At 46.4% G+C, this 72,089-nt stretch overlaps 1 protein-coding gene across 1 annotated transcript; it reads right to left on the reverse strand.

Annotated features, from left to right (window-relative positions):
- Window positions 1–12,610: 12,610 nt before the first annotated feature.
- Window positions 12,611–14,579, reverse strand: LOC147676769 (uncharacterized). The gene is made up of 2 exons (XM_086945565.1): window positions 14,549–14,579; window positions 12,611–13,602 (listed from the first exon to the last, which is right to left on the reverse strand). Exons 1-2 carry the CDS (start codon window positions 14,577–14,579, stop codon window positions 12,611–12,613), a joined length of 1,023 nt encoding a protein of 340 aa, XP_086801691.1.
- Window positions 14,580–72,089: the final 57,510 nt, after the last annotated feature.

The following is a 72,089-nucleotide window of genomic DNA, read 5'->3' on the forward strand; positions in this document are numbered from 1 at the left end:
GATTACTTAAATTTCACCCCATTGTCTGAAAGGATAATAGCTGGAAACCCCTCCTTTAAAAATGTTTAATCCAAAAACAAGATTACTGTCCAATTACGCAATTACCTCCCACTGCAGCTTTGGACAACCCAAAGAGCCTAATGGTGGATTACAAGTTTTAAGAGTTTTATCAGACATCTCACACTTGTCACACAATCTCACAAATCTTTCAATGTCCATGTCCACCTTGGGTCACCAATGTCACTCCTTGAGCCAGTGTTTAGTGCTTGTGATGCCTGAATGACCTTCATAACACAAATAAATAATCTTTTCTCATACATTCTTAAGCAGGAATCACCTTGTCTCCACATAGAAATAGCAAATTACACACACTTAATTCCTTCTGAACTTCCCAAAATCTCTGTATTCATCCCTCAACAACTTTTTGCCATGCCTCTCCATCCATTCACAATCGATTCGTTCACGTCAAGTAAAACTTCATCAGTACTTTCAGCTTCAACCCATTCTTCCTTGCTAAAACTGTCTTGGTATCTAATCGGTATCACATTTGCAACAGAGAATTCTTTCCAAGGACTATTGTCTACTTTTTTCAAGGGTAAAGTCATTCTACTGAGAAAATCATCAGTAAATGTTTTACTCTAGGAACATACTCAATGTCATACATAAAATGTTGTAGCCTCATGAAAAGTCTTGCAATCCTTGCCGTAGCATTAACCAAACCCTCAGTAGCTAAAAGTTTGATAAATGGTTTATGATCACAGCCTAGTGTAAATTTCATGCCCCACAAGAATTTTCTGAAACGGTCTAGCACCCACACACACACCAAAGATTCTCATTCAATTACTGAGTATCTTTCCTCAGTGAGAGTGAGCGAACGAGATGCAAAAGTAATCGCAACTTATTTATTATTATCACCCAGTTGTGTGAGGACACTGCCTAATCCTTTACTGTTAGCATCAGTGATAACAATGGTACCAGCAAGAGGATCAAAAGTTTGGAGATTTGGTGCTCTGCCAATAGCGTTCTTAATTTCCTCAAATGGTTCCTGATAGGAATCCCTCCAAACAAATTGTACCTTGTTCTTAAGGTCTCATAGCATAGATATTTTCTGAGAACTTCTCAACAAATTTTGCATAACATTCCACTATACCTAAAAAAGGATCTAAGATCCTCCTTAGATTTAGGCGCAGGAGCATCAATCATAATTTTTACTAAACTGGCTTTAGGTCTAATACCAGAAGCACTGATCTCATGACAAATAGGTAACTCTCCTTTCTGCGAATTTACATTTTGACATTTCGGCAGTCACATCTTTACTTTGGAAGATGCTCATTACTTCTCTCAAATGGTCATCATGATTTTTTGTGCTGGAATCCATAATCAATATGTCATCTTGAAAGAAAATGGCACCCTGCAAATCACCAAATAATTCCGACATCAATCTTTGAAAAACTACTGCTGCAGACCCTAAATCAAAAGCCATGCAGTGAAACTGAACGCAACCAAATGGTGTGTAAAAGGCTGTAAATTCCCTGCTAGACGGATACAGAGAAACCTGGTGATTTGCATAAGAAAGGTTAATAGTAGAAATCTTTCATGTATTTTTAGTTAAAGAAAGCATTTTGCTGGTTAAAGGAAATTGGTCCACTATGGTACTGTTGTTTAAATACATTTAGTCAATGCACAGCCTAATCTTACCATTGGCTCGTCTTGTGAAAACTACGGGTGAGACCCTTTCTGAAGCTTCAATAGGTTTTATAATATGTGCTTTCTGCTATTTTTAAGCTCCTTCTCTCAGCCCTAACTATCAAAGGAACATGACATGCTTTGAGGATCTTTGGGACAGCATGAGGTTTCACACAAATCTTGTGCGTGAAACCTTCAAGTTTTTAAATCTCCCCACTGAAAACACTGGGGAATTATTTCAAAACCCATTTTTTAGTTTCTTCTGCATCACATTCAACTAACAATGGCTCTGGACTATTTTGGTCCAGGACAATGTTCAACGCATGTTGATCTTTCCATCCTCATACGGGCGGACCATCAGCTGCCACATACAATTTACATGATGCTCTCCTGTCTTTCAATTAAAAACTGAGCATTCTAAATCCTAAAATATTGGTCTTTCCTCCTGTAAAACTCTATGGATTGACATCAGTAGGTTTCAATAAGGACCTATAATACTAACAAACTTTTCTTCCCAAATAGAGCGAGTGACAATAGTGAACCGAGAGCCCAAAAGAAATCATACACAAAGGTGTGTTGCAATTATCCCCACTTAAATTCAATACCACACTCTTTGGTTTATCAGCAAGAATGGTACAAGAATTTTCAGTAGAACCATCAGAATAATTTCCTAATAGGTCTGAACCACTTTCTGTAAGACATGTCACTCGATTTATTTTTGTGTATTTCGTCCTACACACCCTTAGGAAATGTCCTACAATTGCACCTTACAAACACTTAGACGCTTTAGCAGGACACCTGTCACATCTGGAAGTATGTGAGGTACTGTCAGGTTACGAACTCCTCCCAGCGGAGCCAAATTCTTGGGAGCGAAGATGGATCTCCACTCTCCCTCAGGATACCACCAGATCTGCGTATAACCAGAATACTAGTTGACCACCCATAGGGAAGAGAAGAGACAGCTCAAGACCACCAGGGTGAAGGAGGGACAAGAATGTTCGGGAATATCAGAGAGGCAGGTCAAGTGCAAGGATGCCCTAATAATGGAGAGAGAAGGAGAAATCAGATGAGTAATGTCTGTCACTATCTTGCCAATACTATCTACTATTCTCGGCCCTCTAGAATGATACCCCTCCCCGGTTGTGTACTCTCCCAGACTCACTGTCAACACTGAAGGGCAGTGCAGTAAGGCAGACTCACGAAGATACAGGATGAATTCCACAGTCCAACCACCACAGGAAATGTGTGGGAAAAATAAGGTCCAAATAAGTAATAGAAAATTCTACATCCAAGGTTGAGTAAGGCACTGGAGAGTGTGAGCTGCTCACTGGGGGGAAGCAAGGGAACAAGGAAAAGGTTTGAGGCATCTTCAGGAAGGCAAAAGAAAGAACCGCTGCAACTAATGCGGCCACGCCCAAACCGGCGTTATTACAAAAACAAAGAGAAAACACGGGGCAAGAGAAAGCGAATTCTTGAATTCCTCGCTTTCTCAAAAATAAAGGCAAAACGGGACACTCACAATGCACATAAAGCGTAGTACATGAATCCAATAACCAAAGGTCAGCAAGGAAATAGGGTCGGCGACTGACCCTCGACGGTAGAAACCAGCGAGGAGAATCCTTACGCTAGATGGGGATTCCAGGCAGCGCCAGAAATGAACTACAGCTGCAAGGAGGCGTGGTCCACCACGAATGAAGGTTGCCAAGCACCTGTGCTTGGGAGACAGCCTCTATATGTCTCTCACGGTCATGTGATGAGTCTGCGAGTGCACACAACCAACTCCCCCATATGCTGCATTCTGGGTAATGTAGAGCATTCAGAAGATTTGTCAGATCAATGGCCTAAATCCCAACAGGTACTACCACATCTTAAACAAACAAAACCAGAGTTATTCTCTGGAATGTACCCATTTTTCTTAGAATTAGGTCTTTATGAACTTTATGACTTTTAGATGTATTAGATTTTTCTCTTTTCCCATCACACATTTTGTTGACCGAAGTATAGTCAGTTGAGGGAGTCACAGCTTTGGCACATCTCTCAGAAAGTTCAACCTTCTTGACTAAAGGTATAATGTCTTTGAGTCTTGCTTCACCTTCTATCCACAGCCTATCCTGAATGCTTTTGTTTCTTGTGCACATAAAAATCTGATCTCTGACCAATTCATCATGTAGGGATCCAAATCTGCATTAAATGGCTAAATACTTAAGCACTGAAACATTGGGGCCTATTATGATAATGGACGGACCACCACCACCGGGCCAGAGGTGCCCACCACCAGCCCGGCGGTGGCAATCCACCCACCAAATGTCCCTGTGACACCCCCACCATATTAGTATGGCGAGGGGCACCGTGGCGGACAGAAAGACCGTCCACCGGTTTTCCGCCGGTCGGATGGCCGGCTGGGCGGAAAATGCAGTTAATATGGTGGTGGTGCCTTGCAGGCACCACCATCCATATTAGGATGCATGCGGAAAAAAGCCTTTCTATGGAGGACACTCGGCCATGGAAAGGCAGGTGGTCTTTGACATTGGGGGCCAGTTGCGGGCCCCCGGTTGTTGGGGGGTGCACTTGGGGGGGTATCTATGGTACCCCCCTACATTGGCATACACAAGGTGGCAGGCACAACGCAGTGCCTGTCACGTTGTGCATGCCAATGCACAACATGCATATTGTGCATTGCGGGGGTGCTGCTGACAGCACTGCCTGCCGCAATGCATAATATGCAGGATGGGACCGCCAGGGTGGCGGGTACATCCTAATTGGCTTTGCGGGACCGCCGCACCTCTGGCGGTCGGCCCCGTTTACCGTTACGGTGGCGGGTGGACAAAGTCCGCCCGCCATCGTAATGGGCCCCATAGTCTTTGATGGATTTATTAGCACACCAGGACACAGCAACAGAAAAAACAGGTGAGTAGTGATCGTCAAGATCAGAAATCACACTTTAAAAACATGAAAGTCACCTCCCCTTTCTGGCTTTTGTAGTATAACGTACACTCTAAGGCATTCAGGGCCTAAACAATGTAATAATATAGATTTTTTTTTCTATCTGGTGACATAATACAGCCGCTATCTTTTAGGATGGCAATATAATTAATGAAATATTCTTTCCATTCTTGTAATTTGACAGTAGGTTCACCTGGATTAGTGAGTAACTCTTTGTGGATGTTCAAATGTATTCCCATGTTAATTCCACCAATAGAACTACTATTGCCTGACATTGTGCGTGCAGAATTACCCTCCATTTTATATGAGAAAAATTAAGAAACCAACACACTCGATAAAAGAAAGAAATATATATGAAGAAAGAAAAAAAAACACCTCATAATATCTTACTATGTGTTCGAACCAGCAGACGTCAATAATATGTGCTCTGTGTGTTGAGCTATGAATGATTGGAATATGGGAGGAAAACGAGTGTGTGTTTGAAGCCTGATCCAAAATGTCTGCACGCAGGGTCATGCAACATAACCTTTGCTAGCACGTGATGATCCAAGACCTGCGCAGCGCACACGCAAAATAGAGCAAGAACAAATATGCCTCCAGAAACTCGAAGAAGGATGATTTTCACCTAGTGAGCTGAGCTCCTCCTAAAATTGCTGTCTCACATTGACAGCTTCTACAGCAAGGCGTACAAGTTTTCAAGGTAATAAATCCTTGTGAAGTGCACAGGAATGCAAACAAAGTAGCCACACAGGGTTGGAAGGGTTTAAAATAACCATCAGTCATTCCCAATCATGTAGCATCCAACGGTAAATAAAGTTGAGTACACATGATCAAATGATCAGGTTAATTTATTCCAATCCCTGCCAGGCATCTTTCCGAATCGGTATCCCAGCATATAATGTCAGACATTCTAAATCATATTGCATACATACAATTCAAAATTTGCGAACATACGTGACAGGAATTTTCAATTCTATTAAGGACAAGGAGGCGAGGATTATGCTTTCTCATTTCTTTTAATAGAAATGTTCAGCAGCCAATCAAAAAACAGTATGGAAAAAACAAACTACAGTACCCATGAGTGACTGGGTATCACATGACAGACCATAGAGTCCTTAGTATAAAACGTCCCAAGGAGAATACCAACTCCTCTTTCTTTGGTGACTAAAACAGTTCAAAATGCAAAAAGGTCAGTCCAACATGAAGTGTAGAAAAAGTAAACCAACTGAACTGAAATCCCTTGAAAGAGCCGGATACTTGAAGCCGTAGACAAGTGAAGACTGAAGAGAACCGGCAGACAGGAAGAACCAGGTTGAAAAGAAATCTTCATTTAGGATCAGAACCTGAAAAGATCCATAATATACAGCATTGTGTACAAAATTCCAAGAAAATAGGGAGGGAAAAAACAAGGAACAGTACCAAATCAACGTCATATGCAATTAGCAATAATCAATGACAAGGTTACATAACTACAATGCAGAAACATGGGTGGGATAATCCTCGCCTCCTTGTCCTTAATAGAATTGAAAATTCTTGTCACGTATGTTCGCAAATTTTGAATTCTATGTCAGGACAGGAGGCTCCGATTATGCTTGTTCAAAGCTGATCCACCACAACAGAAGCAATATGAGCAATCAGTTTATAATAAAAAGTCTTAAACACAGAATCAGACGACCAATCAGCGGCCTTCATGATATCAATTAAAGTCACTCCTAGTGAATAAGCTTTAGAAGCCATAGCCCCACGTGCAGAATGTGCACCAAAGACAGAGACATCTATACAAGCCTCAGACATGAGCCACCTGACCCAACGGGCTAACGTAGCTGGGGCAACAGGACAAAAAGGTTTCTGTAAAGCAATCAACAATTGACCTTGCATATCAGGATGAAAAGGAGCAGTACTCACCTCATAATCTTTGACACATTGAATTATGAGGAAAGGATGGATAATAATAATAATAATAATAAAAACATTTATAGAGCGCCTGGCTGCACAAAACTGTGTGTCCCCGCGCTAACTGCTTACAATTCATAAACTGAGGAGGATGAAACCTGAGGGAGTTAGCTTCAACAGGAAGCACTAATAGATAAAATTAAGCAGGTGCTCGAGCACCTGCTTTATTTTATCTATTAGTGCTTCCTGATGAAGCTAATTTAGTAACTATTTTAGGATGGCGCTGGCAGCTTGCCGGCGCCATCCTAAAATAGTTACAGGATGATGGACAGCTCACTCAAGGGACCCCTGCGCACATCGGTGCGATTGCATAGTAACACACACATGGTCGCTGGAACTAGTTGAAGCTCAAATTCAGTGACTCATTCATCAGCCCAAAAACAATCGTGAGCGTCGTCGAGGCTGGGCAGGTGTGCCTTCTTCCCAAATCTACCGTCGAAAATCAGCTGTGATGCTGGATAGAGGCCTTTGCATCCTTGACTTTCACGAGCGCAATCCACGTGCTGTTCCTGTGACCAGGAGCTTCTTTCTCTTGATCTGCTGCTCTGATCGGTCTCTGACCTTTTATACACACAAGAGGCATGTGAACTCGCATGGAAGCCCCGCCCGTTTGGCCCCGCTCACACACTCACGGTGTGCACCGTCTTCCCGCCATTTACCCACTATGATAGACAGCTCACTCAAGGGACCCCTGCGCCCTTCGGGACGATTGCATAGTAACACACACATGGTCGCTGGAACTAGTTGAAGCTCAAATTCAGTGACTCATTCATCAGCCCAAAAACAACCGTGAGCGTCGTCGAGGCTGGGCAGGTGTGCCTTCTTCCCAAATCTACCGTCGAAAATCAGCTGTGATGCTGGATAGAGGCCTTTGTATCCTTGACTTTCACGAGCGCAATCCTCGTGCTGTTCCTGTGACCAGGAGCTTCTTTCTCTTCATCTGCTGCTCTGATCGGTCTCTGACCATTTATACACACAAGAGGCACTTGAACTCACACAAAACACCCCCTCATTTAAAAAATCCGCAAAACCCGCGTATTTGCAAATTAGCAGATTTTGCGAACGCGCGAATACGCAAATCCGCAAATTCGTGGATCCGCAAAATCCGCCCATGCTTAGGCCAGGCCTCCAAAAATCGCAAAACAATGGAAACATCCCATAAAGCTACATATTTCGGGCAGGGTGGTTTCACCAAACGGATGCCCTTAAGCAACTTAGAAATCAAAGGATGTTCACCCACAGGCTTGGGAAATGTAAGTGAGCAACCCAATAAACCTTTGGGGGCTTGGGTAAGACGTGATCAGAATGGGTAATGTAGCCTCCAAAGGAGTTTGTTAATGAAAGTGAGTTAATGATTTGTAACTAGTATGCAGGTAACTTGATTAACCTGAGTGAAATTAATTCGTTGACAATTGAATGAGCAAGTATAAATTTAGGACTAACTAAACAAAACGAGACATGACAAATGAAACAATACAGTTTAAAACAAAGACTATTGAGCATGTGTATAGGCAAAAATAGATTTTATCAAAATTCAGTCATCAAGGGAAAATACAATACAGAAAAATATGTACAACAGGAATACAGGATGAAAATCAGAGATAAATCAAAATCACTGTAAAGCCTGTAGAACACCTATCCAAAAGGATGTAGACAATTTTCTTTGGATAAGGTTGGGAGTCGACGTTTCGATCTTTATGGGTAACTCTTTAAGACCATCATCAGGACGAGGGTAAATTAATATTGTAACTCCCTTTAAGCGAAAAAGACTCTTTTCTTATGTTGGGAAGATATAGTGCAGTGCATTGAGCCCGAAAAGGTATTTATCTCTATAGCCTCAAGGGCACACACAAATAGGAAATTGTGTTAATTTTGAGACATCACACCTCACAGGGTTTAGAAGGATTTGACGTCGTTACAAATTGACGATCTGTTCTAGTATCGACGGTGAGATGCGTGCAACAAGCTTGCCTCTTGGATAAGTTCAAGGAAATGTTCGGAGAGGAACAATCTGTTTGAGTCTCGATAGTTCTCTGAACGCGGAAGGTATCAGCGTGCAACCGGCTTGCCTCTTGGTTAAGTTTAAGGAAATGCTCGGAGAGGAACAATCTGTTTGAGTCTCGATAGTTCTCTGAACGCGGAAGGTATCAGCCGTCACTCTGCACAGAGTGACGGCTGATACCTTCCGCGTTCAGAGAACTATCGAGACTCAAACAGATTGTTCCTCTCCGAGCATTTCCTTAAACTTAACCAAGAGGCAAGCCGGTTGCACGCTGATACCTTCCGCGTTCAGAGAACTATCGAGACTCAAACAGATTGTTCCTCTCCGAACATTTCCTTGAACTTATCCAAGAGGCAAGCTTGTTGCACGCATCTCACCGTCGATACTAGAACAGATCGTCAATTTGTAACGACGTCAAATCCTTCTAAACCCAGTGAGGTGTGATGTCTCAAAATTAACACAATTTCCTATTTGTGTGTGCCCTTGAGGCTATAGAGATAAATACCTTTTCGGGCTTAATGCACTATATCTTCCCAACATAAGAAAAGAGTCTTTTTCGCTTAAAGGGAGTTACAATATTAATTTACCCTCGTCCTGATGATGGTCTTAAAGAGTTACCCATAAAGACCGAAACGTCGACTCCCAACCTTATCCAAAGAAAATTGTCTACATCCTTTTGGATAGGTGTTCTACAGGCTTTACAGTGATTTTGATTTATCTCTGATTTTCATCCTGTATTCCTGTTGTACATATTTTTCTGTATTGTATTTTCCCTTGATGACTGAATTTTGATAAAATCTATTTTTGCCTATACACATGCTCAATAGTCTTTGTTTTAAACTGTATTGTTTCATTTGTCATGTCTCGTTTTGTTTAGTTAGTCCTAAATTTATACTTGTTCATTCAATTGTCAACGAATTAATTTCACTCAGGTTAATCAAGTTACCTGCATACTAGTTACAAATCATTAACTCACTTTCATTAACAAACTCCTTTGGAGGCTACATTACCCACCCACAGGCTTGCCATCAATGTTGATATGGCAGCGGAAATAGCCGAACGAAAATTGTTCACTGTACGATAAGCAAGACCGGACGAGGCTATAGAGGCCAGAAAATTAACAATCAGAGAGACATCAGCTGAAGCGGGATCCACCTCCTGTTGAGCATACTAACCACTCCATCGTTTCCATGCTCCTGCATAACGTTTGTGAATGTTGGGTGACCAAGCTTCGCTGATAAAACGGGTAGCGTCACATGAAAGGCCTGGGACTTGCCAGCGGTTCCCGAAATTCGCCATGCAACCAAGAGAAGCTGTCTTGATTCGATCAGGGGATGCAGATTGCCGAGAGGGTCCAGCAAGAGATTCCACCTCTGGGGAAGAAGGAGGGGCACTGCACAACACATTTCCAGGAGAACTGGGAACCAAGCTTGAGCCCTCCACAGAGGAGTGATCAAAATCAGTTCTGACTGATAACGTTTTGTGCAAGTCAGGACCCTGGGAATCATCATGAACGGGGGAAAGGCGTAACACAGGAGGGATGGCCAGGTCTGCAGAAATGCATCTGTGGCCAGGGCTACAGGATCCGGTCTCCAACTGAAAAACAGGGGAAGCTGAGCATTGAGACGAGAGGCAAATAGATCTATCCGGCACAGGCCCCAAACACGGGTTAGAGAGCGGAACATGCGAGGATGAAGCCTCCAATCGCTGAAGCCCGAAGATGCCGTGAGTTCCAATCCGCAATCTGCTTGTTGCGACCTGGAAGATATTTGCCAATAACAGTGATCTTCCTCTGGAGATAAAAATGGCAATAGTCTTTGGCAATCTCCACCAATATCCTGGACTTCGTTCTGCCCAACTTGTTGACATATCGAACCGCGAGACATTGTCCATGCGAAGAAGTATGCAACAATTGGACTGGTGAGGAGATAAACTGCGGATCGCAAAAGACCCCGCTAGGAGCTCCAGACAATTTATGTGGAGAGACAACTCCTGGTGAGACCATTGTCCCCCCGTCGACAACGGACCGCAACGGCTCCCCAGCCCCACAGACTGGCATCGGATTCTATCACTACCTCCGGAGACGATCCGAACAGGGCTCGCCCATTCCAGGCATCCATGTTGTCTTACCACCATTGCATCTCCCACCTCGCTTCCTCTTAAAGAGGGACCAGATCCGAATAGCGGAGGCCTTTCTGGAGATGCCGGTTCTTCATGCTTTGAAGCGCCCGGTAGTGAATAGGGCCCGGGAAGATTGCCTGAATCGCGGATGACAATAGACCGACAATTCATGCTAGAGATCTCAACGACACATTCTGTCTGGGTAAAAGTAAAGTCAACTCCCTCTTGATGTAACAAATCTTTTGATTAGGCAAGAGGAGTTGACAGGAGAGAGAATTGATCTGGAGACCCAGAAATTCCATCACCTGTGAGGGAAGGAAGACAGACTTCTGAGGATTTACCAGAAAACCCAGAGACTGTAAGAGAGGGGAAACAACCTTTACAACGCAACTTTTACAATGCACTACCATTACAATGAAACTTTTACAACGCAACATCCATTACAACGGATGCCATTACAACGCAACCATTACAGCGCATGACACCACAACCATACCACTACAGCGCATGTCATTACAACGCAGTCATTACAACGCATACCATTACAACGCATAGCATTACAACACATAGTACCCTTACGCTATCCAACACTTAACCTACAGTTGCACCCCCTGGAGTTAGAATAGTAATTTTTACCCCTACACTATCCAACACTTACCCTACTATTGCACCCGCTGGAGTTAGAATAGTAATTTTTACCCCTCCACTATCCAATACTTACCTTACATGCAATGTAATGTTATGCGTTGTAATGGTATGCGTTGTAAAGGTAGTATGCAATGTAATGGAATGCGTTGTAAAGGTAGTTTTTAAAAATCCATTGTAATGGCATGCGTTGTAAAGGAATGCGTTGTAATGGATGTTGCGTTGTAAAGGTAGTTTTTAAAAATCCGTTGTAATGGCATGTGTTGTAATGGAATGCGTTGTAATGGATGTTGCGTTGTAAAGGTATGCGTTGTAAAAGTATGCATTGTAACGTCATACATACATAAGAGAGTGATGGACCATTCGAGTAAGTCATCAGTTTTTGAGGACAATCTGCCATAATCAGAATGTCCAGATAAATAATCAGACGAACACCCCGGGTGCGTAATGATTCTACGACGGGCCTCAGAAGTTTCGCGAAGCACCATGGTGCCGACGAGAGGCTGAACGGGAGAACCTTGTATTCAAACCAAGTCCCCTGCCCTTGAAACTGAAGGAACCGACAATGGGGTCCGAAAATCGGAATTGACAAATACGCGTCTTTTAGATCGAGACGAACCATCCAGTCTCCTTCTCGAAGAAGATCCTGTAAGAGATGGATGCCTTTCATCTTGAAATGGCGATAAACCACCCCTCTGTTGAAACCCTTGTGATTCAGTACCAGACGGGACCCGCCCACCTTCTTCTGTACAAGAAAAACCGTGCTCATGAAACCCTGGGAATGGCGGGAGGTCCGAAGAATCGCTCCTTTTTCCAGAAAGGAAGCGATCTCCGCTGAAATGAACTTTTGATCTTGAAGGGAAAAAACTAGGCGCGCGGGAAGGAGGGACTGATGCTGGGGGTGGTAGAATTCTATCTTGTAGCCTTGAACAGTCTCTACCACCCATGCATCATTGGAGATCATACAATTTTGCCCCAAAAAATTAAACCCTGCCCCCTAGAACAACCTCTGAAGGCTGAATCAATCTCAACTGAAGTGTTGGAATCTTGATGTCCACCTTGATTTCCGTAGTTTCTCCCATATTTATATTGCCCTCTCCCTTTGTGAGAGGGGTAGAAATTGGATCTATTGTTGTATCCGGAATCCTGTCCACCACCTCTGTGGGACTGAAATCCCCGCTGGAAATTCTGATTGGATCCGCGGCCGAACGACCGTCCCCTGTGATGTCCGGCCCTGGCAAAAACCGGGTGAGAGGTCTTTCACAGGGAAGCCGGAGCTTTATCCAGTCCGCTAAAGGTAGCCACAAATGTTGTCAACTCTTTTAGGAAAGGGTGGCCAAACAACAAGCCCTGGGCCAACGGACCGGACTCGGAGAAGGAGAGTTCCGCCAACTTGGGATCTAACTTCAGAAGAATGGAGCGGCGCCGCTCGCAAGACATCGCGCAATTGGCATTACCCAATTGGCAACTGGCTCTTTGAGACCACTCAATTAGCTCATCCGGATCCACCAGAGCAGAAGAATCCTTGGCTTGAAAACCTAGATCCAAGATTTTGGTAAGCGGTCCGAGCAAATCCAGCATTTTATCTTGGCAGGAGCGCCATGCCCTGTCAATACCCTTTTTTGGGTCCCTAGCGTACTTTTTCAGGTAAGTGACCATAGTAGGGTCGACCTCCAGGGTATCAGCCAAGTTGTCGGCCAGATCAGGACGCGGACATTCTGACCGGAGGCGAGCCCTAACATCTTTTTCAAACGGCTGGCGAATATGAGCCTGAACATATTCTGCGACAGCCGGGGACGGAAGCCAGGAAGACAAATTAGGATGAACGATGTCCGAAGGTTCAAAAGTGAGAAGGGGAGAATGAGTAGGAGCATCAACATAATGTTCTTTACAAGACTTTTTGGACGGTGGAGGGCCATCATGCTCTGAAGACAAAGATGAAGGAGTCTCATCTGTATCAGTATGTTGAACCTGAGACGTAGAAGCACACAAGAAAGACTTACGGGAAGAATGTTCAGATGCAAAAGACTGTGCCAATTTTTGAAAATCAGACTTGTGGGGATTAGTCGGAGACTTAGAGGAAGCACGCTTGGAAGAAGAAGGCAACCAACCCTGTTGCTGTGCATATTGGGACAGATGGCGCTTCAAGGGAGTAATTGCGCGAACAAGCGCTTTGTTGACGGAATGCTGTACCCCCTGATCCAAGTCCTCAACCAAGTCCTGCTCCATAGAGCCAGATGCATCCTCATCATTAAGCGTGAGCGGAAAATCCGTTCCGCTCGCGAATTTCGCGGATTTTCGGTAAATGCGCTATCCCCGAACTCCCGCGAATTTACCGAAAATCCACTAATCCGCAAGCGGCGGATCCGGGGGGGGAAAGTTCAAGCCTTCAAGCTTGAAGTTGTAACTATTTTTGGATAGCGCCGGCAAGTTGCCAGCGCCATCCTAAAATAGTTACTAAGTTAGCTTCAGTTAGCTTCAGCAGGAAGCACTAATAGATAAAATAAAGCAGGTGCTCGAGCACCTGCTTTATTTTATCTATTAGTGCTTCCTGATGAAGCTAATTTAGTAACTATTTTAGGATGGCTCTGGCAGCTTGCCGGCGCCATCCTAAAATAGTTACAGGATGATGGATGGACAGCTAGCTCAAGGGACCCCTGCGCACATCGGTGCGATTGCATAGTAACGCACACATGGCCGCTGGAACTAGTTGAAGCTCAAATTCAGTGACTAATTCATCAGCCCAAAAACAATCGTGAGCGTCGTCGAGGCAGGGCAGGTGTGCCTTCTTCACAAATCTACCGTCGAAAATCAGCTGTGATGCTGGATAGAGGCCTTTGAATCCTTTACTTTCACGAGCGCAATCCTTGGGCAGTTCCTGTGACCAGGAGCTTCTTTCTCTTGATCTGCTGCTCTGATCGGTCTCTGACCTTGTTTTATACACACAAGAGGCATGTGAACTCGCATGGAAGCCCAGCCCATTTGGCCCCGCTCACGTAGAAACAACATGGTCGCGACCGTTGCGACCACACAAGTAAGTTTGCGTTCCTGAACTTGTACAAAACCCTCGTGAACTGGCAAAAACAGCGAATTCGCAAATTCGCACGAATTCGCGAATTTTGCGAATTGCGAGTTCGCAAATCCGCAAATTCGCGGGACGCGAATTCGCAAAATTCGCCCATGCTTACTCATCATAATAGTAGTCATCCTCATCGTAAAAATCTGTCATGGTTACACAAAGTGTAAGAGTAATGCCCACAGAGGAGACTCAAATCACAGTGGCCAAAGGCACAATGCAGGGGGAGTGACAACCCCAAAGCAAGCCAGCAGTACGCAGGTGAAAACCTGTGAAATAAGTAAATAAAGTCAAGTGTGGAGGGAGGGCTTGCTGTATAAAAGCCACTCTAGGCAATGCCTATGAAAATTGTACAGCCCAAACCTCCAAAATCTGGTTTTGGGCGTAAATGGGGGTAAAGGGCAGGCGGTGGGCAATGAAGCGTGAAAGCTGATATGGTGAAATTCTCCATGACGAAAAACCGGAGTGAAACAATGAGAAATGGCCGCCGCTCATTTGCGGTATCGGCCGCCTGCCGAGAATGGCAGAGAAGCACTCGCGCATCCAGCACAAGCGTCTCAGCCCCCAATCTCCCGTTCCACAATCCCAAGAAGGTGCGGGCGCTTAGCGCCGGAACCGGGGAGGTGACTGCGCGCTCCCTGCAACGTCGGGTGAAAGCCCAAAACACAGACGCGGCACACAAAGGCAATTAGCAACCGGCACAGCAGTAAGCAAACGGCAGCCACAACAAAGCAGAAAGAAAACGCCAGCACAGCGCGCACCAAAGCAGAACTGTAAGCATTAAAGTAACAGCATGTAAAGTCAATGCATTAATAAAACGAAAGAACTATGATAATAAAACACTTAACTGGCTGCGGAGCAGCAAAGAAAGAGGAGTTGGTATTCTCCTTGGGACGTTTTATACTAAGGACTCTATGGTCTGTCATGTGATACCCAGTCACTCATGGGTACTGTAGTTTTTTTCCATACTGTTTTTTGATTGGCTGCTGAGCATTTCTATTAAAAGAAATGAGAAAGCATAATAGGAGCTTCCTGTCCTGACATAGAATTCTAGAGCATAGAACACCTGAGAAGGGTTCTACAACTAACCCCATAACTACTGTACAAGAAAATTACTACAATACTGCAAGCAGTAGTTTGCAGAAGAGACAGTCGCACTGTGAGGTGCGTATGAGCACCGCATCATCGCTACTATGAAGGCCATTTTGAAGCAGGTGGATACGCTTCATACTGAAGGCTTCCTGTGTTGTGTCCTGTCACTCCGCCGGTGGCTACTTTGAGGCAGTATATGCTCCATTTTACTGCAGTGATACGCACACCTTTTGTGTGTTATTGCTAAGAGTCATACGGCAAGCACCACCCTGCTGTAAAAGTCATACGGCAACTGCCACCCTGCTGTCTATGATTGTGATGCACCCACCTGGGTGTGTCATTGCTTGGAGATCACTTTAAATCTAGGGTGACACGCACACCGCCTGAAGTGTGAGTTTCAGCAATTTCTTCTCATTGCACATTCAACAATTTCCATGTTGGCACACGCTCCTGTCTCTGAGAGTTTGCACCACTTTAACTATTCCAAGCTCTTAGCATTGTTGCCAGCACTGCTAAAGGAAAGAGGGAGAGTATTGCATTTCGTTGTGACAGCTGGATTAAATCTAGGAACTGCTTAGGTATAGAATAATGTGTGCACACCTATTTGGTGGTATTACATTTTTTATTTTTTTTATTTCAAAAACCTTTATTATCGCCAGATGGTTCCATACACAGCATAGTGCCTACATCCCCAGCGGGCAGGCAATGCAAATTAACATGCGATGTAAAATTAAGGGCGGAAGGGGGGGTACACAGCAAGCCGCCTACAACCACTTCGGGACGGCCGCGTCAGTGGGCATGTATTATAACTGGCCCCAATAAAAGGTTGCAAAAACATTTATGAACTAAAATTCTAACATCATATGAACAGTGCCACCATTCACCAGATTGTACGGAGTTAATGTCCGCAATCTGTAATCCATCCTCTGAAATTCTTTCACACATGGTGTGCCCCAATCCCCCAGGTTACATGTTGGGGAACCTGTCCCTTCCTATGTGGTGTCTCCCATACATCAATTCCCATCTCCACCCTGTGCGTCAACCCCTTCAGTGCAGGAGTCAGTGGTTGCATCTACAGTGGTGGTGTGTTCCAAGAGGTAAGTTTGGAGAGGGCCCCAGATATCTCGCGGGTGAGGGGAAGGCGGTAAGAGTTCACCATATGTATGTAACTGTTCTTGGCAATATATGAGGTTGTATAGCCATTCCTTAAATTTAGGGGCCCTCCCTCTGCCCCATTTACAGGCAATTCGCCTCTTAGCAAGGAGAAGCGACAAGAAAATATATTGCCGTATCTTCGCAGGTAGCCGTTCAGGGTATCCCAGGAGTGCTGTAAGGGGATCTTCTGGAACGTGTGTCCCTGTCATTTGATCGAAGGCCAGCATAACTTCTCCCCAGTATCGGGTAACTGGTGGGCAGTCACAGGCCAGGTGTTTGATATCAGCTCCCTCCTCCCCACATCTATTGCATTGATCGTTATCGCGCAAGTGAAGGCGATGTAAACATGCTGGTGTATAGAACAAATGGTGTAAATATTTGTAGGGTATGATACGCAGTCTGCTACTGGCGGAGATTTCCCCAGTTTGGCAACAGCAAAAAGCCCATTGTTCATCAATGAGTTGGTGTCCCAACTCGCCTTCCCATTTGTTCCTAGCTGGTGGGGGATTACCCTCGCATTCACATTGGGTGGTGCGGTATAGGAGCGACACCACATGTGTGGGAGTAGTCTGTTGCAGAAGAGCATGCAGAGGGGGCATGGTGGAAGGTTCTTGTGGGAAACATGGGGTAAGGGTCCGTACATCCTGCCGCAGTCTAATATAATAAAATCGCTCTAAAGGAGTGGGAGAGGGGGTTCCAAAGAATTTGTCGCTGTTGCAGAATTTCCCTTTCGTATAGAGTTGGCACAGGTGAGACCAAATATCTTGTGTAGCAGTCAGCGGCACCCCCTTCCTGTGTGGCCAGGAGATCATGTCTCCCCTGAAGGGGGAGTAGGGGTGAGTAGAGTAGGGGACAATGTGTTTGGCTGTCAGGATCTCACCAGGCCCTAGTTGTGCATTGAACAGTGGTGGAGGCCTGGTGTCTCAGAAGCGTGAGGGTGCTCAAATATGCTGAATATGGTGTGGAGGTCATGTAACCATCCTCTATCGCAAGATGAGGCATGTATGGGGGAGGGGTTATCCAGTAGGCTGCAAAGTGAGCCTGAGCACAGATGAAGTAAAGTTCTAAATCAGGTATCTCAAATCCTCAGGCAGCAAAGGGTTATGTGAGGGTGTCCTAATTCAGTCTGGCTTGTTTTCCCCCATACAAGGTGAATCAGTTGAGTTCTGATGTCTTTAAAGAAATGGCGACTAGGGGCATAAGGGATGTTTGTAAAGAGGTAAAGTAGTTTTGGAAGTACCACCATTTTGATCAGGGATGCTCTGCCAGCCATGGAGAGGGGTAGTGCGATCCATCTGGCTATTCTTTCTGTGAGGAGGTCAAGCTCTCGTCCATAGTTGGGCAACATTAGTTTGTCGCGATTTTGGGAGATGACTATTCCTAGATAAGTAAGCGTATCCCCACACCATGTGAGCGGATAATCTGGTTCAAATCATGTGGTGGTATCCGTAAGAGGGAATATCTGGGTTTTCCCCCAGTTGATGTTTACTCCGGATAGGTGCCCAAACAGGATGAGAAGTCTGAGAATGAGGTTGAGGTTTTCGTCCGGGTTACGCAAGTACAGCGTTAGGTCGTTGGCGTATAGGGAAATAAAAATATGCCTCTCTGGGTAGAACAGTGCGTGGTCTCTAAAATGTTGTTGGACCTTAGCCGCCACGAGTTAGATCGCTATGGTGAAGAGGAGGGGTGGGAGGGGACAGCCCTGGTGGGTGCCTCTAGTAATTTTGAAAGGGGAGGATTGGACTCAGTTGACCATGACTCTCGCAAGCCAGTGTACAACAGGGCTATCCAGGCCTGAAAAGGAGCGGGGAACCCCATACGTTGCAGAACGAAGGCAAGATAGTCCCATTCTAATTAATGGAACACCTTAGTATCGTCGAAAAAGATCACCTAAGCGTTCAATTCAGGCTCAATGTCATGGAGAACTGCAAACAATGTGCGCAAATTGTGAGACGTGCCTCTGTTGGGTAGAAAGCCCGACTGATCTGGGAGTACCAGAGCGGACATGAGTGGGCTGATGTGATTAGCGATTAATTTTGCTAATATTTTGGCATCGACATTTATCAAGGAGAGGGGTCTATAGGAGTCACAATACAAGGTCGGCTTGCCTCGTTTGGATAGGGAGATAATGCATGCCTTGCACATCGTTGGGGGTAATATGCCAGTTTCCCAAGCCTCCTCGAAGACATGCCGCAATACAGGAATGAGTAAATGATGGAATGTTTTTTAGAATTCGGCCGAATGACCATCCAGCCTGATTGTAGTTGCATTCTGGCGGAAATGATTTCTTCATCTTTATGGTGTGCCAGTAGGAATTCCCTCTGCCCATCGCCCAGCCATGCAATTGGGGTGTCTTCAAAAAAGGGGATGAAGTCTACCCGGTGACTTCTATGTGTCTTGTATAGGGTTCTGTAGAAACTGCGGAAGGTTTCCACTATCTCAGTTGTGTTTCTATGCACTTGGCCTTCCTCATCCTCAATCTCAAGGATCACATTAGAGAAGCAGGAGGGGCTAATCAGAGATGCAAGTGCCTTCCCTCACCTATTACCCTCTCCATAACGGCGTGCCTGGTGATACTTCCCTCTAAATTTGCACTCACTTTCAGCTGTTTCCTGATAATCAGTGAGTAAGCTTCTCAGCCGAGCCTGCAGTTCTGTAGTGTGGACTGTTTGTATCATATTCTCCGTTTGTTTGAGCGTAGAGCGGATGTCATTCAGAATCCCCCCACTTTTTGCAATGCAAATTCCTCGAATGGTGACTTTGAAAGCCTCCCATATCGTGGAGTATTGTTCAAACGAATCTTCATTTCGTGGGAAGAAATCCATTATTTCTTGTTCCAGCTCTTCTAGGAATATTGTATCTAATAGGATTTGTGGATTAAGGGGCCAAGATAGGAAGGGCGAGTCGGCCTGGGGGGGAGTAAGGGTGATGAGTGCTGGGAAATGGTCAGAATAAGTGTGGTGGAGGTATGAAGTGTGCGTCATCCAGGGGGCGAGTCCCTTAGTGATGAGCCACCCATCTATTCTAGACCAGGAGGAGCGAGCAATGGTGTAACAGGATCCCTCTCGGTGCATTGGGTGGAAATGGCACCAGGCATCAATCAAGTCATGGTCTTTGACAATCGATTTGAGGGTGTAATGTGCGTTTGAATAGTGGTGTGGTTGCGGGTGCGAGCAGTCTAGAGTGGGATCCAAAGTAACATTGAAGTCCTCACCCCACAGTAACTGTGTAGCCTCGATGTCGAGGATCTTGCCCCGGAGTATCCGGAAGTACTCTGGGTCATCAGTGTTTGGCCTATAACAAGAAACTAAAGTGATAGTTTGAGCTGCCAGCCGGCCCCAAATTATAGTGTATCTGCCTTGTAAGTCTTCATAGGAGCCTATGGGGGTGTATGGGAGAGATTGGTGTACCAGTATGGCTGTGCCCCTGGCATAGGAAGAATATGAGGAGAAATGTGAATAAATTGCCCATCGGGATGCAAATGTGGTGGTTGTGAAGGTGCTGAAGTGTGTCTCCTGTAACATCGCATACTGAATGTTGTGGCGGTCTAGGTACGAGAGGATGTGCCGGCGCTTGCGGGGGTCTCCCAGGCCATGGACATTCCAAGTCAGAAAGTTATGTGTAGGGGGCCTAGGGCAGTTTTCCATGTTGTTGGCATAATACATAGATGTCAGAGTGTGGTTGCTGGTTATTACAGTTCTTAAATGTGTTCACAGATTTGCGTGTCAATACAGTGGTGAGTGGCATTAAAGAAAGCCCTGTTTCTTTCAAAAAACAATTCAGGGTCCCCCCTCCCCCTCCCATACCAGCAGCCCAATCCTGCTGTGGCCCGTGTCCCCCCCTCCCAACCTTCCCGTTGCGCCAAAAATACCAACTGGGTAAGGTAGCCTAACTGTTAACATAATCGTGAAGTACAATAAGTAGGGTTCACCTGTCGGGTGGAGTCAAGAGGACGACCAGAGTCTCCTCGTCTGAGCGAGGGTGTTCAGGTAGAGTAATGCGTCTTCAATCCTCACAGCGTCTGATTCAAAGATTGATGTTGTGGAGTCCATCCAGTATAGGAGTGCGGAGCCTCCGAAGCAATTCTAGTGGCAGGGTTTAGCTCTGAGTCACTCATGCACATTCTCCATTGTAGAGGTTGAATGCTAAATTATGTTCCAAGTCGGGCGCCAGCAAAGAAAAGCGTGAAGTCCCTGCGGAGTGTCGCCGATATTAATGTTCAGTGAAATATGGCCTTTCCTGCCCTGATGTGCGAAGGCTATCATGATGATTCCAACGCCTCGGTAAAGGGCATGTTTTGGATTATGCTTGCTTTATATTACCTATATCCTATAGCATGGACAAAAGTGTGTGGGAGCTGTTCAACTTCCAATGATGTATTAGGAGGTTGCGCATGCTTGTAGGGGCTTTAGATGAAGTTGAACAGTGCCTAAATATCACTCAAGGAGTGTTTGTTCGGAATACAAACATATTTCAGAGCCATTCCCCTCGGGTTATTCTATGTCGGAGGCACCACCGTTCCTCTCCAAACAGTGATCAGGGGATAGCCGGCCTGCAGCTTGTTTAGGCAGGGTCCTCAGAAAGTCCTGTGCATGTTGTGGATTGGTGAAAAAGTGCTGTTTCCCTTGATGTGTTACCTTAAATCGAGCCAGGAACAGCATAGCATAGGGTAGATTCAGTTGCTGCAGTTTTTTCTTGACCTGGAGGAACTTTTGTCTCTGCTCCTGAACGGCTATGGTTAAAGTTGGGATAGATTGAAATCTCCCTTCCCTCGTACCGGAGCTGGCCTTTTTCTCTAGAAAGACAGAGGGCGGTGTCTCGTCCCGATAATTAAGTATTTTGGCAATTATGGGCCGAGAAGGGGTACCAGGAGTGGGTCGGTTCGACAGAGAGCGGTTCAACTAATCTCCAACATAGGACACTCTAAATGGGAAAAAAAATGTAATACCACCCGGGGGCGCTAGAGGGCGCCAAGTAAGACTTTCTTAGGACCCTGCCTAAACAAGCTGCAGGCCGGCTATCCCCTGATCACTGTTTGGAGAGGAACGGTGGTGCCTCCGACATAGAATAACCTGAGGGGAATGGCTCTGAAATATGTTCGCGAGGAGGGAACCTTCCGACCAAGTACATATCACTGCACCTTCCGCTACAGCATCATGGGGATGCCGGATGGGAGGCAACCGAAACTTAACTTTCTAATCCGGTCAATCGCAGGACCCGCACCCAAAGGTCTCTGGGTGTAACGAGCTCCAGGCAGCAGGCCGCAATGGCTGAAGGTGGGCGGCAATTGGCCACCGGCTGCGAGGCCCAGCACAAGCCGTCCAGTCCGGGGACACTCACCCCAAGCTCCACAGTCCCCAGCATCCGAGGGGGCCCAGCACAGCCAGAAATGCAGCGCCGGTCCACAGGTTATGGTCTCTTTCTTGGGTGTGTTGGCAGGGTACCCAGCAAGGGCGCGCATCCAAGCTCTGAACTAGGGCCCCTCCAGGTCAGCGTGCTCTGCTCCCAGCTTGTCCAGTGTTCCATTGAGGGGGAAGCCAGCTGCAAAGGGCCGTAAATGTGCTCCTGATGTGACACTAAGCGGTTGGCTGTTGGCTCGGCACCTCTAGGCCTCCAGCAGACCCAGCCAGATTCACAACGAAGTTCCTCCTCCCTGCAGTGCAAGCGCCAGCCCAGAGCCGTCCGTCCCAGGCCCAGTAGGGGGAAACGCGTCAGTTTTTAGCTGCGGGTGCGGCGCGTCAGGCGCCGGAGACGTCAGGCGGGCTGGGGCTCAGCACCGATCACCTAGCAGCTCAAGCTCCACTCAGTCAGCACGAGCCTCCGCAGGCCGACGTACAACTGGAATCGGCCTGCCTATTCGGATTGGCCAGGCCGCGGCAGCTCTCCCAGGGGGACCAGGCCCAGAAGCGCACCGTGGAGGTAAGCGAGCCTGCCGGCCCTGCAGGGGTACAGCCACACAGATTGTCATACAGGGATGGCCCGGGAGGCAGTCGCAAGCCACTCAACGCCTACTCCACCGATCCGCCCCACAGGGACCACAGCGGTCCGGTTCACTCTTGCGCTCAGCCCCCACCACCGGATTGTCCAGACCGCCTCAGCCCTCTCCGTCTCTCCCAAGGGGGCTCGGGTCTCATGCCAGTGTCAGCGGCCGGAGAAATCACAGGTCCGCGCTCGCACAGCCACAACAGTACCCTCATCGGTCCAGGGGCAGCGTCAGGTCTCCCGACCCCGGGAACGCAGGCGGTCGAGCCTCTTCTTTACCTTCCTTAGTGCCTCTCTCCGATCACCGGGAGGTTGCAGTTGCCATTTTGTACCCTCCGCCCGCGGGAGTCGGAGCCCAGATCTGGCAATCTCCAGGCAGTATCATAGGTCTCAGAAGGGCTCTCCGCGTGCTACGTGATCACAGCAGGCGGGTGATGTTGTTCATATGTGCAATACTTGGGAGATGAAGAGGATCTTTACCAGATAGGTAGCTGAGCAGCAAGAGCCTCACGCAAGTGCAGCCATCTTGCTTCGCGCCCTCTAGCGCCCCCGGGTGGTATTACATTTTTTTTCCCTTTTAGAGTGTCCTATGTTGGAGATTAGTTGCTCTCCATTTGGGGAAGCTGAGATGAAACTTTCATAGGCAAAATATTAAGCATTGTGTACAGTGTGACTTGAGTGTAGTGCATTGCTATCATAGCATCATCTATGCCCAAGCGTTTTCACTTACCCCACCCTTACTCTTTTTACTTTGTCCAAGGGAGCCCCAAATGTGGCCTGAATGGAAGGAATATTTCTTACATTTTATTTCTGCCACAGAGGAGGAACGGTCGGAGACATTTTTGCCTTCCAGGAAGAAGAAAACTATGTTGCACTGACTGGGTCCTGGAGAGTTGAGAGTTTTTAACCAAAGGGAGAAAAAGGCTAGAATGGGGTTGAGCAAGATGTTTTTCAAAATGCATTGGAGGACCTTGAGGGGTACTAGCAGCCCGCGGTTTGTGCTGCAATTGATAGGTTCAATCTCTTCCAGAGGAAACAAGGGAAATCCAAACCTGTGGAAGATAATATGTCGGCTCCTAAAAAGTTGGCTATTTCTTGTAAGTTTGGCACCTTGCATGATGACTTCATACGTGACCAGATTATTATGCACACTAACGATTCTAATTTAGGTGGATTAGTGGTGATTTCTCTCTTAAGGATATAATAACTGTCAGGAACTGTGGTGCCTGTGCCCCTGCTAATGTGGGCAGTATCAAGATGATGCTTTTGCGGAAAGAGCCATTTATTAGGAGACAGTCAATGGTGGAAATGCTGTAATAGACATGGACAGAAGTCCATTCTAAGATAACCGCCACAGTTATAGGGAATACGGGCCGGCTGTTCTCACAAGATATTATGTGTGGAGTAAGAATATTTTAAACACCTGTAAGACGCCAAACCGGCGCCTACTATTGTGAATTGAATTTGGCGTTTGGTTCATGCATGGTGTATGAGGAGTTTAGTCTTCAGCTTGGTGGAGGTTCTGCGCACACGCCAGAAGATTAGTTGGTATTTCTCTCCTGTATTAGTGTCAGCTAAGTTGAGATGGGGTTTGTTTTCATTTTCTCTATAGCACATTTCAGTGCAAAATTTGGATTATGTATTGCAGTGTACTAGTCTTCTGAAAGTGTTTTTGGATGCCATTAAGTTGAGAGTCCAGTTTTTACTTTCTTTGTATGGTTATTTTATGTTGAATAGTGGAGGTTTTGAGTCGCTGCTCCCTATCCTCTTTTTTGGTGTTAGTGTACAGTTGTTTCATCTCAGAGTTGTGAGTGTGAAGCAGTCAGGACATCCCCCATTACATTTGCTTATGATATGCTTTGTTAGTGATTGAAACATTTTCAAATATTCTGTTTTGGGCAATCGCAGAAGTGAATAGGTGTGCATAAACATGCATTCTTGATTACCAACAATGATAACTTTATCATGATGTAACGTGTATGGTGCCCGTGTGAATTTTAACATGGACATATGCTAAACATATTTACATTGTGTTATCCCTGGGAACACATCTCTCAGAGAATCAATTTATATCTGACATCATTGTTTTTTCAACTACACAGATTGGGCATAAATATTTAGTCAAAGTGAAGTAATTTTTGTTTGTGCTGTTTATTGATGAGTGTCTTGTGCTACAACCCCTGTGCAGTATGGGCTTACAAGGATGGGGCTGTCAGGACCTGTTATGCCTGTGCCCCTACCGCGCCAACATGGGCAGTACCAAGATGATGCATATGTGGAAGAGCCATCTATTAGGAGACAGTTAATTCAATTCAATAATAATCTTTATTCGGTTTCAGATATTAAAACCATAAAAGCACATAATAAATATAAGTATAAAATACTATAATAAATCTAGTAAAAATTAAACAGGCCACACAAGGATTAACCAGCGGGTTAAAATTACTTTTACCAATGGAAACGCATGCGGGCCACTGGTTACAAGTTAAATATTGCTACATCAATAAAAACGAGTCACCACGGTCTTTCCAGGGATTATGATTAGGGAGAAGGGACAAGTTAGTCACAACTGGATTTAAGTCTGATGGAGGATTTTAAAAACTCAAGTACATAAAACACAGCACTACCTGTCATAATTTGCAGATGAATAAATGCTGGACATACTTGCCTAATATTAGCCTTTTTCAAGATTGGAAATATAAAAGACTTTCTAGGAGTTTCATAAAAGCTACAAAACATCGTAAAATGGGTCATGTCCTGTGGAGACTGGCCATCGCAGCCACAAGACAGAAAGGTTTGGCCCTTGGTACAGCCCCTAGAATGAGCAAGTAGGAAGTGGAAAAGGTTGAGCCGGAACCTTGGGGGCAAGAATTTGTCATACAAATTTATAAGTCCAAGTAAGTAAGGTTCCGCCGACTTTGGAGTTTTTAACATGATAAAATGGCATACACAAGGCTTTAGGAGCTCTTTCTCTCCCCTTGCCATACCCCTCTGCTCCATGAGGCTCGTCTGTATGGGGTTCAGATCTCTCTTAGTTATCCGGTCCGGGATAGTTAAAGGATCTTGTCTCCCCACCCCTATTAGGGACTCTTCCATATACTTCAGTCATGATATTCATGTGGTATGATCAAGGGCCAGACAATTGCTCAGAATGAGTTTGTTTAGTCTTGTCCCAAAGAGGAAGATTATAGAAGCTATTAGAGATGTACTTGCTCCTACATGCAAGGATGAGGTAAGATCTTTTATAGGTCTTTCTGAAATGTATGCAAAATTAGTAAAACGTTTTGCCACTAAGGCTTAAAACATTCATCAATTATTGAAAGCTTGGCAGGGTTTTGTGTGGAATGACACGATGCAGACAGAATTTGAAGGAATTGAGAATGACATTTGTGATGCTCTACCTTTTCATTGGTTCAATTCAAAGGTTCACACTATTTTGACAATGGATGCTAGTGGGAAAGGATTAGATGTTATTTTGACCTAGACTCCAAGTGAGGGAGTTGAGAGCACTAAACATTTTGCGTCCCGGGCACTTACCTCACCTGAAGAAAGGTATTCTGTTATAGTGGTATAGAACTGGAGATGCTGAAATGTGTGTGGGCCATGACTAAATTTAGGCAATTCCTACAGGGCATGGGATTCACTTTATGCACTGATGACAAACAAATTGCTTAAGGTTCTAACCACAGAGGGTTAGGCTAACGCTATGTCCTGCATTACCTGGATGTCATTATGTTTGTTGGACTATGCATATCAGGTGGAATATTTGCCAGGAAGGAAGAACAAAGTGGTAGACTATCCTAGTAGGTCATTGCTTCATGGAGTGACTGAGGAAGCAAGTGAATGGGAGTATTAGAGTGCAGCCAATGTGGATTGTGAAACAGTAGCCATTTCTGAGGTTGAATGGAACGCTGGGTATAAGAAAGACATGGATCTGGACAACAAATTTGGTTATCTGTTACAAGGCTGGCCAGACAAAGGGAAAGTTTCTGAGGAATCTAAAAAATGTTGGGAACTTAAAGATGAGTTGGTAATTTCAGATTCTTGGGACATTTTTGGGGTGGTTAAGTTGTTTCTCTGCATCAAAGGATCATGGGGTTGATGCTTGAAGGGCATTTGGGGATTGTGAAGTCCAAACTGAGAGTTAAAAGTTCCTACTGGTGGCCTAGAATTGATGCAAATATTTACAACAAGGGGTGGTGAGGGACAGAGTCTCTGAATTAAGCAGAAAGCTCTCACCCAGTCAAGAGATCAGGGCTAGATCCAACACCGTTTTTTAGCTCACTGCACCATCCCAGTTTCAGAACCTGGCTGTATGCAAATTAGTCTGTTCCTGTCCCAGTGCATGATGGGAACAGGGCAAACCAAACTACAAAAGCCAATTCTTACACTGGGAAGGAAACAAGCTCCCGGGGACCGGTTTCTGGCATTACAGCCGTCTTCGGCCCGGTTTGCTTGAATCCTGATGGTGCAATGAGCAAGGGTCTCACATCTGAGAATACCCTTCCACGCTTAGGGTGGACAAAAATATTTACAACAAGGGGTGGTGAGGGACAGAGTCTCTGAATTAAGCAGAAAGCTCTCACCCAGTCAAGAGATCAGGGCTAGATCCAACACCGTTTTTTAGCTCACTGCACCATCCCAGTTTCAGAACCTGGCTGTATGCAAATTAGTCTGTTCCTGTCCCAGTGCATGATGGGAACAGGGCAAACCAAACTACAAAAGCCAATTCTTACACTGGGAAGGAAACAAGCTCCCGGGGACCGGTTTCTGGCATTACAGCCGTCTTCGGCCCGGTTTGCTTGAATCCTGATGGTGCAATGAGCAAGGGTCTCACATCTGAGAATACCCTTCCACGCTTAGGGTGGACAAAAATATTTACAACAAGGGGTGGTGAGGGACAGAGTCTCTGAATTAAGCAGAAAGCTCTCACCCAGTCAAGAGATCAGGGCTAGATCCAACACCGTTTTTTAGCTCACTGCACCATCCCAGTTTCAGAACCTGGCTGTATGCAAATTAGTCTGTTCCTGTCCCAGTGCATGATGGGAACAGGGCAAACCAAACTACAAAAGCCAATTCTTACACTGGGAAGGAAACAAGCTCCCGGGGACCGGTTTCTGGCATTACAGCCGTCTTCGGCCCGGTTTGCTTGAATCCTGATGGTGCAATGAGCAAGGGTCTCACATCTGAGAATACCCTTTCACGCTTAGGGTGGACAAAAATATTTACAACAAGGGGTGGTGAGGGACAGAGTCTCTGAATTAAGCAGAAAGCTCTCACCCAGTCAAGAGATCAGGGCTAGATCCAACACCGTTTTTTAGCTCACTGCACCATCCCAGTTTCAGAACCTGGCTGTATGCAAATTAGTCTGTTCCTGTCCCAGTACATGATGGGAACAGGGCAAACCAAACTACAAAAGCCAATTCTTACACTGGGAAGGAAACAAGCTCCCGGGGACCGGTTTCTGGCATTACAGCCGTCTTCGGCCCGGTTTGCTTGAATCCTGATGGTGCAATGAGCAAGGGTCTCACATCTGAGAATACCCTTCCACGCTTAAGTTGGACAAAAATATTTACAACAAGGGGTGGTGAGGGACAGAGTCTCTGAATTAAGCAGAAAGCTCTCACCCAGTCAAGAGATCAGGGCTAGATCCAACACCGTTTTTTAGCTCACTGCACCATCCCAGTTTCAGAACCTGGCTGTATGCAAATTAGTCTGTTCCTGTCCCAGTGCATGATGGGAACAGGGCAAACCAAACTACAAAAGCCAATTCTTACACTGGGAAGGAAACAAGCTCCCGGGGACCGGTTTCTGGCATTACAGCCGTCTTCGGCCCGGTTTGCTTGAAATCTTATGGTGCAATGAGCAAGGGTCTCACATCTGAGAATACCCTTCCACGCTTAGGGTGGACAAAAATATTTACAACAAGGGGTGGTGAGGGACAGAGTCTCTGAATTAAGCAGAAAGCTCTCACCCAGTCAAGAGATCAGGGCTAGATCCAACACCGTTTTTTAGCTCACTGCACCATCCCAGTTTCAGAACCTGGCTGTATGCAAATTAGTCTGTTCCTGTCCCAGTGCATGATGGGAACAGGGCAAACCAAACTACAAAAGCCAATTCTTACACTGGGAAGGAAACAAGCTCCCGGGGACCGGTTTCTGGCATTACAGCCGTCTTCGGCCCGGTTTGCTTGAATCCTGATGGTGCAATGAGCAAGGGTCTCACATCTGAGAATACCCTTCCACGCTTAGGGTGGACAAAAATATTTACAACAAGGGGTGGTGAGGGACAGAGTCTCTGAATTAAGCAGAAAGCTCTCACCCAGTCAAGAGATCAGGGCTAGATCCAACACCGTTTTTAAGCTCACTGCACCATCCCAGTTTCAGAACCTGGCTGTATGCAAATTAGTCTGTTCCTGTCCCAGTGCATGATGGGAACAGGGCAAACCAAACTACAAAAGCCAATTCTTACACTGGGAAGGAAACAAGCTCCCGGGGACCGGTTTCTGGCATTACAGCCGTCTTCGGCCCGGTTTGCTTGAATCCTGATGGTGCAATGAGCAAGGGTCTCACATCTGAGAATACCCTTCCACGCTTAGGGTGGACAAAAATATTTACAACAAGGGGTGGTGAGGGACAGAGTCTCTGAATTAAGCAGAAAGCTCTCACCCAGTCAAGAGATCAGGGCTAGATCCAACACCGTTTTTTAGCTCACTGCACCATCCCAGTTTCAGAACCTGGCTGTATGCAAATTAGTCTGTTCCTGTCCCAGTGCATGATGGGAACAGGGCAAACCAAACTACAAAAGCCAATTCATACACTGGGAAGGAAACAAGCTCCCGGGGACCGGTTTCTGGCATTACAGCCGTCTTCGGCCCGGTTTGCTTGAATCCTGATGGTGCAATGAGCAAGGGTCTCACATCTGAGAATACCCTTCCACGCTTAGGGTGGACAAAAATATTTACAACAAGGGGTGGTGAGGGACAGAGTCTCTGAATTAAGCAGAAAGCTCTCACCCAGTCAAGAGATCAGGGCTAGATCCAACACCGTTTTTAAGCTCACTGCACCATCCCAGTTTCAGAACCTGGCTGTATGCAAATTAGTCTGTTCCTGTCCCAGTGCATGATGGGAACAGGACAAACCAAACCAAACCATAATGGTGATGGATCAAGCCCTGATCTTTGGACTGGGTAATAGTGGTCTGCTTAATTCAGGCACTCTGTTCATCACCACCCCCTTTTCTGAATCGTTTTTGGCCACGATAGGTGTGGCAGGGTATACTCAGACATGAGTCCCTTTCTCACTGCACCATCAGGATTCAAGCAAGCCGGGCCGAAGACGGCTGAAATGCCAGAAACCGGTCCCCAGTAGCTTGTCTCCTTTCTGGTGAAGAATTGGCTTGGTAGTTTAGTCTGCCCTGTTCCCATGATGCACTGGGCCAGGGACAGACTGATTTGCATATAGCCAGGTTCTGAGCTGGGATGGTGCAGTGAGATAAATAATGGTGATGGATCAAGCCCTGATCTTTGGACTGGGTAAGAGTGGTCTGCTTAATTCAGACACTCTGTTCATCACCACCCCCTTTTCTGAATCGTTTTTGGCCACTATAGGTGTAGCTGGGTATACTCAGACATGAGTCCCTTTCTCACTGCACCACCAGGATTCAAGCAAGCCGGGCCGAAGACGGCTGAAATGCCAGAAACCGGTCCCCGGTAGCTTGTCTCCTTTCTGGTGAAGAATTGGCTTGGTAGTTTAGTCTGCCCTGTTCCCATGATGCACTGGGCCAGGGACAGACTGATTTGCATATAGCCAGGTTCTGAGCTGGGATGGTGCAGTGAGATAAATAATGGTGATGGATCAAGCCCTGATCTTTGGACTGGGTAAGAGTGGTCTGCTTAATTCAGACACTCTGTTCATCACCACCCCCTTTTCTGAATCGTTTTTGGCCACTATAGGTGTGGCAGGGTATACTCAGACATGAGTCCCTTTCTCACTGCACCATCAGGATTCAAGCAAGCCGGGCCGAAGACGGCTGAAATGCCAGAAACCGGTCCCCGGTAGCTTGTCTCCTTTCTGGTGAAGAATTGGCTTGGTAGTTTAGTCTGCCCTGTTCCCATGATGCACTGGGCCAGGGACAGACTGATTTGCATATAGCCAGGTTCTGAGCTGGGATGGTGCAGTGAGATAAATAATGGTGATGGATCAAGCCCTGATCTTTGGACTGGGTAAGAGTGGTCTGCTTAATTCAGACACTCTGTTCATCACCACCCCCTTTTCTGAATCGTTTTTGGCCACTATAGGTGTGGCAGGGTATACTCAGACATTAGTCCCTTTCTCACTGCACCACCAGGATTCAAGCAAGCCGGGCCGAAGACGGCTGAAATGCCAGAAACCGGTCCCCGGTAGCTTGTCTCCTTTCTGCTGAAGAATTGGCTTGGTAGTTTAGTCTGCCCTGTTCCCATGATGCACTGGGCCAGGGACAGACTGATTTGCATATAGCCAGGTTCCGAGCTGGGATGGTGCAGTGAGATAAATAATGGTGATGGATCAAGCCCTGATCTTTGGACTGGGTAAGAGTGGTCTGCTTAATTCAGACACTCTGTTCATCACCACCCCCTTTTCTGAATCGTTTTTGGCCACTATAGGTGTGGCAGGGTATACTCAGACATGAGTCCCTTTCTCACTGCACCATCAGGATTCAAGCAAGCCGGGCCGAAGACGGCTGAAATGCCAGAAACCGGTCCCCGGTAGCTTGTCTCCTTTCTGGTGAAGAATTGGCTTGGTAGTTTAGTCTGCCCTGTTCCCATGATGCACTGGGCCAGGGACAGACTGATTTGCATATAGCCAGGTTCTGAGCTGGGATGGTGCAGTGAGATAAATAATGGTGATGGATCAAGCCCTGATCTTTGGACTGGGTAAGAGTGGTCTGCTTAATTCAGACACTCTGTTCATCACCACCCCCTTTTCTGAATCGTTTTTGGCCACTATAGGTGTGGCAGGGTATACTCAGACATGAGTCCCTTTCTCACTGCACCATCAGGATTCAGGCAAGCCGGGCCGAAGACGGCTGAAATGCCAGAAACCGGTCCCCGGTAGCTTGTCTCCTTTCTGGTGAAGAATTGGCTTGGTAGTTTAGTCTGCCCTGTTCCCATGATGCACTGGGCCAGGGACAGACTGATTTGCATATAGCCAGGTTCTGAGCTGGGATGGTGCAGTGAGTAAATAATGGTGATGGATCAAGCCCTGATCTTTGGACTGGGTAAGAGTGGTCTGGTTAATTCAGACACTCTGTTCATCACCACCCCCTTTTCTGAATCGTTTTTGGCCACTATAGGTGTGGCAGGGTATACTCAGACATGAGTCCCTTTCTCACTGCACCATCAGGATTCAAGCAAGCCGGGCCGAAGACGGCTGAAATGCCAGAAACCGGTCCCCGGTAGCTTGTCTCCTTTCTGGTGAAGAATTGGCTTGGTAGTTTAGTCTGCCCTGTTCCCATGATGCACTGGGCCAGGGACAGACTGATTTGCATATAGCCAGGTTCTGAGCTGGGATGGTGCAGTGAGATAAATAATGGTGATGGATCAAGCCCCGATCTTTGGACTGGGTAAGAGTGGTCTGCTTAATTCAGACACTCTGTTCATCACCACCCCCTTTTCTGAATCGTTTTTGGCCACTATAGGTGTCGCAGGGTGTACTCAGACATGAGTCCCTTTCTCACTGCACCACCAGGATTCAAGCAAGCCGGGCCGAAGACGGCTGAAATGCCAGAAACCGGTCCCCGGTAGCTTGTCTCCTTTCTGGTGAAGAATTGGCTTGGTAGTTTAGTCTGCCCTGTTCCCATGATGCACTGGGCCAGGGACAGACTGATTTGCATATAGCCAGGTTCTGAGCTGAGATGGTGCAGTGAGATAAATAATGGTGATGGATCAAGCCCTGATCTTTGGACTGGGTAAGAGTGGTCTGCTTAATTCAGACACTCTTTTCATCACCACCCCCTTTTCTGAATCGTTTTTGGCCACTATAGGTGTGGCAGGGTATACTCAGACATGAGTCCCTTTCTCACTGCACCATCAGGATTCAGGCAAGCCGGGCCGAAGACGGCTGAAATGCCAGAAACCGGTCCCCGGTAGCTTGTCTCCTTTCTGGTGAAGAATTGGCTTGGTAGTTTAGTCTGCCCTGTTCCCATGATGCACTGGGCCAGGGACAGACTGATTTGCATATAGCCAGGTTCTGAGCTGGGATGGTGCAGTGAGATAAATAATGGTGATGGATCAAGCCCTGATCTTTGGACTGGGTAAGAGTGGTCTGCTTAATTCAGACACTCCGTTCATCACCACCCCCTTTTCTGAATCGTTTTTGGCCACTATAGGTGTGGCAGGGTATACTCAGACATGAGTCCCTTTCTCACTGCACCATCAGGATTCAAGCAAGCCGGGCCGAAGACGGCTGAAATGCCAGAAACCGGTCCCCGGTAGCTTGTCTCCTTTCTGGTGAAGAATTGGCTTGGTAGTTTAGTCTGCCCTGTTCCCATGATGCACTGGGCCAGGGACAGACTGATTTGCATATAGCCAGGTTCTGAGCTGGGATGGTGCAGTGAGATAAATAATGGTGATGGATCAAGCCCTGATCTTTGGACTGGGTAAGAGTGGTCTGCTTAATTCAGACACTCTGTTCATCACCACCCCCTTTTCTGAATCGTTTTTGGCCACTATAGGTGTGGCAGGGTATACTCAGACATGAGTCCCTTTCTCACTGCACCATCAGGATTCAAGCAAGCCGGGCCGAAGACGGCTGAAATGCCAGAAACCGGTCCCCGGTAGCTTGTCTCCTTTCTGGTGAAGAATTGGCTTGGTAGTTTAGTCTGCCCTGTTCCCATGATGCACTGGGCCAGGGACAGACTGATTTGCATATAGCCAGGTTCTGAGCTGGGATGGTGCAGTGAGATAAATAATGGTGATGGATCAAGCCCTGATCTTTGGACTGGGTAAGAGTGGTCTGCTTAATTCAGACACTCTGTTCATCACCACCCCCTTTTCTGAATCGTTTTTGGCCACTATAGGTGTGGCAGGGTATACTCAGACATGAGTCCCTTTCTCACTGCACCATCAGGATTCAAGCAAGCCGGGCCGAAGACGGCTGAAATGCCAGAAACCGGTCCCCGGTAGCTTGTCTCCTTTCTGGTGAAGAATTGGCTTGGTAGTTTAGTCTGCCCTGTTCCCATGATGCACTGGGCCAGGGACAGACTGATTTGCATATAGCCAGGTTCTGAGCTGGGATGGTGCAGTGAGATAAATAATGGTGATGGATCAAGCCCTGATCTTTGGACTGGGTAAGAGTGGTCTGCTTAATTCAGACACTCTGTTCATCACCACCCCCTTTTCTGAATCGTTTTTGGCCACTATAGGTGTGGCAGGGTGTACTCAGACATGAGTCCCTTTCTCACTGCACCACCAGGATTCAAGCAAGCCGGGCCGAAGACGGCTGAAATGCCAGAAACCGGTCCCCGGTAGCTTGTCTCCTTTCTGGTGAAGAATTGGCTTGGTAGTTTAGTCTGCCCTGTTCCCATGATGCACTGGGCCAGGGACAGACTGATTTGCATATAGCCAGGTTCTGAGCTGGGATGGTGCAGTGAGATAAATAATGGTGATGGATCAAGCCCTGATCTTTGGACTGGGTAAGAGTGGTCTGCTTAATTCAGACACTCTTTTCATCACCACCCCCTTTTCTGAATCGTTTTTGGCCACTATAGGTGTGGCAGGGTATACTCAGACATGAGTCCCTTTCTCACTGCACCATCAGGATTCAGGCAAGCCGGGCCGAAGACGGCTGAAATGCCAGAAACCGGTCCCCGGTAGCTTGTCTCCTTTCTGGTGAAGAATTTGCTTGGTAATTTAGTCTGCCCTGTTCCCATGATGCACTGGGCCAGGGACAGACTGATTTGCATATAGCCAGGTTCTGAGCTGGGATGGTGCAGTGAGATAAATAATGGTGATGGATCAAGCCCTGATCTTTGGACTGGGTAAGAGTGGTCTGGTTAATTCAGACACTCTGTTCATCACCACCCCCTTTTCTGAATCGTTTTTGGCCACTATAGGTGTGGCAGGGTATACTCAGACATGAGTCCCTTTCTCACTGCACCATCAGGATTCAAGCAAGCCGGGCCGAAGATGGCTGAAATGCCAGAAACCGGTCCCCGGTAGCTTGTCTCCTTTCTGGTGAAGAATTGGCTTGGTAGTTTAGTCTGCCCTGTTCCCATGATGCACTGGGCCAGGGACAGACTGATTTGCATATAGCCAGGTTCTGAGCTGGGATGGTGCAGTGAGATAAATAATGGTGATGGATCAAGCCCTGATCTTTGGACTGGGTAAGAGTGGTCTGCTTAATTCAGACACTCCGTTCATCACCACCCCCTTTTCTGAATCGTTTTTGGCCACTATAGGTGTGGCAGGGTATACTCAGACATGAGTCCCTTTCTCACTGCACCATCAGGATTCAAGCAAGCCGGGCCGAAGACGGCTGAAATGCCAGAAACCGGTCCCCGGTAGCTTGTCTCCTTTCTGGTGAAGAATTGGCTTGGTAGTTTAGTCTGCCCTGTTCCCATGATGCACTGGGCCAGGGACAGACTGATTTGCATATAGCCAGGTTCTGAGCTGGGATGGTGCAGTGAGATAAATAATGGTGATGGATCAAGCCCTGATCTTTGGACTGGGTAAGAGTGGTCTGCTTAATTCAGACACTCTGTTCATCACCACCCCCTTTTCTGAATCGTTTTTGGCCACTATAGGTGTGGCAGGGTATACTCAGACATGAGTCCCTTTCTCACTGCACCATCAGGATTCAAGCAAGCCGGGCCGAAGACGGCTGAAATGCCAGAAACCGGTCCCCGGTAGCTTGTCTCCTTTCTGGTGAAGAATTGGCTTGGTAGTTTAGTCTGCCCTGTTCCCATGATGCACTGGGCCAGGGACAGACTGATTTGCATATAGCCAGGTTCTGAGCTGGGATGGTGCAGTGAGATAAATAATGGTGATGGATCAAGCCCTGATCTTTGGACTGGGTAAGAGTGGTCTGCTTAATTCAGACACTCTGTTCATCACCACCCCCTTTTCTGAATCGTTTTTGGCCACTATAGGTGTGGCAGGCTATACTCAGACATGAGTCCCTTTCTCACTGCACCATCAGGATTCAAGCAAGCCGGGCCGAAGACGGCTGAAATGCCAGAAACCGGTCCCCGGTAGCTTGTCTCCTTTCTGGTGAAGAATTGGCTTGGTAGTTTAGTCTGCCCTGTTCCCATGATGCACTGGGCCAGGGACAGACTGATTTGCATATAGCCAGGTTCTGAGCTGGGATGGTGCAGTGAGATAAATAATGGTGATGGATCAAGCCCTGATCTTTGGACTGGGTAAGAGTGGTCTGCTTAATTCAGACACTCTGTTCATCACCACCCCCTTTTCTGAATCGTTTTTGGCCACTATAGGTGTGGCAGGGTGTACTCAGACATGAGTCCCTTTCTCACTGCACCACCAGGATTCAAGCAAGCCGGGCCGAAGACGGCTGAAATGCCAGAAACCGGTCCCCGGTAGCTTGTCTCCTTTCTGGTGAAGAATTGGCTTGGTAGTTTAGTCTGCCCTGTTCCCATGATGCACTGGGCCAGGGACAGACTGATTTGCATATAGCCAGGTTCTGAGCTGGGATGGTGCAGTGAGATAAATAATGGTGATGGATCAAGCCCTGATCTTTGGACTGGGTAAGAGTGGTCTGCTTAATTCAGACACTCTGTTCATCACCACCCCCTTTTCTGAATCGTTTTTGGCCACTATAGGTGTGGCAGGGTATACTCAGACATGAGTCCCTTTCTCACTGCACCATCAGGATTCAAGCAAGCCGGGCCGAAGACGGCTGAAATGCCAGAAACCGGTCCCCGGTAGCTTGTCTCCTTTCTGGTGAAGAATTGGCTTGGTAGTTTAGTCTGCCCTGTTCCCATGATGCACTGGGCCAGGGACAGACTGATTTGCATATAGCCAGGTTCTGAGCTGGGATGGTGCAGTGAGATAAATAATGGTGATGGATCAAGCCCTGATCTTTGGACTGGGTAAGAATGGTCTGCTTAATTCAGACACTCTGTTCATCACCACCCCCTTTTCTGAATCGTTTTTGGCCACTATAGGTGTGGCAGGGTATACTCAGACATGAGTCCCTTTCTCACTGCACCATCAGGATTCAAGCAAGCCGGGCCGAAGACGGCTGAAATGCCAGAAACCGGTCCCCGGTAGCTTGTCTCCTTTCTGGTGAAGAATTGGCTTGGTAGTTTAGTCTGCCCTGTTCCCATGATGCACTGGGCCAGGGACAGACTGATTTGCATATAGCCAGGTTCTGAGCTGGGATGGTGCAGTGAGATAAATAATGGTGATGAATCAAGCCCTGATCTTTGGACTGGGTAAGAGTGGTCTGCTTAATTCAGACACTCTGTTTATCACCACCCCCTTTTCTGAATCGTTTTTGGCCACTATAGGTGTGGCAGGGTATACTCAGACATGAGTCCCTTTCTCACTGCACCATCAGGATTCAAGCAAGCCGGGCCGAAGACGGCTGAAATGCCAGAAACCGGTCCCCGGTAGCTTGTCTCCTTTCTGGTGAAGAATTGGCTTGGTAGTTTAGTCTGCCCTGTTCCCATGATGCACTGGGCCAGGGACAGACTGATTTGCATATAGCCAGGTTCTGAGCTGGGATGGTGCAGTGAGATAAATAATGGTGATGGATCAAGCCCTGATCTTTGGACTGGGTAAGAGTGGTCTGCTTAATTCAGGCACTCTGTTCATCACCACCCCCTTTTCTGAATCGTTTTTGGCCACTATAGGTGTGGCAGGGTATACTCAGACATGAGTCCCTTTCTCACTGCACCATCAGGATTCAAGCAAGCCGGGCCGAAGACGGCTGAAATGCCAGAAACCGGTCCCCGGTAGCTTGTCTCCTTTCTGGTGAAGAATTGGCTTGGTAGTTTAGTCTGCCCTGTTCCCATGATGCACTGGGCCAGGGACAGACTGATTTGCATATAGCCAGGTTCTGAGCTGGGATGGTGCAGTGAGATAAATAATGGTGATGGATCAAGCCCTGATCTTTGGACTGGGTAAGAGTGGTCTGCTTAATTCAGACACTCTGTTCATCACCACCCCCTTTTCTGAATCGTTTTTGGCCACTATAGGTGTGGCAGGGTATACTCAGACATGAGTCCCTTTCTCACTGCACCATCAGGATTCAAGCAAGCCGGGCCGAAGACGGCTGAAATGCCAGAAACCGGTCCCCGGTAGCTTGTCTCCTTTCTGGTGAAGAATTGGCTTGGTAGTTTAGTCTGCCCTGTTCCCATGATGCACTGGGCCAGGGACAGACTGATTTGCATATAGCCAGGTTCTGAGCTGGGATGGTGCAGTGAGATAAATAATGGTGATGGATCAAGCCCTGATCTTTGGACTGGTTAAGAGTGGTCTGCTTAATTCAGACACTCTGTTCATCACCACCCCCTTTTCTGAATCGTTTTTGGCCACTATAGGTGTGGCAGGGTATACTCAGACATGAGTCCCTTTCTCACTGCACCATCAGGATTCAAGCAAGCCGGGCCGAAGACGGCTGAAATGCCAGAAACCGGTCCCCGGTAGCTTGTCTCCTTTCTGGTGAAGAATTGGCTTGGTAGTTTAGTCTGCCCTGTTCCCATGATGCACTGGGCCAGGGACAGACTGATTTGCATATAGCCAGGTTCTGAGCTGGGATGGTGCAGTGAGATAAATAATGGTGATGGATCAAGCCCTGATCTTTGGACTGGGTAAGAGTGGTCTGCTTAATTCAGACACTCTGTTCATCACCACCCCCTTTTCTGAATCGTTTTTGGCCACTATAGGTGTGGCAGGGTATACTCAGACATGAGTCCCTTTCTCACTGCACCATCAGGATTCAAGCAAGCCGGGCCGAAGACGGCTGAAATGCCAGAAACCGGTCCCCGGTAGCTTGTCTCCTTTCTGGTGAAGAATTGGCTTGGTAGTTTAGTCTGCCCTGTTCCCATGATGCACTGGGCCAGGGACAGACTGATTTGCATATAGCCAGGTTCTGAGCTGGGATGGTGCAGTGAGATAAATAATGGTGATGGATCAAGCCCTGATCTTTGGACTGGGTAAGAGTGGTCTGCTTATTTCAGACACTCTGTTCATCACCACCCCCTTTTCTGAATCGTTTTTGGCCACTATAGGTGTGGCAGGGTATACTCAGACATGAGTCCCTTTCTCACTGCACCATCAGGATTCAAGCAAGCCGGGCCGAAGACGGCTGAAATGCCAGAAACCGGTCCCCGGTAGCTTGTCTCCTTTCTGGTGAAGAATTGGCTTGGTAGTTTAGTCTGCCCTGTTCCCATGATGCACTGGGCCAGGGACAGACTGATTTGCATATAGCCAGGTTCTGAGCTGGGATGGTGCAGTGAGATAAATAATGGTGATGGATCAAGCCCTGATCTTTGGACTGGGTAAGAGTGGTCTGCTTAATTCAGACACTCTGTTCATCACCACCCCCTTTTCTGAATCGTTTTTGGCCACTATAGGTGTGGCAGGGTATACTCAGACATGAGTCCCTTTCTCACTGCACCATCAGGATTCAAGCAAGCCGGGCCGAAGACGGCTGAAATGCCAGAAACCAGTCCCCGGTAGCTTGTCTCCTTTCTGGTGAAGAATTGGCTTGGTAGTTTAGTCTGCCCTGTTCCCATGATGCACTGGGCCAGGGACAGACTGATTTGCATATAGCCAGGTTCTGAGCTGGGATGGTGCAGTGAGATAAATAATGGTGATGGATCAAGCCCTGATCTTTGGACTGGTTAAGAGTGGTCTGCTTAATTCAGACACTCTGTTCATCACCACCCCCTTTTCTGAATCGTTTTTGGCCACTATAGGTGTGGCAGGGTATACTCAGACATGAGTCCCTTTCTCACTGCACCATCAGGATTCAAGCAAGCCGGGCCGAAGACGGCTGAAATGCCAGAAACCGGTCCCCGGTAGCTTGTCTCCTTTCTGGTGAAGAATTGGCTTGGTAGTTTAGTCTGCCCTGTTCCCATGATGCACTGGGCCAGGGACAGACTGATTTGCATATAGCCAGGTTCTGAGCTGGGATGGTGCAGTGAGATAAATAATGGTGATGGATCAAGCCCTGATCTTTGGACTGGGTAAGAGTGGTCTGCTTAATTCAGACACTCTGTTCATCACCACCCCCTTTTCTGAATCGTTTTTGGCCACTATAGGTGTGGCAGGGTATACTCAGACATGAGTCCCTTTCTCACTGCACCATCAGGATTCAAGCAAGCCGGGCCGAAGACGGCTGAAATGCCAGAAACCGGTCCCCGGTAGCTTGTCTCCTTTCTGGTGAAGAATTGGCTTGGTAGTTTAGTCTGCCCTGTTCCCATGATGCACTGGGCCAGGGACAGACTGATTTGCATATAGCCAGGTTCTGAGCTGGGATGGTGCAGTGAGATAAATAATGGTGATGGATCAAGCCCTGATCTTTGGACTGGGTAAGAGTGGTCTGCTTATTTCAGACACTCTGTTCATCACCACCCCCTTTTCTGAATCGTTTTTGGCCACTATAGGTGTGGCAGGGTATACTCAGACATGAGTCCCTTTCTCACTGCACCATCAGGATTCAAGCAAGCCGGGCCGAAGACGGCTGAAATGCCAGAAACCGGTCCCCGGTAGCTTGTCTCCTTTCTGGTGAAGAATTGGCTTGGTAGTTTAGTCTGCCCTGTTCCCATGATGCACTGGGCCAGGGACAGACTGATTTGCATATAGCCAGGTTCTGAGCTGGGATGGTGCAGTGAGATAAATAATGGTGATGGATCAAGCCCTGATCTTTGGACTGGGTAAGAGTGGTCTGCTTAATTCAGACACTCTGTTCATCACCACCCCCTTTTCTGAATCGTCTAGAATTGATGCAGGCACAGTGAAGTTTCTTAGGATTGCGAACATTGTGCAAATGCTGACAAGACTCAGACTGTGTTGAGACCATCACATGGCCTTAGTGAGATTGCAGCAAACCCTTGTGAGGTTTTAAACATTGATATTTTGAGGCCAATTATGGATAAGTAAGGTATTCCCAAATATGTTATAGTGCTACTTTACACATATTTTAAGTAGCCAGAGTTGAATGATTGTGAAAGTGTTGATGCAGCATGTGTAGCCGCTTTCTTGGAGGAAGTTTTCCTTGGGGAAGGTATTCCTAGTTCACTTTTGAGGGATAATGGGCCACAATTCATGGCTGAAAATTCATAGGTTTTCTTGGTAGGAATGCCATCATTGAGAGATTCACCAGAGTGATCATGGGCTATATTCAATCGGTTTTAAACAATGGGAAAAACTTGGAGTTAAAAATGGACAAATCAGTGTGTATATACCGTGTCACTCCTACTATTACAGGATATAGTCCATTTAAGATTTTAAGGAGACGGGATCCGTTTACCAAAAATAATGTTGTGTGGATGTCTAATAGAGGTCTGAGTAAGTGGTCAAGGAGAATTTAGAAGATGCTCGCCTGACTTACAAAATGTTTGAAGTACCATAAAAAATATACCATAGAGCTATACTTACTAATAGCCCATATACCTTATTTACTAAGAATAAGTCAGCTGGTAATGGAGAAGGTTCAAGCGTTTATTTTGCAAAAGCGTCCTATATAGGGGAGCCTCCCTCTCGTCACAACTACCAAAAGTGTGCAGAGGAGACTGCTGGATCACATTCAAAACAGTGCATATATACTTTTGGCATACCTCAATGAAACCCCATACATGGAAAAGTACCAGTAATTGAGAAACCATCAGGGAGACCCATATAGGGCACAATAGATTGATTCGAAACTTAGCTCAAGCTATTCCGGGGGTAGGGCAGTAAAGGTGCCTCCCTTTCGTTCTGGTGCACGGGAGTACAGGCATGGCGCCTGCAAGAATGTGCTCATCCGAGAAGAAAGACAGATGTGACCTTGGGTTTCCTAAGTTAGAATCAATGCTCTGTTCATAGCCTGGGCCGATCTTTCAGACTCTCCTCTCAGCAGTATGTCATGTGTGTTCCTTACTAACGAGAGAGACCCCGAGAAATGAAACCAAGATGGTGTTTGTTCAGTTGAGGCCCAAGTTTTTGAATATACATGGGTCAAGTGTATTTACAAGGGGTTTCTGTCAGAATAGCATTCATATATTAGATACATTAAGACAACATTATATAGTACCGATTTTATGTTTCTTCAGACCGCCCTTTTGGCGTGATGTAGCCAATATATAAATGCTGGTCTCCTAATCTAAGAACACACCCTCATCTATCTGCATGAGGTCGGCCACCTCCTTTTGCACTAACTGCTGAAGGGGGGACTTCGCTGACAACCCTACCTTACTTTACCTTATCTGCACACCAGGACGCCGCCACCGCCAAGAGTCAAGGGGGCCATTTCCTAAGCCAGCACTGACCGAGAGTCAGCCGCACCATTCCTCGCGCCGCCGCCCCAGGACCACAACTCCCGGCAGGCACAGCGGCGGTGCACACCGCTGACGACGCGCCCGCACCAGGAGGTGCATAAAGCAGGCGCTGAGCCCGGCGGAGAGGGGGGACTTCGCTGACAACCCTACCTTACCTTATCTGCACACCAGGACGCCGCCACCTCCAAGAGTCAAGGGGGCCATTTCCTACGCCGCCACCGGCCGAGAGTCAGCCGCAGCATTCCTCGCGCCGCCGCCCCGGGACCACAATTCCCGGCAGGCACATCGGCGGCGCGCACCGCTGATGACGTGCCCGCACCAGGAGGTGCATAAAGCAGGGTGAAGCCCGGGCCAAGGGCGGGCCCGTTTAAGCCAGTTCAAGACTGGACAAGGACGGGACGGGCCACCCCCCCTTCGTTCCACTCCGGGGGATTACTTTGTGAGTACTTCATTGTTTTCTTTCGATTCACTACCCTTATAATGCCTCCAAAGGAGCCCAGAGGTAAAATGGACAATGATAATCTTACAGAAACAATGGACCAGCTTATAACTAGTGTTAATTGTGTGATAGATCAGGGGATCACGCTGATGGAACATCGTGTATCTCAGGATCTAATGCTTGCCAGAAGGTCCTCGATGGGGCATATTGCCAATGCACGGACTCCTGCTCATTCAGGCCAAACCAGTGGTATTGGTGCACTAGCAATTCTAGAATCCCTGATCATACATCAACCACCTCCTGACACTAATCATGTTTTCTCTGGGGACCAGTCCACGGTCTCTGAATCATTGCTGATGTCTCCCCACAAGTTACCATCTGTGTCTAGCACTGTGGAGGAGCATAACACCAGACAATTACGTGCGAGACACCCAGGGGCTATCCCTAAGTATAAGCAAGGGTTGTCTAATAACATTGGCGGGAAGAAAAAGAAAGCATCCCAAAAGTCTAGAGTAACTCCCGCTATAGGAAAGCCCGCTGTGGATGCCCTGGAACTTGAAGCTACACCCATAGCTGAGCCGACCCCCTTACTATCACAAGCTGCGAGTGGGGGGATAAGCCCGATTGGAAGGGCAGAGGGGATGGACTCTTTGTTGACTAATATATGTGATACTATCAGACTTCTTCTTCGCCCACTAGAGGATAGACTCGGCAGAATCGAACAACACATAGAAAAAATTGAGTTTGATTTAAAGGGACTTATTGGTACTTCAAAAAAGGCAGTTCCACTTAAGGGTGACCACCCATTAGAAAAAGGGAGAGGGGGGAATACCTTGCCTGCCTCGAGGGACCCGCTGACGCTGCCCATGGTCCATCAGGCACCAGTAATAGCCCCCAGCGAAGATAAAGCTGCAGCTGCTGTTAGTATATCATCTCAGCACAGCATACCTCAACTTAGCGAGGGTAGAGGGGACCCTATAGTTCAGGTTCCCAGGGATAAAAATATGTTCAATCTACCCCCGGAAGTTTGTCCATTTGTGGTAGTACTTGCAGGGGTCCCGGAAATAGGCAAGCACAAAATTGAATCTCCCCCAGCGCTGAGGAACAGGGTCGCCCACTGGCTGAATAAAAATAGACCATTGCCACCACATATAGTGTGTAAAATATTGATGGTCCAGAGGGTGCCATGGGTGGGTCATTTGGCTAAGAACATAAGGGGGGATTGTGTTTTGGTCAATTTTAATGATCCGAGAACGGTTGAGTATATCTGTAATTGGAGATATCCCAGCCCAGGAGTTACCATCCGCCCTCTCCCACTGACCTACTTTTATCCCCCAGGCCACTTTACCTCAGTAGCGGATGGGTGGGCACTAGTGCAGCGAAACGGAAGGGGGATTCCCAAGGGCGGTTGGTCTAAGCCTCCTTTTTTTTTAAACCAAACCCCATTCATAATCGATTCAGCTGTCTGGAGGCCGTCGACTGACTTCAAGTCCAAGAAGAAGCACCAATTAGTTCTCCCTCTCCCAAAGTTAGCTGTACTCTTGCTCCCCCCGCCGCACCTGAGTCTCCGGGTTCTGAAATACTAACTTCTGCCTTATCTCCTCAGAGGGTTAACAACATTGATGGCCGGGTCTCAGATCAATCCTCAAGTGTCCTAATCCTTTGTAAAGGTCTTACTAGTAATCTTAGACTCATCTCATGGAACGTTGCAGGCCTACGTAATAAGCTTTCATTACCAGACTGGAATGATGTTATTGATGCATATGATCTGCGTTTATTTCAGGAAACATGGTGCCTTGAACCTTTGTACAAGCCTGGTTTCACTTGTTTCTATGTACCTGCTACCTCGTCTGGTCGAGGTCGCCCATCTGGAGGACTTATGGTTTGGATCAGGGCAGAGCTTAATCTCAAGATTACATACTGTTCATGTACCTCACCAGATGTAATGAGACTCTCTCTTAAGGGCAACATTACTTGGGAACTTTTTAATATATATGCTAGAGGCACCCAAGGGGGGGCTAAATCTTCCACCATTACTATCCTTTCTGAAATGCTCCTCTCTTGTCCTTCTGATTCCTTTGTGTTGGACGCCGGCGATCTAAATTGCTCATTTGAGCCCTAGCAACGGAAGACATTTTAGGAACTTATGAGGATGATGCTAGGTGGGGCATCCCCTCCTTGTCACTTGCACCAGTGAAGAAATGGTCGCCGGTGGTCATTCAAATGAACGCTTTAACATTAGAATTTGGGCTAAGAGCTGTAAATGGTCATTATACCATCAATAGACAGTGATCATAACCCCTTGTCCCTCACAATGTTGGAAATGTGGGAAAGGAAGGTGGTCTGGACGATTCTACTACTGGATTGAGAATGCTAACAAAGGCAGTCCTACCTTCTAACTGTAATAGGTTCCTCAAATGGCCAAAGTTTATCATGAATGAATGAGCAAAGATTAAGCACCTTAGGTGAAATACTTAGTGACCAGTACAATTGAAAAACAACAACCTAGGCAACTAATATTTAGAGCTGAGTAACAATAAAGAAGGACAATCGGCTACAGCTGGCTACAAACTTGGTATTTTATTAAGTAGTTAAAATAGAAAATTCAATGGCATAACACAATAATAAAATTAAAATCTCACAAGACACATTATTAATGTAAAATACATTTTACAGAAATTACTTAAACACAAGTTAAAAAATATCTATAGTAGATAGGTGGCACAATGAGTCTCTGCGCGCGTTTCGGCGGCCGGCGCCTTCTTCCTGGAGCAGCCACGCAATTTTGAGTAGCAGTTTTCGTGATTATCATTTCCCGCGTTCGTATCGTCACTCTGGGTAACCCGCCGCCGGACATAGAGAGCCCTGCTGATCATCTTCAGGCAGGGAGATCTTTTAATATTATTCCTTCGTGTTCAGAATCCAAGAACCCTAAAATACTATCCATACCTTTGGAAAACAAGGCTTCACTATTTTTGGAAGTTATTCAAAGCTGCACACCTCTATCAGATCGTATCCATTGATCGTAACCTGTGTTCAACACACTGTACAGCCGTCAAAAAAAACAATAACACCTACCCTTAAAGGCCAATAGATATCGTGAGATATATTGGAAGAATTCACCTCTTGAGTGTACATTATCCAACAACACTCTATACTAAAGGTTCCGGTTGGCGGGAATTAAAAGAACAAATTTTAAATAATCAGCTCCTGTAACATTTGACCAAGAGAAATTAAACAAGAAACAGAAACTGACCCCTATTAGTTTCACGAAAACTGCTACTCAAATTGCGTGGCTGCGCGGCTCAATTAGGTCCCTAAATTCCTCAACTTTGGGTTCTGGTTTAATTAGGAGGAACTCAGATGTCAGCCTACCCAGTGATGCAGAGCTCATTAATGTTTGGTAATTTAACATACATATCTGGGAAAGAAGTTCATTCTTAGATATCCTGAGGCAGAAAATCTCAGGAGTTTCCCACAGTTCAGGAAAACCTAAACGGTTACTAACAGCACTAATGTGCTGGAGCCAAGGGATCTTTTTGTTTTTTGAGGAAAAGCCAGATCTCAGAAAATTCCGCTCTGTATGCAACCAATTCAGGGACTGATCACAACCTCTTCCAGTACATAGTTGGTCTAGCACTAGTGATCTCCTCTATTGGCAACATGCCAAGATCAAATCTAAGAGGGATCAAAGGCGTACTGGATGGTAACCCAACTAAATTTCTGACAAAAGACTGCTCTACCTTTTTAAGATTCGTTATCTGCTTGTGCCCCCAGAGTTCAGCCCCATAGGTTGCTGCCGGCCTAGCCTAGTGGGAGTATATCTCGAGGGCCGGGGACACCGGCCTAAAAGTAGACGCCCTAAAGACTTTACTTATGCCTTAATGTGGATTTAGCGATCTGCATGTTCCAACCAAAATTCTCTGTTAGAGTGACACCCAAATAAACAAATGTTTTGACCCTTTCAAGGGGAGTACCATGTAAAACAGGGTTTGGACGTACGCGCTTAGGGGTTAAAAATCATAAACTTTGTTTTTCCTAAATTGATTTCCAACCCCCGAAGGTCACAAAACTCCACAAAGCCATCAAGTATTCTCTGTCTGCGAACATCAGAGCGGGCACTCTACCTGTAACCAATTTAGGGGCCTCGTTATTTTCCACACCATTCAAGTGTTCCACAAGTCCATTTATATAGAGGCTGAAGCGTTGTCGCCAATACGCACCCTTGGCGAACTCCTTTTTGAACGGGGAATTGATCTGTGAGTTAGCCATGCCTACCACACCTCACCTGGGCAAAATTATTTGCATGGAGCCTGGAAAGAATGGCTAGCAAATAGGGCGGGAGGCCCAGGTCTGCTAGCACTCTCCACAATTTTTCACGCGGAACTAGATCAAAAGTTGCCCGCAGGTCCACGAACACAAGGTAGAGGCTACCACCCTCCACCTTAGCTGTCTTCCAGTACAAGACCTGCAGGCGAAATATTTGATCTAGAGTGGAGGTACCGGACCTAAAGCCTGCCTGAAGTATGGACAGAATCCCATTATCCTCGATCCACCCTAGAATCCTATCAAGGATAATCCTCCCCATCAGCTTTTGAGATATATCAATTAGACTGATCGGTCTATAATTAGAAGGGGTTAATGGGCAGCCCTTTTTTAAAATAGGCACAATTTCAGCTCCTAACCAGGTAGGAGGCGGGTCATCTCCCTGTAGAATGCCGTTAAATAGAACAGCCAAGTAGGGGGCCCAAATTTTTGGTTGCATCCTAAACAAATCCCCAGGCAATTTATCCAAACCTGGAGCCTTATTAGAAATCAATTTGCCTATAGCTGTCTCTACCTCAGCCAAGGTAAAGAGTTCAACTGGGGCGGGGCATAGGGGAACTGTAGTTAACTGTCCCCGCTCTTCAGCCCCAATAATACTTTGGGGCTGCTGAAATTCAAGGGCACTAACAGGCTTTTCATCAGGCTCAGTTATGCCATAAAGAGCACAGAAGTGGCTTTCCCAAATTGAAGGGGCAATATTAGGTGCAAGTGCGGGGGTATGTCCACTAAGTCCAGTTGCAACAATGGACCAGAACGATTTGAAGTCATTGGTACTAAGTGCGGATCCCAATTCCTCCCACATAGAGGCCTCTCATTCCTTCTTGGCATCACGAATTGCTGTTTTATACTTGATGCGATGGGCCCTAATTTCCTCCCTGTTATTGTTTTTAATTGCTGTAAGAAGGGCCTTTTTGGCCTTCCGACAGGAGGCGTTGTACCATCTAGATATTGCAGTTCGTGGCTGATTTACCTTTCTCACAGGATACAAAATATCTTTGAGTGCGGCAACCAATTGGATATGTATTTCAGATGCCCTACCTAGGTGGCCGAATTTCCCCATATCCTCAATGAATGGAATAACAGACTCATATAATTCGGCAAGTTTACTGGTGGACATCTGGAGGTCTGGCCATTTAACCCTGCGCCTACAATTTATTATTATTAAAGGCACAATGGCGAAATATTCAGCCGGAGTTTGGCATTTCAACCCAAAACTCCTCGGTTTAAGTGACAGGACCAAGGCGTTATGGTCACTGTCAGATCTTTCAATGACCCTAAACTCATGCAGCCTGTCCCAGTGCCTGGCCTCGATGAAAATATAATCGATTACTGAGGCACTAATTTCTAATCGATTAAACGCATCTTTCCCTGGTCTGTCAGGCTCCACCCTCCCATTGCAAGCTCATAATGATGTCGCTAGAGCGAAAGACTGCAATTGCAGAACTAGAGGGGTCCATGCCTTGACCCGGGTGGTCAATGGCTCAGGAATAGCCCACAACAAATCAACCTCATCCGGATTGCTCAAATTCGGGTCCATGAGTGGCTCAAAGTGACAGTTAAAATCTCCACCCAAGATTAGCACGGTTGAGGAATCAATCGATTGAATGAGGGTTAGCAGGGTCTCAATAGCCTCTGACTCAAGGCCCCGCCTAACTGGCCTGGAGTATACATTAATCAAGGCAATGTCCGGCCCATGTAACGTACTCAACAACACACACTGGACATCCATTGAATTAGTTGGAATTTGAGATGCCTTAACTCCTAGGTGCGTACCAACCCATAGACAGCCCACCCGAGGGCCTACCCCTCTCACCCATACTTGCCAAGACATCGTATGTTGCAAAACCCTGGACCCCACTTTCTTTTAGCGCCCAGGTTTCCTGCAACATACAGATGTCATGTGAAGCCATAAAAGAGCCCCACTCTGGGATGGGCAATTTATTCTTAAGACCCGCCACATTCCAGGAGAGGATTTTGACCTGGGCAGCCAACAAGACTTATTTTTTTTTTAAACTTTATTTTTGGATTACATCGATAACCTTCATCAAGGAGTGCATCACAGTTACACATTTAGTCATGGTACAATATGTATAAAAAATATAGGACACCGGAATACGTAGCACAGTGCTGAAGCACAATAGTAGAGATAGTCAGTCCAACAATGCAATAATCAAGGCATACAATCCTCCAAAGGGCAATCTATTCAATCATTTCCCACAAAAAGGTGCTTCCACATTGTCATTATTATTTCACAACAGAGAGTGTCTCCAGCAACAAGAATCAAGTAGGAAGTCATCTAGCGAGAGGGTGTATTAGTTGCACATAATATCCTCATTTCCCCTCCCAGGGGCTGTTCACTGCTACTTATCAAAATCTCGTGCAGTATCGTACTGTCTATTATCTGTTCATAAGGCGGGGGAGTGTCTAGAGGAAACGCTGGGGGGGGGTGGAGGGGAGCGGAAGGGGGGGGAAATCAGCCCAAGGTGCCCTCTACATTGTCAGCATGTACTTGGGAAAGGTAACATCGTCACTGGGCCGTGAAGCAGTCGGTAATAAGTAAGAATACGTGTTTAGTTGTTCCTGGCAGTATGTTAAGTCATGTAGCCATTCCTTGAATTTAGGGGCCCTACCTCTGCCCCACCGACAGGCGACTCTCCTTTTCGCTACTAGGAGAGCCAAAGCAACAAATTTGCTGTGTGCCGCCTGTAAGGGCTCCACGTACCCCAATAGTGTCAGTACAGGGGATGGAGTTATCACAGTGTTAATCATTTTAGACAGTGCCGCGAGTACTTGAGTCCAATAGAGTTGGACCAGTTTGCATGCCCAGGCAAGATGTAGGAAATCAGCCCCGGGAGCCCGGCACCTATCACAATTGTCAGTAGTGCGGAGATGTAGTCGACACATACGGGTAGGGGTATAATACATCCTATGTAGGAACTTATAGTGTATGATTCTATGCCGGCTGCTCGCAGATATGCGTTCAGTCTGCTGAAGGCAGAACGTCCACTGTTTGTCTGTGAGGGGGCTTTCTAGTTCCAGGTCCCATTTCCGTCGTGCTATCAAAGGCTGATAGTCCATTTGTGTATGCACCATTCTGTAAATAGTTGACACTAGTTTGTTAGGATTGTCAGTTTGGAGTATGAGCTGCAGAGGAACCAAGGCATCAGGTTAGTTAGGAAAGTCAGGTGTTAACGCTTTAAGCCCTTGACGGAGCCTAATATGGAAAAAAATGTCAAGTGGGGACAGTCGTATGCCTTCACATAAGTGTTCCATGGAGCGAAACGTGCCGTCGTGGTATAAGTCACCCCAAGTTCTCACATGAATCTTGTGGAGTAATTTGCGAAACCCCCCTTCCTGCAATAAGGGCATACCCGGATGATAAGCCAGCGGTAGCAGCGGCGTATAGAGCATTGTAGCTCCAAGTCTAGTAGTCAATCGAGGCCATGCCGTGACTGTGCTCATCACTGTTGTAGGTGTCTTATCCCTGCCAGGTACCACAGAGTAGAGAGCGCCTTCTATAGGAATAGGATGGGCCAACCAGTGCTCAGCGGCTAGTTGAGGCATATATCTAGGCTGATGCACCCAGTAGTATGCATAATGAGCCTGTGCTGCCTGATAATATAGCTCGAAGTCAGGCACTTCAAATCTACCCTGAGTATAAGGTCGAGTCAAAGTGTCCCATCTTATCCGAGGGGACTTTCCGCCCCATATGAGCTTTATGAGTTCTGAACGAAGCTGTTGGAAAAAAGATAAACGGTAAAACGGAATATTCAAAAAAAGGTATAGAAGTTGTGGGAAGATCACCATTTTAATCAAGGATGTTCTGCCTGCCATAGAAAGGGGCAAGGTAATCCAGCGTGCCACGTTGTCTATGATGCGATTCATAGTAGTGCCGTAATTGGCACGAAGTAGTTCATCCCTGTCTTTCTCAATGTGTATGCCTAAGTATTTGAAATCCCTGTCACTCCAGGAAACGGGATAGTCTAAGTCAAATCGTGTTGTGGAGGTTGTGAGTGGGAAAATGCAAGATATACCCCAGTTAATCTGGACACCGGAGAGCCTCCCAAACTGTATGAATTCTCTAAGAACGGGGTTTATATTGTCAATTGGATCTTGTATATACAAGGTGATGTCATCCGCATACATTGATATCAATATTTATCGTTGGAAGCAACGCAGCGCTCTGTCATTATGATGTTGGCGCAATTTGGCAGCAAGGGTTTCTGTGGCTATCGCGAATAAAAGAGGTGAGAGGGGGCATCCCTGCCTGGTTCCCCGGGTGATGGGGAATTCTTCCGATAATTTGCCGTTGATGAGTACTCTGGCAACAGGCCGTTCGTAAAGAAGCCGGATCCAGGAGATAAAAATCAACGGAAAACCCATTCTCTCCAATACCCGAAAAACATAATCCCATTCAAGGGAGTCAAACGCCTTGGTGGCGTCGAGGAAGACTGCCGCCATTGGCAGATCGTTGTGCACTGAGTTAAGGACCGAGAAAAAGGTTCGCAGATTATGTGAGGTTGCCCTTCCACAAATCCGGATTGGTCAGGTAGTATCAGAGTGGGAAGGAGAAGACTGATACGGTTAGCAATAAGCTTAGCAAGCACCTTAACATTGCAATTAAGTAATGAGAGTGGGCGATAGGAGTCACATTTAGTTGCAGGTTTGCCGGGTTTGAGTATCGAAGTGATGAGCGCAACTCTCATGGACGGTGGCAGATGGCCTACCTCGAGGGCGTCTTCATAAACCTCACGTAACACTGGGGCCATAAAGTTAATATGAGTTTTATAGAACTCTATCGGGATACCGTCCAACCCGGTAGCTTTTCCTGACCTCATGCCCATAATTGCCTCTCGAACCTTATCCAGTTCAAATAGCGCACTGAGAAAGGCCCTTTGGGCATTACTCAGCCATCCAAGGGAGACGTCAGCTAGATAGTCCTGCAACCGAAGTGCGCCCACTTTAGAGGAATCATACAGTGCACTGTAATGTGACACGAAGGAATTGAGGATTTGTGTAGTGTCTCGAACCACCAGCCCATCCGGGTTTTCGAGTTCAAGTATAATATTAGGTGTGTGAGCTAGCCTAATCGTGGAGGCCAAGGCCTTCCCAGGTCTCTCGCCCTCGTTTTAGCGGCTTGCGGTCCAATATTTTCCTCTAAAGTTCGATTCTCTTGCAGCCTCCGTAGTGTATTCAGAAATCTTGTCCCTCACTTGTAAGAGTGTAGCCTCAGTGGGAGCAATAGCCAATGTAGTCTCCAATAGTTTAAGGTCCCTCTCAAGTGCCCTTATCCGGGCAATAATAGCCTTTAAGACCCCGGCTCCCTTTGCGATGCAGATCCCTCTGAGCGTTACCTTGAATGCATCCCAAATAGTTTCCACATCTCTAACTGAATCTTTAAAAAATCTAAACACTCCTCTCTAAGTTCCTCCTGAAAGGTGACGTCCAATAACATCATAGGCTGCATCCGCCAAGCTGTCGTGGGGGGGCCCAGGTCCCCTGAGCGCAGTGTAATTTTCACAGGGGAGTGATCAGAATATGTTCTGGGGAGGTGTTGTGCATTGGTAAGTGAGGTGTAGAGTAATGATGTTAGGAAAATATAGGTCTGGCCCACGAGCGCGCCTGGGCAGTGAAGTGTGTGCCTTCGCGCGTATCAACGTGTAGGCGTCTCCAGGCGTTAATCAGGCTATGATCAGTGAGTGTAGCACGTAATTCCGTACGCGCCTTAGAGTAGTGTTGAGGGGCTTGGTGCGATCTATCCAGGGTGGGATCCAATGTGGTATTAAAGTCTCCTCCCCAAATAATGTGATGGGGCCCTGTTCCCACAATTGCCGCCCACAACTCAGTGAAGAAATTCAGGTCATCAACGTTGGGACCATAGCAACATATCAATGTGACTGCCATATGCCCCAGCCTGCCCCACATCATGCAGTATCGCCCCTGAGCGTCTATCTTGGTCCCAGCAATAGCAAAGGGTGTGCCCTTTTTCACCAATATTGCTGTGCCTATAGCGTATGTTGAAAAAGACGAGAATACAGTGTGGGCTGCCCATCGGCTGGCGAAGGTGTGTGCAGTTTGTTTCCTGAAGTGGGTTTCTTGCAGGAAGGCTATGTGAATTGAGTGGCAGTCTAGATACGCCAGTATCTGTCTACGCTTCCTGGGATCCCCCAGGCCACGTACATTCCACGTTAAAATATTCAGGGCAGCATCACCCATCAGTGGTATATGGTCTTATTGTGTGGAGGAGCACGTGCCGAGGGCCGCGGTCCATCACTCTGTGCTGTGGTAAAGCCTGCATTCTGGTGCCTAATAAAAGCCTAATACTCGTGTGTGTAACTTGCATTGTGAGACCACCGTCTCGTTCACTATTACAAAGTCCTGATGTGTCAAGATTTAGCAACTCTATGGTAGGTTTCGTGCCAAACAGTTTTACATGGTTAAGAAACAAAACGACCCCCCCTCCCCCATTGATTAACAATTTCAACAGTCGCAACCTAAAAGCCTGCAAAGAAGCAAATGCAATCGACTCTCTAGATCGCGTCAAATCATGCATAGGATACCACCTTCTAATCTCCCCACATGACAAGGCCCCAGTAAACAAAATAATGTGTAACGCAGAAAGGTCAGTATATCGATGTGCCAGGCAAAACCTCCCCCCTCCCAGCATCGCCACATAACATAGTATGCACTGGCCCTCGCCCAAGCGCAGAATCGGTACCCGTGTGCGATAGAAGCATCGCTTGCAACAAGTGTCATGCAACAAAAGTGCTGAAAAATGCATCTCAAGCAAAAATTAATATGCAGTAATACCAGCAAATTAAGATAGGTCAAAAAGAAGGCACCGAAGTGCCACATCGCTCTAGGAAGCGCACGTCCACCCTCCACCCACTGAAGCAGCCCCAACTTGCCAGTAACCCTAACCCTCCCCCCACCCTTAACAAATCCAAAACAACCCAATATTTGGATCAAAGTCAACAAGTACAATGGGGTATTCCCTTCAGGGTGCAGTCTAGGTGCGCACAAATCCACCTCCCACACCTCGCCCCTCGTCCTGTACGGCCACATTGGGGCTCAATCGGGTAGTGGGGGGGTGCCTGGAATACTTTACCACCAGAAATCCAATGTCCATCCCATGCCCTCCAAGCGGCTATCAAGGCTAGATCTGCGGCAGGCTTTCCAGTAGATCTGAGAGGAAAGTACATGAATGAAATATCGCCCAATCAGGAAGTGATCAGTGTTACTCATCTTCGTTTGCTGAGTGGAAGTCATCTTGCTTGTCATCACGATTACGCCTGTCCCCGGCGCGTTCACGTTTCAAAGTTTTCACAAAGTCTTCCACCTGTTGTGGATTTGTAAAGAAGTGCACCTTGGCTTGATGAGTCACTCACAGTTTGGCGGGGTATAAGAGTGCATAATCCACCTGTAGCGCTCGGAGTTTTTTCTTTACGTCCAGGAATTTTCGGCGTTGTTCTCTTGTACCACAGGGGTGAAGTCAGGATAAATAGAGAAGGAGACTCCATCATAGGTAAGGGTTTGGTTGGCGCGCGCTGCCTTCAGTGCAGCGTCCCGGTCTCGATAGCTAAGGAGACGCGCGATGATGGGCCGTGGTGCTGCTCCAGGGTTGGGCCTCGGCCCCAGCGATCGATGTGCTCTTTTGACAATAAACTGTTTGGAGAATGCGTCTGGACCAATTGCAGCTGTGAGTATTTTTTCCACATACTCCTCCATACGTTCTGTGTTGGTAGGCTCCAGCACACCAATGACGCGTATATTATTCCGGCGACTGCGGGCTTCCAACTCCTCGTTTTTAGCCGCAATGACTCGTAGAACATTGTCCATTCTCGTGAGTTGCGTCGTATGAGATGCTGTGGTATCATCGTTGTCAGAGATGCGGCGTTCAGTTGCAGCGATGCGCTCCTCATGCACGTCTATTCTTTGGACCATGGCGTCCATTCTGGAGGACATCCTGTCCACTTTGTCCACTACAGTGGCAAAGCCCTGCCTCATCTCCTGCATCATCTGCTGCAAGTCAGCTGTGACCGAGGTGGCACCATGTTCGGCCGTCGAATTGGCCTGGGAGGTTCCTGCATCCTGCGTGCTTCGGAGCCCCTTCTTGGTCGAGAGCGGGTCAAACGACAGCTTGGGCTGCCGATGATCTGGTTTGCCCATTGTAGGTCTTTTGTAGGGGCTTGACGCAGTCGGCGAAAGACGCTGCCCACGGGTGCCACGGAGTGGGCTGGAGTCCGAGTTCATAAATGACTGCCCCTTGTTTCTGTACACTTCTCGTGAATACCTCTGTGCCCTTGGGGGGGGGAACCGTGCAGTAGTGGTGAGTACACAGTCAGGTTACCACTGTGGTAGATCGATCCCAACACAGGTAAGGTATGTAGGGCAGCAAGCCGCTTTCCGGAGTCCAAGGCACCAGAGTTCAGAGAGAAATGGTGGCCGGGCTATCCCCAAAGCACGGACAGCCCATACAGGTTTCCCTCCTCACTAGCTGTGTGTCTTTAAGCAAGGAGGGGAGGCAGCGCGCTGCCTCAAGGCACCAATTTGTAGACCTGATGTGGGGGGGTGGAAGCAGCAGTCGATCGGGAGCAGGCAGCTGTTGTCCCGGCCACCCAGGCCCCCACAACACCCCCAGTACCTCTGAGTCGTGAAGCCGCCATGCCCCGCGAAGGCCACGGGATCTTGTCGCTGATCTCCGGGTCCGGTCGTCCCACGCTGCTCACAGCGTCTCCATGCAAGTACCACCGGTCCAGAACGGGGGCTACAGGCATGTGCCTTCCAATGTCGTCCTCGATAGCAAGCTTCCCGGCGTGGACAGTGCAGCCCGAATGAGCCCGAAGTGTTGAGAAAGTCACCACAGCATAGGAAGCACTTTAGGGCCTTGACTCCTCGTGGTGTGCCGCGGTCTCACGTAGATCGCCGATCCCGCCGGCCTCAGCAGCAAGCTCCGAGCTCAGCTCCGGTCCAAGATTCCAGGCGCTGTATCTTTAAAGCGGCAAATCGGATTTTCCTGAAAACCTCACCGAGGCCATCATTTAGCCACCTCTCCGTCCGAGAGGGGTCCTCGAAGTGTTCAGGAGATCACCACGGCATAGTGATCACTTTGGGGCCTTGACTCTTCGTGGCGCGCCGCGGTCTCCCGTAGGTCGCTGATCCCGCCGGCCTCAGCAACCACCCCCGAGCTCAGCTCCGGTCCAAGAATCCAGGCGCTGTATCTCTTAAACGGCTAAGCGGATTTTCCCGAAAGTTTCACCGAGGTCGCCAGACATCCGCCTCCACGTCCGGGAGGGGTCAGGAAGGGCAAAGGTGGTGGAATAGGTAGGATAAATGTCGGATAATCATCCAGGCAGCAGGAGCCTCACGTGAATGCGGCCATACTGCTTGAGCGCTCACTAGCGCCCCCCAGGGCAGCCGACAAGACTTGCTTAGTTGGTTCACACTCCAAGGTACCAGAAGAGTCATTAATAATAAAAATACTAGGAGCTGTCCCCAACTCAGACTCACAGTTCAATAGGGCTTGGTCATCAGGAGAAATAACAATGGCGGGTTGAGTAGTTTGTTCTGGCGTCAGGACTTGCACTAGGAGGTTAGGTTTAGCATTTGCATCTTGGTTCTCATTGGCATATCGCATATTGGTAGGGGGCCCCGTTTGTCAATCGCAACCGTCGAAGCCCGAGAAGGCATCAAACCTATTTGCGACTTCCAGCGGGGTAAATGGTAATAGGTGGTCCATCCTCCTATTTCCTAGCAAATGGTCCATCCTCCTAGTTCCATTTCTGGGGCTCCTGAAAGGTACGGTTTCCCACCCAAATACATTTTCAGCAGTCATAGAATTAGGTGCCTGCATCATATACCGGTTGTTAAATGGTATAGATGATTTGATCTGTGGGCATGCTATATCCCCGGGATAGAGTATAGGGTTCGCTAGAGATCTCGGATAGAAATAGGTCAGGTCACAAGGAACGATGGAATTACCTACGTTCCCTGGAGTCTAATTTAGAATATATCTAACTGCTCCAGGATCTCTGAAGTTGATAACGATTAGATCCCCCTTTATGTTTTTCACTCTACTTCCCAACCAGGGAAGTCACCAAACATGAAAAATCTCTCCATTAATATTGAAGGGAAGTGGTCGGTTTTGGCTAAGCCAATGGATGGTTTTGTTTTTTAACTGAGAGAACCCTTCCCTCCTGCCATCCTCCAGTTTCGGGACTCCCGTGAGGACAACCACAAAAGGTACCGCTTCAGGGCGTAGTTCAACTTGACGCCCCCTGTATTTCCCTGTTCTTGAAGGACTAGTAGTTCCCCTCTCCTCTTGCATTTTTCCTGTAGATGGTCTGTTCCCTGTCTTGGGAACTTCACTAGCAGCATGTGGTAATGATTTTTGAACCGATTTAGGGGGTATTGCCCTCTGTTTTTTAGGATTCGTAGGCTTACTAATTTTATTGGTACCCGACTCGACAACAGGGGTAGGGGATGACAATATGGCTGCAGGGGGTGGGACTGGCTTCCCAGGGCCCTTAGGTAATCCAACATTGTTACTAATAGCCAGTTCTAGGTCCCCCAACCGCTTCTCCAATCTCTTCAGCCTCTCTATTATGGGTAGGATAAATGACTTAATAAGATGTTCTAAATTTTCAAGAAGGACAGCAGACAGTGCTTCCTTAGGCGGGCAGTGTAAGGGAGAAGCTATACCTGATGGGGTTAGTGCAGTCAATACAGGGGCATTTGAAATTAGTACTGTATCCGTGGGAGCCGTTGAAGTTGGAACATTTAGTACAGTGGCCTTTAAGGTAGGTGCAGTTATTGCATTTGCTTTATTGGTCTTGCCAAAGTCAGAGTGGCTAATCTTACTTCTTTGCGGGTCACCACCCCTCTTCCTTCTTTTGTTCGGTGGCGGACCATAAACTTTGGGCATGGCTGATTTCCTAACCTTTTTTTTCCTAACGATCTCAGCTATAGGTACAGGTGGCTCAGCTATCACATCTGTTCCTATGATGGAATTACTGGAAAAGGATGCAATATTCGTGTATGAGGTGTTGGGAGTATCAAATGGGGGGGGGTGTCTCGCAAGAGTATAGGCACACTATCAGTAGATAGCAGATCCTCATTTTCAGTTTGGGAAACTACATTATGTATAGTAGTTGGATGAAACTTTCCAAGAGAGGTCCACTTTTCAAACTTTCAATGGAGCGACGTCGCTCAGCCCTACGCTCAGCCAAAGCACTCTCCCTGTCTAAATCAACAACCTTAGTGAAGTAGTTGTCTATTGTGCCCTTACTAATCCCAACTACGCTTCCAGGTGAGGATTTGTCAAGAGTTGCGACCATGGCAAATAACCAACCAAAGAGTATATAGAAACAATCCTTAGCAACACATTAGGGTATGGGTCCAGCCGTCGTGCCTCAGAGGAGCCGCCCTTTGCCCGGGCTTCGCCCTGCGTCCCGCTCCTGTCCCACGACGCGGGGATCTCCGCTGTTTAAATGCGCCTTTGGCAGCTCTGCTCCCGTGTAATTTGCGGTGCGATGCTTAGCGTGTTGTGACTCCTGGCGGTGGCGGCGTTTGGTCCTGGCCCCTCTCATGACTCCTGGCAGTGTCGGCGTGATTGACCCCCTAAAACTCCATGAGGCTCATGAAGCATATGAACCACTATTACTGAGTCTTTCTCAACAAACGCCTATTGGGCAAAAGAATACGAACAACTAAACACTGTGAATTAGGTACATATATCCTATAGTTCACTTTTTTGTGTCATACACTTTTATATATATGTGAGTAAGGTGGGGATTTGTGCTACCCCGTCCTGAAGAAGGAGTTTTAGACTCCGAAACATGTTCATGTAGACGCACACACAAGGTTAATGTACATAATTATACACAAATAATCTCACACTGCACCATTTCAATAATACCAGCCCGGGGGCATATTAAAAAAAATTTTCTTCACCCCACGAGCCAGGTATTTTTTAACTATCACTTATCACTTTTTCAAACCTCACCACTCACGAACAATCATTACCCTACACACACCACACATAGTCTGAATTAGTGCTCCCACGTAATCGTCGGTTGCAGCACGCAGCATCCCGTAGAGGGGTGCGAAGACCCCGATAATGAAGCATGACACCAAGGGGCCTGTTGGTGTGTGAGGGGTATTTTAAAAAACACTAAGTGCTCCCCACGACAGTAGGGATCACGTCCATCGTCCAAGTGGATTCTATTCTGTTTATGAGATATATACCCGGGGAGACCGAATCCACTTTCTTTTCTCTCCCTCCCTCCTTTGTTAAGAACAGGGTTACTCGTATTGACATTAATGCTAGGGGCAGCACATCAGGCCAACTCAAACCTGTACTCTCCTGTATCTTTGCCATCTTCAATTTCAATATGCCATTATATTTCTAAACCAATCCTGCAGATTGTGGGTGTCGTGCTGCATGAAATTTCTGTTTTATTTGCAATCCTTTACACATGTATTTAACGAGTTCTGCATTAAAATGTACCCTATTGTCTGTCCATATAATTCAGGGCAAACCAAATCGGGGGAGAAACTCCTTAATTAGGGCTTTTGCAGTAGCTAGGGCAGTATTCTCTTTGGTGGGGTATGCTTTAACCCATTTATTAAACGCACAAACCACCACCAACACATACTTGAGATTGTTTAATCTTTCGAATTGAATATAATCCATCTGTATCACTTCAAACGGCAAAGAAGGGGGTGCAAAATTTCCACTAAGAACTGTCTCTCTTCCTCCAGGATTATGCTGTAAACAGATCATGCAGTATTTGACCACATGCGCAGCAATTTTAGGGATATTCGAGTTATTCCACACTGGGTCCAATAATGAACAAATACCTTTTGCTCTAATGTGGGCAGTGCCATGGGCCATCACTACTACCGCGTACACCAGGGCATTAGGCAATAGCCATCTCTGTCTGTCAGTCAAATCAATCCAGCAATCATTCTTATCTAATCGCCCTATTTCCTGTTCCCATTTTAATAATTCATCAGGCGTAGCTTCTTTCTGCAATTCCCTAACACTTTCAATAGTATTATCAAATACTGTAGTCTCTGCCACCCATCGGGTTGCTACACTGGGGAACATCGTGGACGTTTTAGTTTGTGCTGTTTCCTTCGCTACTTGATCGGCAAAGGCATTTCCCTCTCCTGTAGTATCAATGATTTTCTTATGGGCACTACACTTAATGATAGCTACCTTCTCTGGCAAAGTTAAAGCGTATAACAATCTTTCAATCAACGGGCCATGTTGTATTCTTTGACCAATGGAGGTAAGAAATCCTCGTTCCCTCCACAGCCGCCCAAAACTATGGGCCACGCCAAAGGCGTATTGGCTGTCGCTAAAAATATTTACTCTTAAACCTTCACTCAATTCACATGCTCTTTAAAATGCTATTAGTTCAGCTGCTTGCGCTGATTGATGAGAAACCCGAGCGGTCTCTACTACTGTTCTAAGGGTAGTTATAGCATAAGCAGCTGTTGTCGTGCCATCTGGTAACTTGAAACAAGAGCCATCCACATACAACTCCCCTTGTGGGTCAGATAAAGGGGAGTCAGTGAGGTCTACACGTCCCTTCGTTTCTTCTTCAGTCCGAAATATACAATCCTGGACATCTTCCTTTTGGTCACTCAAAGGGAGGGGTAGTAACGTGGCTGGATTCAGAGTGGCACATCGTTTAATTTTAATGTGGGGTGCAAATAAAGTTAATTCATAACCAGTCAATCGTGCATTCGTGAAGTGCTGAGTTTTTGTTCGATTCAATAATATGTCCACAGCGTGTGGTACCATCACTGTAAGATCAGTATTCAAGACAATCCCCTCCAACTGTCGAATGGCCACCGCCACAGCAGCAGCAGCCCTTAAACAGCTGGGAAGGGCTCTGGCAACATGATCCAATTCTGCCGAAAAATACGCACAGGGTCATTGTTTTCCGCCAAAACCCTGGGTTAAAACTGAAAGAGAACAACCGTCCACTTCATGCACATAAAGTACGAAAGACTTTCGGTAGTCCGGAGTACCCAGAACGGGCTCAGAGCAATGAGCAGTCTTTAAAGAATTAAAAGCATCTTGACAGTCATCCATCCAGGGCAAGGGTTCATGCACATCTTTGGTAACCAAATGCAACAAGGGTTTAGCCAGAAGGGAACAATTAGGAATCCATTGGTGACAGTAAGAGGTTATGCCTAGAAAAGCACAAACTTCACGTTGAGTACGAGGCACGGACATGTTAGTAATAACAGTTATTCGTTCAGGAGTTAATCGTCTCCCGCTTTCGACAGTTAATGACCAAGATAGGTCACTTCCTGTCGACAATACTGAAAATTGGACACAGACACTTTATTACCATTAGCAGCCAAGTGGTGCAACAGTTGAACAGTGGCTTCCTTACAACCATCTGCCGTATCAGATGCCACCAGAATATCATCCACATATTGGACGAGAACCGAACCTGGAGGGAGGACCAATTTATCCAATACTGCTTTTAGAGCTTGGCTATAAATACTAGGACTTTCAGTATAGCTTTGAGGTGCACGACAGAATCTAACACTTCGGCCAGATAATGAGAATCCAAAAATATGACGGCTATCTGGATGTACGGGGATACTAAAGAAAGCGTTTTTTAAATCGATCACTGAAAAATACTGTGTGTTAGGGGGAATCATAGTCAAGATGGCAGTGATGTCTGGGACCACAGGATATTGAGGAATCGCTATTTTATTAACCTCTCTAAGGTCAATTACAAAACGATAAGTGTCTTTATAATCAGGATCACCATCTAAAGGGGATTTTTTCAAAATCGGTAAAATGGGGCTATTACAAATATTTGCTGCTGTTTCTTCTACCATTCCTTTCTTAATTAAATCATGAATGACATGCAATAAAGCCTGCTCACCTTCAGGCGAAATTTGATATTGGGGAATACGTGGTAGATGCGCATTTGGTTTTAGAGTTATAGATACAGGGGGTAGTTTTAACAATCCGACATCCGTGTCCCCTTTTGCCCAAAGAGTGGGGGGTATATCTGCAAACTCAGGAAGGAGAGGTGCATTTTTGACTAAACATTGAGATATACGTTCAATGGGAGGCTGCAATGTTAGATACACACCATCAGCAGAACAATAAATACGAGCATGCAACTTTTTCAATATATCCAACCCTAGGAGATTTTCGCTGCAACTAGAAGTAAGCAAGAATGGCGAATCCACAGTAACAGGCCCAATAGTAAAGGGAAGTGGTTTTGAAACGGGGCTTACCACGGGGATTCCCGAAATTCCCACTGATACGTTATTTTGCCCAGACAGAGCAGCCCCTGGGACCAATGTATGAGCAACAGATCTATTCATAGCTCCAGTATCCACCCAAAAATTTTCAGATGTCCCCATCAATTGCCCCTGGACGTAAGGCCCCTGTTTGTCAACTGGTACTGATATATGGCCACTGCTCTATCCGTGGCTGTCTCATGCATAATTGTTTCCACCATAGCTGTCTTCCCGGTAATCCTCATTGTAGTACTGCCTTCCTTGAAAATCATCAAAATAGTTTTTTCCTAACTCATCGCCGGACCTGTTCCACATCTCATACTACTTTGATCGGTACCTCCTCTTCCTCGTCCTCTATTAAAACCACCCTGTCCATATAATAATGGACACTGGGCTCGCCAGTGTCACTCTTGTCTGCAATTTGAACACTGATCAATTCTTGCACTGGGCCCCTGACCTCCTCCTCCTCTCATCATTGCACCCCATGGGAAGGAGCCCCTTCCTCCCCTTCTACCATTTTCCCTCTGCTGACTTGCTGCAGCAGCACCCGGGTTTTCAACTCCTTAACCTTTTTATCCGATTTGTCCTTACTCTCATTTTCTTGATGCTCATAATACTGAGCCATGCTAAGAATAACTGAGGGGGTTGAAGTGGTCCAAGTACTTTCGGCAGCCTGCAAACGTGTTTTTATATCTGGTAACAAATTAGTGACAAATCTATTTACAAATAGCCGTATGCCACCTTCTGTGGACAAATCCTGTCCACTGAAGTCAATAAATATTTTCTCAAACCGGGTAAAGAAGTCAGATACATTTTCATCCTTCTTTTGGTTGCAGGCTGTTAGCTTATCCCAATCCACCTTTTGTGGTGGAATAAGGGTTTGCATATATGTAATGATTCGAGCGGGTATAGCTAAAATCTCATCTTTAGGCTTGTTGCCAGGCTTCCGATCTTTGTCCCATGCCTTAATTTGATCCCAGGTCCCTCCAAGTTCGGCGGCATGATCTGAATCATGCACTTGTCTCCATATATCTACTGGGACCAGAAGACCAAAAAATAACTCATTGTCAGCTAAAGTCATAACGGCGGAATTCGCGGCTTCAGTTAATTCTTTATAATAAGCCGTAGGATTCTTTCGAGGGTCAGGAAGCTGAGCTTTTAAAGTAAGAACTTCACTCCGTTTCCAAGGGGTATAAACCCATTGTTCTTGAAAATGTGCCTCTAAACGTGCTCTAGTGACTTGGCCTCCTCCGTACAATACTTCGGGAACCTCAGGATGGAAAAGAGGATGTACTTCTCTCATAGGATACTGTGTCCCTACATCTGGGCATTTCCTATTCATATGATCCCGATAGTGTATCAAAGTTTCAACATTCTGAAACACCTCTTCGACCTGTAATTGGAATTTAAAAGCTCGATCTTTGATGTCGCAAAATATCTGAGGGGCTAGCCCTTCTTGAAAACATTGTTCCCATAAGGAAATCAGTCTTATTGCCATATGTTCTAATGCTAGTTGTTGTGTAACTGGTTCGAAATCTTTCATAGTACTCCAGATGTCCTCTAGAGTATAAATTGGATTCCACATCCATTGGGACACTTGAATCACTACAGCCCATCTTTCTTCATCTCCTAGGGATGATCGAGTAAAAACTCGTCGACCTTCCATCCCTCCAATAGGGCGTCATGGCGTGACAGCTGAAGAGGCAGCGGTCATCCCCTTAGGGGTAACCGTCATTCCTCTGGCCGGCGGTGTTAAAAATACTGGGGACAAGGGAGAGGCAGCCACTGTCCCAGGTAACAAAGTAATTAAATCTGAGGTAGTGGGACGGAGGGTAGGAGGGGCAGACACCGGAGCAGGAGGGTGCACAGCTATGATCGTTGCAACTTGGCCCGATTGACCCCCTAAAACGCCATGAGGCTCATGAAGCATATGAACCACTATTACTGAGTCTTTCTCAACAAACGCCTATTGGGCGAAAGACTATGGACAACTTAACACTGTGAATTATATACATATCTCCTATAGTTCACTTTTTTGTATCATACACTTTTATATATATGTGAGTAAGGTGGGGATTTGTGCTACCCCGTCCTGAAGAAGGAGTTTTAGACTCCGAAACATGTTCATGTAGACGCACACACAAGGTTAATGTACATAATTATACACAAATAATCTCACACTGCACCATTTCAATAATACCAGCCCGGGGGCATATTAAAAATGTTTTTCTTCACCCCACGAGCCAGGTATTTTTTAACTATCACTTATCACTTTTTCAAACCTCACCACTCACGAACAATCATTACCCTACACACACCACACATAGTCTGAATTAGTGCTCCCACGTAATCGTCGGTCGCAGCACGCAGCATCCCGTAGAGGAGTGCGAAGACCATGATAATGAAGCATGACACCAAGGGGCCTGTTGGTGTGTGAGGGGTATTTTAAAAAACACTAAGTGCTCCCCACGACAGTAGGGATCACGTCCATCGTCCAAGTGGATTCTATTCTGTTTATGAGATATATACCCGGGGAGACCGAATCCACTTTCTTTTCTCTCCCTCCCTCCTTTGTTAAGAACAGGGTTACTCGTATTGACATTAATGCTAGGGGCAGCACATCAGGCCAACTCAAACCTGTACTCTCCTGTATCTTTGCCATCTTCAATTTCAATATGCCATTATATTTCTCAACCAATCCTGCAGATTGTTGGTGTTGTGCTGCATGAAATTTGTTTTATTTGCAATCCTTTACAAATGTATTTAACGAGTTCTGCATTAAAATGTACCCTATTGTCTGTCCATATAATTCAGGGCAAACCAAATCGGGGGAGAAACTCCTTAATTAGGGCTTTTGCAGTAGCTAGGGCAGTATTCTCTTTGGTGGGGTATGCTTCAACCCATTTATTAAACGCACAAACCACCACCAACACATACTTGAGATTGTTTAATCTTTCGAATTGAATATAATCCATCTGTATCACTTCAAACGGCAAAGAAGGGAGTGCAAAATTTCCACTAAGAACTGTCTCTCTTCCTCCAGGATTATGCTGTAAACAGATCATGCAGTATTTGACCACATGGGCAGCAGTTTTAGGGATATTCGAGTTATTCCACACTGGGTCCAATAATGAACAAATACCTTTTGCTCCAATGTGGGCAGTGCCATGGGCCATCACTACTACCGCGTACACCAGGGCATTAGGCAATAGCCATCTCTGTCTGTCAGTCAAATCAATCCAGCAATCATTCTTATCTAATCGCCCTATTTCCTGTTCCCATTTTAATAATTCATCAGGCGTAGCTTCTTTCTGCAATTCCCTAACACTTTCAATAGTATTATCAAATACTGTAGTCTCCGCCACCCATCGGGTTGCTACACTGGGGAACATCGTGGACGTTTTAGTTTGTGCTGTTTCCTTTGCTACTTGATCGGCAAAGGCATTTCCCTCTCCTGTAGTATCAATGATTTTCTTATGGGCACTACACTTAATAATAGCTACCTTCTCTGGTAAAGTTAAAGCGTATAACAATCTTTCAATCAACGGGACATGTTGTATTCTTTGACCAATGGAGGTAAGAAATACTCGTTCCCTCCACAGCCGCCCAAAACTATGGGCCACGCCAAAGGCGTATTGGCTGTCGGTAAAAATATTTACTCTTAAACCTTCACTCAATTCACATGCTCTTTAAAATGCTATTAGTTCAGCTGCTTGCGCTGATTGATGAGAAACCCGAGCGGTCTCTACTACTGTTCTAAGGGTAGTTATAGCATAAGCAGCTGTTGTCGTGCCATCTGGTAACTTGAAACAAGAGCCATCCACATACAACTCCCCTTGTGGGTCAGATAAAGGGGAGTCAGTGAGGTCTACACGTCCCTTCGTTTCTTCTTCAGTCCGAAATATACAATCCTGGACATCTTCCTTTTGGTCACTCAAAGGGAGGGGTAGTAACGTGGCTGGATTCAGAGTGGCACATCATTTAATTTTAATGTGGGGTGCAAATAAAGTTAATTCATAACCAGTCAATCGTGCATTCGTGAAGTGCCGAGTTTTTGTTCGATTCAAAAATATGTCCACAGCGTGTGGTACCATCACTGTAAGATCAGTATTCAAGACAATCCCCTCCGACTGTCGAATGGCCACCGCCACAGCAGCAGCAGCCCTTAAACAGCTGGGAAGGGCTCTGGCAACATGATCCAATTCTGCCGAAAAATACGCACAGGGTCATTGTTTTCCGCCAAAACCCTGGGTTAAAACTGAAAGAGAACAACCGTCCACTTTATGCACATAAAGTACGAAAGGCTTTCGGTAGTCCGGAGTACCCAGAACGCGCTCAGAGCAATGAGCAGTCTTTAAAGAATTAAAAGCATCTTGACAGTCATCCGTCCAGGGCAAGGGTTCATGCACATCTTTGGTTTCCAAATGCAACAAGGGTTTAGCCAGAAGGGAAAAATTAGGAATCCATTGGTGACAGTAAGAGGTTATGCCTAGAAAAGCACAAACTTCACGTTGAGTACGAGGCACGGACATGTTAGTAATAACAGTTATTCGTTCAGGAGTTAATCGTCTCCCCGCTTTCGACAGTAAATGACCAAGATAGGTCACTTCCTGTCGACAATACTGAAAATTGGACACGGACACTTTATTACCATTAGCAGCCAAGTGGTGCAACAGTTGAACAGTGGCTTCCTTACAACCATCTGCCGTATCAGATGCCACCAGAATATCATCCACATATTGGACGAGAACCGAACCTGGAGGGAGGACCAATTTATCCAATACTGCTTTTAGAGCTTGGCTATACATACTAGGACTTTCAGTATAGCTTTGAGGTGCACGACAGAATCTAACACTTCGGCCAGATAATGAGAATCCAAAAATATGACGGCTATCTGGATGTATGGAGATACTAAAGAAAGCGTTTTTTAAATCGATCACTGAAAAATACTGTGTGTAAGGGGGATCATAGTCAATATGGCAGTGATGTCTGGGACCACAGGATATTGAGGAATCGCTATTTTATTAACCTCTCTAAGGTCAATTACAAAACGATAAGTGTCTTTATAATCAGGATCACCATCTAAAGGGGCTTTTTTCAAAATCGGTAAAATGGGGCTATTACAAATATTTGCTGCTGTTTCTTCTACCACTCCTTTCTTAATTAAATCATGAATGACATGCAATAAAGCCTGCTCACCTTCAGGCAAAATTTGATATTGGGGAATACGTGGTAGATGCGCATTTGGTTTTAGGGTTAAAGATACAGGGGGTATTTTCAACAATCCGACATCCGTGTCCCCTTTTGCCCAAAGAGTGGGGGTATATCTGCAAACTCAGGAAGGAGAGGTGCATTTTTGACTAAACATTGAGATATACGTTGAATGGGAGGCTGCAATGTTAGATACACACCATCAGCAGAACAATAAATACGAGCATGCAACTTTTTCAATATATCCAACCCTAGGAGATTTTCGCCGCAACTAGAAGTAAGCAAGAATGGCGAATCCACAGTAACAGGCCCAATAGTAAAGGGAAGTGGTTTTGAAACGGGGCTTACCACGGGGATTCCCGAAATTCCCACTGATACGTTATTTTGGCCAGACAGAGCAGCCCCTGGGACCAATGTATGAGAAACAGAACTATTCATAGCTCCAGTATCCACCAAAAACTTTTCACATGTCCCCATCAATTGCCCCTGGACGTAAGGCCCCTGTTTGTCAACTGGTACTGATATATGGCCACTGCTCTATCCGTGGCTGTCTCATGCATAATTGTTTCCACCATAGCTGTCTTCCCGGTAATCCTCATTGTAGTACTGCCTTCCTTGAAAATCATCAAAATAGTTTTTTCCTAACTCATCGCCGGACCTGTTCCACATCTCATACTACTTTGATCGGTACCTCCTCTTCCTCGTCCTCTATTAAAACCACCCTGTCCATATAATAATGGACACTGGGCTCGCCAGTGTCACTCTTGTCTGCAATTTGAACACTGATCAATTCTTGCACTGGGCCCCTGACTTCCTCCTCCTTTCATCATTGCGCCCCTTGGGAAGGAGCCCCTTCCTCCCCTTCTACCATTTTCCCTCTGCTGACTTGTTGCAGCAGCACCCGGGTTTTCAACTCCTTAACCTTTTTATCCGATTTATCCTTACTCTCATTTTCTCGATGCTCATAATACTGAGCCATGCTAAGAATAACTGAGGGGGTTGAAGTGGTCCAAGTACTTTGGCCAGCCTGCAAACGTGTTTTTATATCTGGTAACAAATTAGTGACAAATCTATTTACAAATAGCCGTATGCCACCTTCTGTGGACAAATCCTGTCCACTGAAGTCAATAAATATTTTCTCAAACCGGGTAAAGAAGTCAGATACATTTTCATCCTTCTTTTGGTTGCAGGCTGTTAGCTTATCCCAATTCACCTTTTGTGGTGGAATAAGGGTTTGCATATATGTAATGATTTGAGCGGGTATAGCTAAAATCTCATCTTTAGGCTTGTTGCCAGGCTTCCGATCTTTGTCCCATGCCTTAATTTGATCCCAGGTCCCTCAAAGTTCGGCGGCATGATCTGAATCATGCACTTGTCTCCATATATCTACTGGGACCAGAAGACCAAAAAATAGCTCAATGTCAGCTAAAGTCATAACGGCGGAATTCGTGGCTTCAGTTAATTCTTTATAATAAGCCCTAGGATTCTTTCGAGGGTCAGGAAGCTGAGCTTTTAAAGTAAGAACTTCACTCCGTTTCCAAGGGGTATAAACCCATTGTTCTTGAAAATGTGCCTCTAAACGTGCTCTAGTGACTTGGCCTTCTCCGTACAATACTTCGGGTACCTCAGGATGGAAAAGAGGATGTACTTCTCTCATAGGATACTGTGTCCCTACATCTGGGCATTTCCTATTCATATGATCTCGATAGTGTATCAAAGTTTCAACATTCTGAAACACCTCTTCGACCTGTAATTGGAATTTAAAAGCTCGATCTTTGATGTCGCAAAATATCTGAGGGGCTAGCCCTTCTTGAAAACATTGTTCCCATAAGGAAATCAGTCTTATTGCCATATGTTCTAATGCTAGTTGTTGTATAACTGGTTCGAAATCTTTCATAGTACTCCAGATGTCCTCTAGAGTATAAATTGGATTCCGCATCCATTGGGACACCTGAATCACTACAGCCCATCTTTCTTCATCTCCTAGGGATGATCGAGTAAAAACTCGTCGACCTTCCATCCCTCCCATAGGGCGTCGTGGCGTGACATCTGAAGAGGCAGCGGTCATCCCCTTAGGTGTAACCGTCATTCTTCTGGCCGGCGGTGTTAAAAATACTGGGGACAAGGGAGAGGCAGCCACTGTCCCAGGTAACAAAGTAATTAAATCTGAGGTAGTGGGACGGAGGGTAGGAGGGGCAGACACCGGAGCAGGAGGGTGCACAGCTATGATCGTTGCAACTTGGCGCGATTGACCCCCTAAAACGCCATGAGGCTCATGAAGCATATGAACCACTATTACTGAGTCTTTCTCAACAAACGCCTATTGGGCGAAAGACTATGAACAACTAAACACTGTTAATTAGGTACATATATCCTATAGTTCACTTTTTTGTATCATACACTTTTATATATATGTGAGTAAGGTGGGGATTTGTGCTACCCCGTCCTTAAGAAGGAGTTTTAGACTCCGAAACATGTTCATGTAGACGCACACACGAGGTTAATGTACAAAATTATACACAAATAATCTCACAATGCACCATTTTAATAATACCAGCCCGGGGGCATATTAAAAAGTTTTTTCTTCACCCCACGAGCCAGGTATTTTTTAACAATCACTTATCACTTTTTCAAACCTCACCACTCACGAACAATCATTACCCTACACACACCACACATAGTCTGAATTAGTGCTCCCACGTAATCGGCGGTCGCAGCACGCAGCATCCCGTAGAGGGGTGCGAAGACCCCGATAATGAAGCATGACACCAAGGGGCCTGTTGGTGTGTGAGGGGTATTTTAAAAAAACACTAAGTGCTCCCCACAACAGTAGGGATCACGTCCATCGTCCAAGTGGATTCTATTCTGTTTATGAGATATATACCCGGGGAGACCGAATCCACTTTCTTTTCTCTCCCTCCCTCCTTTGTTAAGAACAGGGTTACTCGTATTGACATTAATGCTAGGGGCAGCACATCAGGCCAACTCAAACCTGTACTCTGCTGTATCTTTGCCATCTTCAATTTCAATATGCCATTATATTTCTCAACCAATCCTGCAGATTGTGGGTGTCGTGCTGCATGAAATTTCTGTTTTATTTGCAATCCTTTACAAATGTATTTAACGAGTTCTGCATTAAAATGTACCCTATTGTCTGTCCATATAATTCACGGCAAACCAAATCGGGGGAGAAACTCCTTAATTAGGGCTTTTGCAGTAGCTAGGGCAGTATTCTCTTTGGTGGGGTATGCTTCAACTCATTTATTAAACGCACAAACCACCACCAACACATACTTGAGATTGTTTAATCTTTCGAATTGAATATAATCCATCTGTATCACTTCAAATGGCAAAGAAGGGGGTGCAAAATGTCCACTAAGAACTGTCTCTCTTCCTCCAGGATTATGCTGTAAAGAGATCATGCAGTATTTGACCACATGGGCAGCAGTTTTAGGGATATTCGAGTTATTCCACACTGGGTCCAATAATGAACAAATACCTTTTGCTCCAATGTGGGCAGTGCCATGGGCCATCACTACTACCGCGTACACCAGGGCATTAGGCAATAGCCATCTCTGTCTGTCAGTCAAATCAATCCAGCAATCATTCTTATCTAATCGCCCTATTTCCTGTTCCCATTTTAATAATTCATCAGGCGTAGCTTCTTTCTGCAATTCCCTAACACTTTCAATAGTATTATCAAATACTGTAGTCTCCGCCACCCATCGGGTTGCTACACTGGGGAACATCGTGGACGTTTTAGTTTGTGCTGTTTCCTTCCCTACTTGATCGGCAAAGGCATTTCCCTCTCCTGTAGTATCAATGATTTTCTTATGGGCACTACACTTAATGATAGCTACCTTCTCTGGCAAAGTTAAAGCGTATAACAATCTTTCAATCAACGGGCCATGTTGTATTCTTTGACCAATGGAGGTAAGAAATCCTCGTTCCCTCCACAGCCGCCCAAAACTATGGGCCACGCCAAAGGCGTATTGGCTGTCGGTAAAAATATTTACTCTTAAACCTTCACTCAATTCACATGCTCTTTAAAATGCTATTAGTTCAGCTGCTTGCGCTGATTGATGAGAAACCCGAGCGGTCTCTACTACTGTTCTAAGGGTAGTTATAGCATAAGCAGCTGTTGTCGTGCCATCTGGTAACTTGAAACAAGAGCCATCCACATACAACTCCCCTTGTGGGTCAGATAAAGGGGAGTCAGTGAGGTCTACACGTCCCTTCGTTTCTTCTTCAGTCCGAAATATACAATCCTGGACATCTTCCTTTTGGTCACTCAAAGGGAGGGGTAGTAACGTGGCTGGATTCAGAGTGGCACATCGTTTAATTTTAATGTGGGGTGCAAATAAAGTTAATTCATAACCAGTCAATCGTGCATTCGTGAAGTGCTGAGTTTTTGTTCGATTCAATAATATGTCCACAGCGTGTGGTACCATCACTGTAAGATCAGTATTCAAGACAATCCCCTCCGACTGTCGAATGGCCACCGCCACAGCAGCCCTTAAACAGCTGGGAAGGGCTCTGGCAACATGATCCAATTCTGCCGAAAAATACGCACAGGGTCATTGTTTTCCGCCAAAACCCTGGGTTAAAACTGAAAGAGAACAACCGTCCACTTCATGCACATAAAGTACGAAAGACTTTCGGTAGTCCGGAGCACCCAGAACGGGCTC

The sequence above is a fragment of the Lissotriton vulgaris genome, chromosome 12, assembly GCF_964263255.1.
Source record: "Lissotriton vulgaris chromosome 12, aLisVul1.2, whole genome shotgun sequence".
Lineage (NCBI taxonomy): Eukaryota > Metazoa > Chordata > Amphibia > Caudata > Salamandridae > Lissotriton > Lissotriton vulgaris.

Excerpts from the sequence above, each read along its gene's own strand:
- LOC147676769 (XM_086945565.1), bottom strand. The coding sequence starts at position 14,579 with ATGACAGATTTTTACGATGAGGATGACTACT. Across the intron at positions 13,603-14,548 it reads TTACGATGAGGATGACTACT|ATGATGAGGATGCATCTGGC; the intron begins ATTATGATGAGT and ends CGCTCACGCTTA.